At 37.6% G+C, this 55,849-nt stretch overlaps 2 protein-coding genes across 2 annotated transcripts; both read right to left on the bottom strand.

Moving 5' to 3' along the window:
* Window positions 1-4,546: 4,546 nt before the first annotated feature.
* Window positions 4,547-16,653, bottom strand: LOC100925945 (zinc finger protein 260). Its single transcript, XM_031947310.1, has 5 exons — window positions 16,628-16,653; window positions 10,428-10,785; window positions 7,707-7,849; window positions 7,367-7,474; window positions 4,547-6,714 (listed from the first exon to the last, which is right to left on the bottom strand). Exons 3-5 carry the CDS (start codon window positions 7,843-7,845, stop codon window positions 5,114-5,116), a joined length of 1,848 nt encoding a protein of 615 aa, XP_031803170.1. The 5' UTR covers window positions 7,846-7,849; window positions 10,428-10,785; window positions 16,628-16,653; the 3' UTR covers window positions 4,547-5,113.
* On the bottom strand, window positions 16,290-41,095 carry LOC100926731 (putative tripartite motif-containing protein 64B). Its single transcript, XM_031947534.1, has 3 exons — window positions 39,812-41,095; window positions 39,407-39,633; window positions 16,290-16,527 (listed from the first exon to the last, which is right to left on the bottom strand). The coding sequence occupies exons 1-3, from the start codon at window positions 41,093-41,095 to the stop codon at window positions 16,290-16,292; spliced, it is 1,749 nt and encodes a 582-aa protein (XP_031803394.1).
* Window positions 41,096-55,849: the final 14,754 nt, after the last annotated feature.

Genomic DNA, 55,849 nt, shown 5'->3' with positions numbered 1-55,849 from the left:
ACGCAGAGCAATGACTTTCTTAACTCTGTGGTTCTTTCAGGGGAAGAGTGAGCTTAGTAGAGGGAGAGGAAAGAAGTAGGGAGTGTCCAAAGAGAGGAGAAAGGGGGGGAGGAAATCAATGTCGGGATTAATGGCTGCTCCAAGCCACCCAGCCTTCATGGGCCTCTTTTCTTCGCCTGTTACTTCTGTGGAAATTCATTCACTTCGAGCATTTCAGTTATTGCTCCTTTTGGATGCCAATGAAACTTCCTAAAATTCTCAAACTTTTCCCAGGTCAGAATATCTAACGTCCTAAAGACAGTCACTACTTAGGAATCCCCAAGCACTGAGATTTAGGATGGCACTATTTTACCCCATATAAACTCAACATGTTAAACTTGCTGATCATGCAGCAATGGTGGGACCACCATCATTCCCTGTAATGGTGTATAAAAGGTCGTTTAAGTGAAGCTTTTAGGATGGAAAGTCTGGTTACTTTACCCAAGCCTTATTTGTTTCACTTGAATATTTAAGTTGTGTCTATCAGTTGGGGAATTACTGAACAAGTTATAGCATGAGATTGTGATGGAATCCTACTGGAAGAAATGTAGAGAATGAGGAAGGGGATCATTTCAGAAAACCTTGGAAAGATTTCTATGAACTGATGCAAAGTAAAGTCAGCAGATTTAGGTGAACATTTTACACAGTGATAGTGTTATGCCACAGTTATCTTTTATTATCCTGACTCAGTTTGCCTGAATTATTCTGGTCAATCCTGTAACACCACCCCTTTCTCCTAATCATCAGAATATTTGATAAGGATAAAAAACCTTCTCTCTTAGACATCATGACCCCAGACCTTCCCTTCTTACTAGAATGCCTCCTCCCACCCTGTCAATCCCATTCCCATTCTTAGCACGCTGACTCTACCCCTGCCTGAATCTACCCCGTATCTGTATCATTGAGAACTCACATTGGCTGCTGGATTCTTGGAGATGATAGTCTCATTCAGCCCTGGGACCAAACCATGGCTTCATTTGGTCCCAGTAAATCTCTCCCTTTCAAATAAAAAAAAAAATATTACTCTCTTATCTCTATCTTGCCTCAGTTTCTCTGGAATTACAATAGCAATATTGTAATGATAACCAACTGTGAAAGACAGCTACTCTTGTCATTAATCAATGACAATTCCAAGAGAGTCATGATGAACTATTCTGTTTACCTCCAGAGAGAATATTGATGGAAGCTGAGTGAAAATTGAAGTGTATTTTTTAATCTTTATTATTTTTTCTTGTATTTTTTTCCAACATGGCTAATCTGGAATATAATTTGTCTTTTATTACATTGGTTTTTATAACCAGAGTTCTGCTTGTGGCTAATCAGTTCTTCTTCTGGAGGTAGGTAGGGTCTTCCTTCCTGGGCCTTTTATATTTTTATAATTTTACAGAAAAGAGGAAGAGTGTTAAATTGGGTAACTTTTCTGGGAAATGAATTAGTAATAAGGTGAGGAAAGAACATATATGAGGGGTTGAACAATTCTCCAGATACAGAAATTTAGTTAGTATGTTTATAACCTATTTGGGAATGATTTTCATATGAAATATAAAATCTCTTTATGACTCATGCCATCTTTGTTGAATACCCTTTGGGTCAGTCTGCCACAAGTTTGCCTTATACTGTCTCTCCTCTCATCCTCCTACTATGCCATGTAGTATCTCTCTTATCAACCTCCTCAAAGCTAATTGACTCGTTTATCGCAGGATATGAATCTCTTTTAGGATCGTAGTCTGATTTTGAATTGCAAAGTATTGTCCATCAAGAAGGGGACATATTCCCTTGTTTGGTCACTCGAGGAATCAAGGACCTCCTGGATTAGAAGGGTAGGGGCAGGAGAAGAGGAGTTCCCCTCAAGTGTTAGAAGGGTAGAGAACAGGTATCCTGAAGTCCTTTCCCTCTTCCCTTCCAAAGATAGCTGCTTTCCCTAAGTAACTTAGGAGGAACTTGACTAAGGGATTTTATCTGATACTGACTGGTTTGTAGATCCCACTGGCTGTTTATTCCTTAGCTTAGTGGAAACTTCTCCACTCCCTCCCTGACATCTTTGGCTGTGAAGACCTCTCCAATTTTACTAGACTCCTCTTTGACAGGCATCTTTTCTCTAAAATTTTCAAACATGTCTGCTGGTTTTAGGCAATTTGTGCTGTGGTTAACCTTGAGAGCACTCTTTGACCCCTCTCTTCTTCTAACCCATCGAAAATCAAGGTTCTTTGCTCATGAGGATTGGCAATTAGATTTCACCCATGGGCCTCCAATCTTTCCAAGTTCTAGTTAACTCTTTCACAAATTGAATTAAGGCCTACAACTAAACTCTAATCCTAATCCAAATGAGTCAAGAATCTAAACAAGATTAGGTCAAACTCCTGCCCATCTATCTTTTTGGAAACAAGGTAGTTCCCCAAATAGATGTTAAACTTACCCCTTTTTAAGTTCCTCTATGAGAGATTCTAACAAAAGCAATCTAGTTGTTCTCCTATTAATCACAAAATAAATCTTTTCAATAGTCTAAATGAATTTAGTTTGGCCATTTACTGACTATAGTTGGCTACTCAATTACTGTTCTAAATTATAGCGGGCTTCGAGTCTGTTAATAATTTTGTTCTGTATTTCTCAGTTCAAAGACTTTCTTGATAAAATAGACACAAAATACTTATCTTCATTCCATCAAAACTGGAGATGTCTCGCATTCAACCTACACAGATGTCAGGCCCATTTTAAAAAGAATTTATTGTAAATTTAATATTCAACATCAATACAATTAAAGTTGTTTCAAAGCTTTTAATCTCAAGTAAATGAATCACAATGCATAAAATGTAGCTACACCAATTCTGTAACTGAAGTGCCTTCTTTTTTCTTTTTTTGTCAGGATTTCTGGCGTTTTCTCTTGATATCATTACTCTTGTGTGTATTCTAAGAAATCTGCCATTCTTTCCATCTTCTGCACACACTTTTGAAACAGGGAGTCAGTATCCTGTACATTGATGTCTCATTAGATATTTCTTCTTTCACTAGAATAATTTTTGTTGTCAAAACTTCATTCTTTAGGTCATTCATAGGTTCAGTTCCCCTCTAGAATGCTAACCTACCTGATCTCTAAATTATTTGAAACACAAGCCTCTCAAAATCTAAAGTGTGCAATCTCCTTGGTTTTTCTCTCCTTTGCTATCATAAATCCACAAAATGGAATGGTCTTATTTTCCCAAAATTCCTATCATTTCTATTTTGCTACTTATTGGTCAGAATTAGACCAAAACTATTAGTTCCACCTGTTCTTTTGAAAAGCAAAATCATTATAGAACCTTGTCAACAATTTGTCATCTGTTATGAGCAAAGGGTTAGCTTAGCTTCAGAAATGATCTTGAATCCCTTTATTACAACATCCTGCCACTGTTACAAGTTTTTGATGTTTCCTATCTATTCTAGTTCTTTGTCTTGTCTAAATGGTTCACAATATATTTCTATATAATATTACTCCTATTGCTTGCTTTTTTTTTTTTTTTTTTTTTTTTTTTTTTTTTTTTTTTTTTTTTTTTTTTTTTTTTGTGCTGAGGCAATTGGGGTTAAGTGACTTGCCCAGGATCACATAGCTAGTAAGTGTTAAGTTCTGAGACCAGATTTTAATTCTGGTCCTCCTGACTTCAGGGATGATGCTCCACTCACTGCACCATTTAACTGCCCCAATTACTCCTATTTCTTGCAAAAGTGACCTTTATTGAAATGTTTCCTATTAATATATCTTCAAACAGAATGTTTAATAGAGTTGCTGACAAATTGCTCTCACCTTCTATACCCTCCTCCCGATCAGAACTAGTTTTGTCAATTTAGTTCCTTGACTTGTCTTTTGACACCATTACATATTCCCTCTTTTAGGAAACAATTAAGATCCATCCTACACCTTTTCTGATCCTCTAATCTTTACAACAATAAGCCATCTAGCAATTACTTAATTGCCTCTTTATATTTTTTTCCTGTTTACTCCCTATAAATAGGTCTAATTAACTGATGAAAATTTATTACCCACAAAAGCTAGCTTCCGGTTTCAGTTGGCAAACATAACCTTGATCTCTTCTGTGGAACATCTCTACTTACATCCCTCCCTTCAATTTACCAGTAGAAATGAGGGGGAATATTTAAGTACAGTGCTGGGCTTGGAATCAGAAAGATTCATCTTCATGAGTTCAAATTTTGCCTTAGACACTTACTAGCTATGGGACCTTAGGCAAGTTACACAACCCTGCTTGTCTAAATTTCCTCGTTTGTAAAATAAGCTGGAGAAGAAAATGCAACTTCAGTATCTTTGCTAAGGAAATCCCAAATGGGGTCACAGTCAGACACAAGTGAAATGACTCAACAATAACAACAAAATTCAATAAATAGGGGAGTGCTTTGCTCTTCTAGATTTTTCCAGATGTGCTTTACTTATCTATTTAATTTTGCACAGATTCACTATTGCAAAAAGCAGAATAATATAGTTTAAAAGTCACCCATCTGGGAATCAAAATTACTAGTATCTAATTTTGTTTTAACTACTTATTACCTAATGCAGTACAGGTATATTATCTACCAATACAAAGAATTCCAGGTGTCACTCTCTTATTCTTTCCAAATTCCTTCCTCATTAACAAGGACTGCAGCACCATCCTCTCAATTTATGGAGGATAAAAGATCCTTCAGAATAATGACTTGTAGAAACAGAAGTTGGATTATTCTATTTGAGTTGTAGTATTTCAGGCAGAGATAAAACATTCCCTTAAGTTATTATCCTAGGATTTTCAGACAAGAATTTTCACATGAAGATAAAGAAAGCAGCTGTCATAGGTAGTTTCTATATAAGCATTGCTTGCATCATTCCAACAAAATGAGAACTTTGCAGGTCTCCTAGACCTAGATGCTATGTAAACTGAAGAAAAACTTATGCTCTTAAAAGATCTTATAATTTACTATAAGACACTGCTTCATTAAAAAATGGACTCTGACCCAGAAACAATCTTTCTCCAATACTAATTACAATCACAAATTGAGATGGATATTTCTTTTTGTTGAATCTTCAGGCAGCAAAGAATTTAATTTAAATATTTTATTCACAAGACTTATCTTCTGTATGAATTTGTTGATGCCGTATAAGATTGGTTCTCCGACTGAAGGCTTTTCCACACTTATCACATTTACACTGCTTCTCTCCAGAATGAATCCTCTGATGTAGGATAAGACTAAATCTCCGGTTGAAGGCTTTTCCACATTCACTACATTTGTACCGCTTCTCTCCAGTATGAATTCTCTGGTGTTGGTTAAGGATGGAGCTCCGACTAAATGCTTTCCCACACTCATTACATTTATACAACTTCTCTCCAGTATGAATTCTCTGATGTTGGTTTAGGATAGAGCTTCGACTAAAGGCTTTCCCACACACATTACATTGGTAAGGCTTAGCCCCAATATGAATTCTCTGATGCACAGTAAGATGTGAGCGGCACCCAAAGCCTTTCCCACATTCATTGCATTTATAAGGTTTTTCTGAATTATGAACTGTCTGATGTTGGATAAGGGTGGAGCTCCGACTGAAAGATTTTCCACATTCATTACATACATATGGCTTTTCCCCACTATGAATTCTCTTATGTTCATTAAGTACTGATCTTCTACTGAAAGCACTCCCACATTCATTACACTTAAATGGTTTCTCCCCAGTGTGAGCTCTTTGATGTCGAATTAGAACTGAATGTCGGCTGAAGGCTTTACTACATTCATTACATTCATATGGTTTTTCTCCAGTATGAATTCTCTGATGATAAATTAAACTTGTGAAGTGAGTGAAGGCTTTTCCACATTCATCACACTGAAAAGGTTTTTCACCAGTATGAATTCTACAATGTTCAATAAGGCTTAATTTACTACTTAAGGCTCTCCCACAGTCATCACACTTATAGGCACTCACTCCAGTATGAATTCTCTGGTGTCGAATAAACACTGAAGATTGACTAAAAGCTTTTCCACAGTCACTGCACTTATATGGTTTTTCTCCGGTATGAATCCTCTCATGTCGAATAAGATCAGAATTTGTGCCAAAAGCTTTCCCACACTTGTTACACTTGAAGGGTTTCTCCCCAGTATGAATTCTCTGATGTAAAGTAAGATGTGAACTGCGACTGAAGGACTTCCCACATTCTGTACATTCATACGGCTTTTCGTCAGTGTGAATTATCTCCTCTCTTGTCAACTGTGACTTTTGACTGAAATTCTTCCTATCATCATTACACTGATAACGCTTCTCTCCACCATGAATTCTCCTATGTTGAATTAAAGTTAAAGGATGGGAAAAACTCTGACCACATACAGTACATTTATGTTCTCTTTCAACTCTTTGATGAGTGACTACATTGGAACTCAAAATGAGGTTTTTACCAGAATCATTATATTCATGATCTCTCTCTTTTCCTGTGGTTTTCTTTGGGGAAACTTGCTTTGAAAACCTCTCCTGCGAAATGAGTTTATTCTGTTTCTTGTCTCTGTGATTTCTTATTTGCTTTTCTAAGCTACTTTGCTGGTCACAGGTTCTTCTTAAGTCTGGGACCTGAGTAACATCTTTTTGGTATTTTTCTGAATCTTTTCCAAGTAATTCAACTTCTTGAGGATTTTGCCTTAGAGTTAAATTTTCATTTTCAGATCTATTCTTATAATCTGAAACAAACAAACAAAAATCTTATTTCTCTTCCTTCTTAGAAACACATAAATTGCAAGTGAAGGAACAGAAATTTAGAACTGAAATGAATGCAGACTGGGAATAAGCAGAATCAAAAATTCTAAGAGCCCTAGCAGTCAAACAGAAGAATAAGGCTTGGAGTATGTGTAACCAGATATTTATTAGAGTGGGAAGAGCATCCTAGGTCAGAGAGTAAGCTGATCATAAACAAATGAATAAGTATGGAATCAAAAAGTATGGAAAGTTTTATTAAGAAAACAAGTTATATAGAGCACTAAAAGAAAAACATGAATGTTTGATCAGATAACAAGTAAAATGAAGTCAAAGTGAACTAGGTAACAAATAAGATTTAAAGTATTTCAAAGAGAGAGTACACACAGCCCTCAGGAGCCAAATCAAACCAATAGAATATATGGATGGGACTAATTCTGGAAGCAGAACTGGCATAAGGGTTGTGATGAACCAACTACTGAGATTAAAGAGAGAAGAAAGAAAGATGGTTCTGTAGGTGAGGCATTCCTGTACTCATAGAAAGGAGAACTATGGAGTTTCCTTGGTACTGTACATCAACTAACAAAACAACTGTGTTCGTGTGACTTTGTGACTCCATTGCATCTCTTACTTACTTACCCCTATGAGCATTCTGAGAGAACTTCCTTTTCTCAGGACCCTGAACGATCCATGCTTCTTTTCTTTGTTCCAGTTGAGAGATAATATCAGGTTTAGAAACTGGAAATCCTTATAGAAAGTGAATGAGATGAAATATGGTTATTTTTCAAAGCCAGAACTTTCAGAAAATTTAGTTCCCTGCTTTAGCTGTAAAGGCAGGAGATGAGGGGAAATAGGCAAAGTCACAGATAGCATGGTGATAAAGTCTAGGTACAGAGACCTGGAAATGGTTCATGAAACTGCTTCATAGAGGGGATAGATCTCCAGAGAGTTTGGATTCACTATAGGAATGAATACTAACCCAGGGAGAGAAGGTTCTCATAATTCTCCAGCATCACATCTCTGTAGAGCTCCCTTTGAGCAAGATTTAGCCGCTTCCATTCTTCCTTTGAGAGATACACAGCCACATCCTCAAAAGTCACCAATTGATGAAACATCATATTGCTGTTGTATAAAAAAAAATTTCAGTATAAAATTTAAATCATAGAAGAATTTTTACAAGTTTTAGAAATAGAAAGGATTTTAGAAGATAGCTAATCCAATACTATCATTTTACAGATGAGAAAACTGAGACCCAGAGAGGCTGTGACTCTGATCTGCCCAAGATCATATGAATGGTCAGTGACAAGAGTCCAGAATCAAACTTAGATTTTTTGAATACAAATCCACCACAAAAATAGTTTACTGCTTTTTTTTATTAGTACAAAAGCAGGCTCATATATTAGTGACTGGATATGAAATCAGAAACTAAAGATTCATTTGACTAAATTTTATTAATCCCACTGCTGCAGACTATTGGGGAACACAGGTACTGAAAGGTAAAGTTTAGGTAATACAAAGTAAAACATCCTTGTCCTCATATACCTTATAGTTTAATAAGGTTATATAACCATTTTATATGAATTGTATTCCTTGACTACCTAGAACAAAAAGCAGCTTAAAATATGCACGATGACTGAATGAAAAAAGAGGAAAACAGGAGCTACAGAAATATAACTAGCTCTGATATATATAGATATAGATATAAATATAACTGATCTATATAATCTGAAGACAGGGAGTTCAGGAACCCAAAATGCATTCCTAAGAAGGAAGTTTAAGGTCAGATCCGCTAAGATATTTTAACATTCCACTGATTATATGTGAAAGAAGGCAGAATTCCAAAGTGAAAGCCTGATGCACAGCCTTCAGTATGAGACTCATCAGTAATAACCCAACTATGATGACCAGAGGAGTCCAAGCATCACAATACTTTAATTTTCCTCCACCAATGAGTTTAGGTTTGTTCATTGATATCATGCTAAGTTTTCTTTCTTCTTTTTGCTGAGGCACTTGCGGTTAAGTGACCTGCCCAGGGTCACACAGCTAGGAAGTGTTAAATGTCTGAGACCAGACTTGAACTCAGATCCTCCTATTTCAGGGCTGGTGTTCTATCCACTGCATGATCTTGCTAAGTTTTCAAGCTGCTACCACAATCACAATTTTCTGTGAATTCCCTACATCTCAAACAAAAGATAAAGTCACAAAGAAAATATTTAAGTACAAGTATCCCTTAGGTGACTTAAAAAGAGATGTACTAATTAAAGGCTCATGTGCAGGCAAACACAAAATAGGGGGAGTAATGGTAAAACAATAAATAATGAGTTCAGAATCCATGGATTATAAAGATTTGTGGAAAATCTACCTACTCTTATTAGTTTCCATCTATTTAACTTTTTTCTTTTCCATATGGATCTTTATCTGGATTTAGTTCTAGTTCCAATACCATGGAATCATAGCTAAAGCTGCCATTCACCACTCCAATCTTCCATATGGAACATGAGACTAAGGAAAGGAATTTCTTTTTTTCTCCTTCCAACTAACTCAGTAATCTTTTAATGTTATCTTCAAACCAATAGCCAAGACCTGGGAAAACCTCTTCTGTTCTAAAAATCCTACAAATGAGCATATATCTCAGGGAGAACTGACTGGGGAAAAAAGTATTTTATGTATCAAGATATTTGCTGGAAGCACTTTTGGTGATAGCAAAAAACTGGTGAGGAATTTGGAACACAAAATTTTGCAAGGATGAATGCTAAAAATTATCTATGTATATGTTTTGAAAATAAAAAGCTTTATAAAAAAACAAAAACAAAAATCTGGTGACAGGGACCTATTTACTGGTGAAGGGCTGAATTTAGTATATGAAAATATTGGAGTGTTACTATGCCATAAGAAATAATGGTTAAAAGGAATTCTTGTATAATAATAATAATAATGTAAACAAGAGCAATTAATTGGAATGATCTGTCTTGATTTCAGAAAACAAATAATCAAACACTATTCCCTTCTAAGTGGGGAAGTGGGGAACTACAAAGAAAAAAAAAAAGTTATACACATAATTAGGCAACATTGCCTTCAGGTCATTTTTGCTTAAGATTTGGAACATATAAGGAAATTATCCCAATGTTAAAAAAAAAATCAATAAAACATTAAAAAAACAACTTCCTAGTAAGATACACATCTTCCCTCTCTGGTCCCCAAATTTCCTTCCTCCTCAGGTTTCACTTTTGTACCACTTCACCCTTCACTCAAAGTGTAGAACTGGAAGCTGTTTGGCCTTCTTGTTACTAATTCTGACGAGTTTCCTCAGAAATAAGAGCTTTCAGTATGTATCGTCTTTGGGGAAAAAAAAAAAAAAGCCATCCATTCTTCTAAATCACATAAGCCTCAAGTCCTCCCTGAAAATGCAATTCAAAAAGCATCTAGAAAGTGCTTATAATGAACAGGGAATTGGCCTAAGTCCTGGGAACACAAGAAAAAAAGTGATAAACAGCTCTTGGCCTCAAGAGCTTATGTTCTACTAAGGGTTATCACATATAAATAGATACAAATACAGGTACCTTTTACAGGTGGGCCATAGCCTAACTTCCAACTCTTTGCCAAGTTAACAAAAATAAGGTCCAATAGACACCGGACATATTTATTGTTCTTTATTTAGATACATAATATCTCTACATTCTAGGATAATAAGTCAACTTGCCTTGTTTATGCTTTTCCACCAGGAGATCCCAATATGTTATAATAATGGATTCAATATTTCAAAAGCTGTTTTTATCAACATGATTATTGTCTCCACTTAATATGGCTTGCAACCTCTTCACACTTTAGCAGAAAGATTCATGAGTTACTGTTGCCAGAAAACATTCATTACTTGGTGGCCAATTTTCTGCTGATGTGTCTCTTCTTTGCACTTGAAACTGGTCGTTAGGTGATAATCTATTGCTGGATTTTGACTTGAAGTCTTTAAAGTTTGGTAGTAATTACCAGAATTTGGACTCTGTTGGAATAGGCGTTTAGAAGTCATGATTGGTTCCATGCCATGAGGCATTAGGGCACAGCTGTAATGAAATTACAATAAGAAAATCAGAAGAACAATGTAGTATCACAAAACTCTAACCCATCAAACCACAAATAACTGGGCAAGGTTATAATTTATTCAAAGAACCTTTGGGAATGGGTGAAAACTTCCTTTGAAGGTCAAGTTCCACTTCACTCAAAGAGAAAAAACCATCATGTTTCTAATATTTAAAAAAAAAAAAAAATGAAGGTACTAGTGATTTGCTGATGGATAAGAATGATGTTAAATAGCAATTATAAAGCTCAATGATGTACATTGTGAATCATCAGATTCTCCCAATCTTTGAGAAGAGGAAGGATAATCCACAGATCTGGCATATCAATTCATATATGTTGGATAGACATTGCAAATTGAAAATAACCTGCAAAGGTCTTATGTAGAATTAAACAAAAGAATGTGCTTTTGACAATTTTTATAGTGCTTTAAATGATCCCACATTTCTCCCTTTGAAACAAAGTCCATCTTGATAAATATTGCCTTCCAGCAATGCTGTATGGATGTGAGCCATAGAATACTAGTTTCTAATGAAATATAGTTGTGGATCATCCAAAGAACATGTAGGCACCAAGTCATAGGATGATAGATGGAGAAGAGATTATCTAGTTAAAAGTTCTAATTTAGTATTTAGTTCTTATTAATTCATACTCGGTATGGGAGAAACTTTAATTCTGTGGGTCTCTCTAGTATACCATGACTAATCATAATATCCTTATTTTGCTTTGGGCACTTAGATGTTAATAAGTGGATAAATATATCTATTATACTGACACATTCATTTTGTCTTTAGTAGTATACAATTCAATTAGTTAGGAAGACAGACAAGAAGAAAGTATTGCTCTACAGAGTGAGAAAAAAACCAAAACTGAGCAATGGGTTTAGAAGGAAAAGAGTAGGGTTATAGTTTTAGCTGTGCTACTTCCAGTTTGACAAATCTTTAAAATTTCTAGAGATTTGGTTCCCTCACTTGTTAAATGAAATAATATTTACAGTATGATCTTGGAGTGGTTGTGAGGAAAGTTTCTAGCAAATTGTAAAATTCTTTATAAGTGTTATCACATTGAAGGAGTGAGTTTAAAATTGATGACATTAGAAAAATCAGTCATAAGAAAGCCAAGGTAGTCATGATCTGAAAAGGGAAGTTCAGATGCTCTACATCTGCATAAAAGAAGCAATCATGTAGATGGATTAAAATTTTTTTCTGATGATATAGCAGAAATTGACATCAATCAATCAGAAATTGACACCAATCAATCATTGGACAATCAATGATGTCCAATCAAAGCTCCTGGGATACTTTGTCTTCCTGATAAGATTTCTGATTCTATGGACAGAAGGAGAGAGACCTATGGATGATTAAAAACATAGCAAAGTGGGCAGCTAAGTGGCACAGTGGATAGAGCACCAATTCTGAGTCAGGAGGACCTGACTAGTTGTGTGATTCTGGGCAAGTCACTTAACGCCTCAGCAAAAAACCAAAAACCAAACCAAAAAAAAACACCATAGCTGCGAAGAGTGAACTATTATTTGGTCAAAACATCAAAGTATAGAATTCTCTCCCAAAGAGAGGGCAGAGGAAAGCAGACTATATCATTCTCCAGTTGCATCAGAGAACAGCAAAAAGAGACACTGATTATTATTCAGATTGTTCATGTAAAGTAACTTCTAGAAAGATGAATTTTAGTCTGAAGAAATGTTCCAAGATTTTCCCCTTTTAGTAGCTATAGATATTAAGGATTCTTTATTTTTCTGTCAATTTTCTTAATTCCTTTAGATGTAAACCTTGTATTTAACTACATTGCAAATATGTATTTCTATATGTAATATATGGTCCATGAAAAGTTTTAATGTAATTTTTTTAAAATTTAGAAACCTAAAACTCCATGAAGACTTAGAACACTACGTAAATGACTCTCTTTTATCTTTCCTTTATTCTTTGGCTTATCAGTCTTACACTTGTTCCTGATGCCTAAAAAGAACAATCCTTTCATTTCTAAAAAAAATATTGCTGTTAAAAATGGCTTGCAGAATTGTGGGAAGACTGCTGATTTAAGAATTGGGAAGAAAGGATTTCAAATTCTGATCCTAATACTTATTAGCTAAGTGACTATGGGCAGATCATTAACTTGTATCCCACACCATCAGCATTTCTATAAATTACTGACAAAATCCATCAGCAAGAAATAGAGAAATTCTATTTAAAATAACTATAGATAAAATATTTGGGTGTCTACCTGCCATGGTAAACACAACAACTATATGAACACAATTACAAAACACTTGTCACACAAATAAAGTCAGATGTAAACAGTTGAAAAAATATCAATTGCTCATAGGTAGGCCAAGCTAATATAATAAAAATGACAATTCTATCTAAATTGGTCTACTTGTTCAATGTCATACCAATCAAATTGCTAAAAAAAAAAAAAAACTTTTTAAAGAATTAGAAAAAATTAAAAACAAAATTCATCTGGAAGAACAAAGGGACAAAATATCAAGGGAATTAATGGAAAAAAAAAGTTACAAAGGATGGTGGATTAGCAGTACCAAACCTAAAACTATATTATCAAACAGCAGTCATCAAAACCATCTGGTACTGGGGCTAAGAAATAGCATGGTAGATCAATGGAATAATTAGATATACACAACACAATAATCAAGGCCCATAGTAATCTAGTATTTGATAAACCCCTCAATTCTAGCTTCTGGAATAAGAACTCACCATTTGACAAAAATTGCTGAGAAAACTGGAAAATAATATATCAGAAACTCAGCATAAATCTACATCTCATACTCCATATCAAAATAAGATAAAAATGGGTATATGATTTGGGAATAAAGGATGATACCATAAACAAATGAGGAGAACAAGGGATAATTAACCTATCAGATCTTTGGAGAAGGAAGGAATTTATGACCAAAGAAAAACTAGAGAACATTATGAAAGGCAAAAAGGACAATTTTGAATACATTAAATTTAAAATGTTTTGTACAAACTTGTATTTGATTTGTATATATACAAAGTCCACAGGTAAGTTCCTTGAGCCCAGAGGTCATTTTATTTTGTATCACCAGAGCTTAGTATTCGCTTTCACTATTTAATGAGTGCTAAAAGTTGATTCTGATGCCCTTAGAGCCAGGCTTTGTAAAATGGAGATAATATACCAGCATATTTATCTATTTTGAGTGTTGTCAGAATTGAACAAGACAATTATGTAAAAAGTTTTGCAAAATTTAAAGCACAATATAAACGTTAATTATTATCTAATTATCTAATTGCATAATTACTGTTTTCTATGTCTATTTTCCTATCTTGCTTCCCCAACAAGATCGCAAATGTAGTAAGACAGTACAGTAAACTAGAAAGAGTAAAGAGTTCAAATCCTGATTCTACTGCTTACAGCCTCTACTATCTCATGCAAGTTACTTAACCTCACTGGGCTGGTTTCTTCATTTATAAAATGAGAGTTGGACTGGATGGTCTCTACAATCTATTATAGCTATAAATCTGTGATCTTTTGATGTTTAAGGGTAGACACAATGCTCTTAAGATGTTTTATGGTCTCTGTGTTTATGTGACACTGCTCTTTCCCCTATCTAATAAGGAGACCTCCAAGTTTCCTACCTCCTAACTGAGCATGTACCTGGTACTTCTCTCTATAAACTTTCTAAGTGATTTTATCTACTTCCACAGGTTGTTATCACCTACCTCTATAATGATGATTCTCAAATCCATATGCCCAGCCCTAGTTTCCTGGATGTCATGAACCATGGGATGTTTTCAATCAAAAGTTCCACAGGCATCTACACAGGTATAACTTAAACTAGTTCAAAACAGAACTCACTACCTCTTCCAAACCCAACTTTTCAATTTCTTGATTTCTATTGAGAGCAGTATTCATAAAATCCCAGAGACAGACTAGTGTCCTGGATATTTTGTCTGTGTTATCAGCCTGTCTCTTGCATTAAACATAAGGCTTTAATTCTAAGGAAATCAGTCAATAGTAGTATCAAAACTATAAGCACAGTGTTGTGATTCAGTATTAAAATTCAAAGACTTGGTTGAGGAAGTTCATGTTTTAACAAGAAGATCTACTTTACCTCTGAGTGAGTACATGGAATCATCCAAATCCTTTGTCTTTTACATCCTATTTCCCCCAGGAAAAATAATTAAGGGACTTGTATGACTAATTGTTGTATCATCTTGGTCAAAAATATGGTTCCTTCTAGGACTAATCTCATCTAACATAAATTTTGAGTAATCCCTATCAGAAATGATATAAATCTGATATAAGCCTCAATTTCATTTTGAGTTATCAATGATCATTCGGTGATCTTTCCAAGTTCTGGTAATTCTTGTCTGGTTATTTCTGCTCAAATCTTGATGTGGGATCTGATCAGTTTATCTCTTCTAAATACCATTTGGATTGTCTTCTAACAGGAAAAAACAATGCCTTCAAAGATAATCCAAGGTCCAGTTCTAGCATCTCTATGAAAATTTCTGGCCTAGATTAACTTCTAAAACCAGACACCTTTGGCCCCAGGAAGGATCTCTTGATTTTAAAACTTGCACAAAATCAGTGACATAGTGATAAAGCATTCTTTGCAAACATTTAGTACCTTGATGGGCACCAAATGCTATACATTTGTATCTGATCAAAACCTCAATATTTCCAATTATTTTAACCAAATTAGAAATTTAGGAGCAGAACTAAAACACATTAAATTTGAAGGAATACCTGGGACATTTGGAGTCAGGTGCAAAATACAAGCTGGATCAAGGAAGTTTTGAAAACCCTGTGTACTAATAATCATTATTACATGATTTTATTTTGCTGTTATACTCGATGTATTTCAACATTTACCTCGTTTGGAAATTCTTGCCAGAAAATTATATAAAGATAACCCAAGAAAGGACAGCTAGGAGGAACATGAATGTGATCTAAAATATGTTTTTATCATAATACTCCCCTTTATATGACATTTGTATATCTAATTTGACTTATCATTTTACTGCATGAGCACATCACAAACCGTATAAAAGACTGTACACGTTTGGAATAGAAATGAAGACTCCTTTGTTAACTGGCTTATACCTTATTTTTCTCTGACATACATCTTCCCCTTCTGCCGTCTCATCTCTAAATCCTTATCTTCCCCCTCTGATTATGTATTAAAAATCTATATAAAAGAGAGCTTAAAACTGACGATTGAGACTCACTGTCTAAATGCTAAGTATTCAATTGGAGTCTTTGCTCTAAGCATAACAAACTGGAGTTTTCTACCTTTGCATTGCTGAATTACCATTGGGAGCCAAGATTTAGTCAATGACCTCCTAGGTAATTTAGTCATTTCTAATCCATCTTCTACATTGTTTCAAAAATGAAATTAACAAAATACGTGTGGCGAGCAGCTCCTGGACTTTGCTCCCATATTCCCCGCCCCCCACTCCTTTTCCCCCTCCCCGCACGCCCAGAGTTGGTGCAGCTAGGAGTTCCGAGCAGAGACCGCAGAGACTCTTGGTGCAGGCGCGCAGCAAATGCTAACCGACCGTTTCCACCTATCACTCCACACCCTTCCACCGCCCCCGGGATGCTCCCCAAAGACGCCGCCAGGCCGGGCTGGGCCGGACTGCCAGGGACCGCGGCCGGTGTGACGCAGGAATCTCAACCAGCCCTGCGGGCCCTCAGCCAGGCCGGCTCCGGCGCCGGGCCGACCATCTCGGCTAGGGGAGGATGGAGAGAGTGTGAAGGGAGTGAGGAGGGGGCATGGGAAGGAAGGAAAGGGTCCCACGCTTGCTCCACCTTCCCGTCCAGTCGGCTTACCGTTCAGCCGCCGCCGCCGCCGCCGCCGCCGCCGCCGCCGCCGCCGCCGCCGCCGAGCTGCCCGCAGGCGCACCGGAAGTAGGGGACTCATTCCCCGCCCCCTAAAGCGCCGCACTTCCGCTACAGGACGCTCTAGCACCCTTGCATCTCAGTAGCCCAGGCACCGCCTCTCAGTGTAGGGGAGGATTAGCGAAGTTCTGGGAATCTATCCCACTCTCCCAGGCTTGAGACACAAAAGTAGCAAACCCTTTGAGGTCAGCACCAATGTTGCATACAGACGTAGTCACTTAATAACTGTTTCATGATTGAATGAAAAATATTTTTAGGGGTAGGATGGGGAAATAACTTTTGGAGAAAGAAGCCATGGACTAGTGAAAAGAGAAGAGAAATAAGGAGATAAATTGATTTAATCACTCATTGATTAATTTCCCCCACCAAATATGAAAAATACTGAAAAGTTAGGTTTCTACAGAGTAGTGTGAGCTTCAAGATACTGATCAACGAGTACTCATGTGAGGGATGTACCCTTACCCAAAATGACTACTCAGAGATCACTCAGTACAAGGCAGAAAAGTTGTTTATTAAAAACTTCTGGAGGATGAGCCGACCCATCGCGAGATAAGAAAGAGAAAGCTCATGGTAGGAGGGCTAAACAAGTAGTAAAGATACATAGCTTTTATACAAGAAATTACATCACAAGTAAGAGAGCATTGAGAAGAGGAGAGGGAGGCATCTAATTGGTTGTTGCTATTTGGGGAAATTGGAATGGAAGGTTTCTGTTTCCCCGAAATCTCCTGATTTCAAGGAAACAGAAAGTCAGGCCTTCAGGCTTAATCAAGCAGCTAGTGGTCCAGCTAATAGATATAAATATATATATAATAGATATCTATATAAATATAGATAAATGTCAAATACAAATAAATGTCATCAGCTCAGGTTAAGTAAATATGTTTCTAGCTGGCCAAGGCTCAAGTAGATATGAGCCTGCACATATTATACAAGTCATAGGGGAAACACAGAAATAATAAAATACAGAAAAAGAATTCATATATTCATATATTCCTGTAAGTTCTTCACCTTATCTATTCCCCACACTCAGAAGGAAAAACTAACTTTGATACAAAATTCTGATAAAACAGTTTAGGCTGGAAATTAGCTTAAACCATCCAGGATGGATGACCAAGAGAAGGCTTTTCTTTATTGCACTTGATTAAGAGGCTCATTGCATATTATTTGACACACTCTGAGAATGGAAAAAATGCCATTTTTGAACATGGGATGTATGATCAAGGGAGGGGAAACATGTCTATGAGCAACACGTAAGGTGTGGATGAGGAAGACTTTAACCCGGAAGGGGACTGACCAATCTGTTCTCTGAAGAGAGAGACTGCCCAAGTTTATAAAAAGCGGTTCTTGCATCTGTGCTAATTGCTTCCTTTTCCTAGAGAAGTGGAGCCCACTTCTGGCCAGAAATGTCCAATTCCTTTGATTTCTCTGTAATAAACTTTCCTTGATACCTGAAATTCAGTGTCAAGCATGTTTCTAACAAAGACAATCGGGAAACTGAACTAAATTGAATGGAATCAGTCATCCAGCATCCAGCCTACTTGAGACAGATGATTTAGGGTAGAATAAAAAGGGAGCTCCAAGGAGCCTCAGTCAATTGAGGCTATCCTATTGATTGAGTTCACTATTTTCTCTTCTCTTCCCTCCCATCCCTAAGGATGTTGCCTCATTTGGAGCCCAATAGCTCTGTTAAGGGAGTGCCTTGAAAGTGATCACAGAATCCCTCATTTACTGTATAAAGGACAGCCTCAGAGGGAGGGCAACCCCAGTTCAGCCACTTTTGTCACTACTTTCCTCTTCCCCTTGCTATTTGACAGATTTTTCCTTTCACGCTTTCTCTAGTGATTATTAATTCTGCACTCTTAAAACAGATCACTCTCAAGAAGGTGATATGCAAGATATATTCAAAGAATATAAATAGGCCATTTTCATAGGAAGAAATCCACATTATCAACAACCATGCCAAAAAAGGCTCCAAATTACCATTAGAATAATGAAAATGAAAATCTCTCCAGATTTTACCATACATTACTCAGATTGGCAAATAGAAAAAAAGAAAATGACAAATATTGGAAGGACCACAGAAAAACATTCCTACTAATGCACTGTTAGCAGAACTATGATCCACTAATTTTGGAAAGCAATTTGGAACCATAATTCTAAAGTTGTTAAATTATACATATTCCTGCTATTTGTCACAATAGTCTCTTTATAGGTTTTCCTGCCTCTAACCTTTCTTTAGTTTCCATTTTATCCTCCACAAAGCTGCTAAATAGCTATTATCAAAGCACAGGTTGACCATATTGCTCCTTAGGTTAAGTGTCAATGGCTGAATCTTGCCTCTAGGATAAAATAAAATGCCTTTGGCATTTACATCTCTTCACAATCTAACTCTGGCCTACCTCTTTAGGATTATTGAACATTATTCTCTTTCATACATTGTGCTAACCAAATTAATCTACCAGTTGTGGTCCACACATGAAACTTTATCTCTTGTTTCCATGTCTTTATAGCGATTACCCCCCTATCCCTACCCCCCAGCTTGGAATACATTCCTTTCTCATCTCTGCCTTGCAAAATTCCTGATTTCTTTCAAAGTTCAATTCAAGTACTCCCAATCAATCTTGATAAGTCTATTTCATCCTCGGAGTTACTAGTATCCTCCAAACCCAAATTTATTTTGTATTACTTTATCTGTGTTCAGATTGAAGAAGGGAATGTTTCATTTTTGTTTTTTTTATCCCTAGCACATAGCATAGTGCCTAGTATGCATTTAATAAGTGGTTATTGAAGGAATAAATAAAAACTATTTGTTTTCATGTTGCTTCTTTCTAGCATGAATTTTTTGATTTCTTGTAAGATTAGAGCTTCATTGGATAACTTTCTCACATTCCAGACATGCAAATAGTTTTTCTCCAGTGTGAATTCTCTCGTGTTGGAGATTTTAAGGGCGGAACTCTTGACTAAAAGTTTTTCCACACTCATTATACTCACATGATTTTTTCTATAGTATGAATTATTTGATGTTGGATAAGATTAGACTGCTAACTGAAGGGTTTCTTACATTCAAACAACTTCTCTTCACTAGAATGGTCTGATGTTAGATAAGACTGGAACTCTGACTAAAACCTTTCCTTCATTCATGACATTCATATGGCTTTTCCCCAGTATGAACTCTATGATGTTCATGAAGGATTGATTTTCTACTGAATACATTTCCATATTCAGTGCATTTAATTTTTTTTTTTTAACCAATGTGAACTCTCATGTCAAATGAGGACAGTGTCTGGTGAAAGCTTTTCTACATTCTACATTCTACATTCACTATATTTCTCTCTAGAATAAATTCTCTGATGGTAATTCAAACTCGTTGCGTTAGTGAAGGTTTTCTCACAATCATTATATTGAAAAGGTTTCTTGTTGGAATGAATTCTCCCACGTTCTATGAGATTGAAACTACTGCTGAAGGCTCTCCCACATTCATCACACTTATGATTCTCACCAGTATGAACTCTCTGATGCTGAATAAACCCTGAAAACTGAATAAAGGATTTCCTACAATCATTACATTTGTAGGATTTCTCTCCAGTATGTGTTCTCCCACATAGAATAAGTTTTGACTTTAGATGGAAGGTTTTCTCATATTCATCACCTTTGTGAAGTTTCTGTTTTGCCTGGATTCTTTGATGTAAAATGAGATGTGAGAAGTAACTGTGAGCTTTGCCAATATCATATTCATAACACATTTCTCCACTATGGATTCTTTGGTGATGAATGAAAATTGAATGCTCAGAAAATATTTGGTCATATGTAAGACATTTCTAAATTATTTCTGTTTTGGGAACTCTGTGGCTTATAACAAACTTTGAGTTTCAATTGAAGAGTGTACAAAATTCATTATGTTTATGGTCTTCCTTCAAACTATTTTTGGTAGAAAAAAAAATGACATTTACTGGGAACATCTTTGCTGGGAAACATAATTATCCCATTTCTTCCCACTAAGATTTCTCAAAAGTCTTTCTAAATTAACTTCCTTATTGTTGAAGTCCCATTGGTGGCCTTTTCCTCTGGTCAGGAGCTTCTGCTCCGTAGTAATCTTTGAATTCCAAATTCCACCAAATTCACCATAGTCCTGCCCTTTCTCTTTGTTGGTTGTTTTCTTGTAAAAGTCTGCCAATTCTTGGGGGATTTATTTTCTCTTACCTAATGGTATTATTTAATATATTCTGTTCTAAATGGCCTTCTGTCTACAGGTCTTTCCAAAGTTTAGGACTTGGGGATTGGAGAATTTTAATATATCTTTCCATACAATTTAGCCTCTTCAGGTAATCCTCCTTCAGAATAAAATTCTCTTAGATGGGTTCTTACAACCTGAAACAAAACAAACATACAAATGTTACTGTTTCTCTTTCTTGGCAAAAAAGTAAATGGTAGTAGAAAAAAAATAAAATTGAAACACATTAAACCAGGAACGCAATCACTATGATCAAAAGGTTGTCAAACTGTGCATACTTTTTGATCCATCAGTGTTTCTACTGGGCTTATGTCCCAAAGAGATTATAAAGGAAGGAAAGGGACCCGCATGTGCAAAAATGTTTGTGGCAGCCCTTTTTGTAGTGGCAAGAAACTGGAAACTGAGTGAGTGCCCATCAGTTGGACAATGTCTGAACAAGTTATGGTATATGAATGTAATGGAGTATTATTATTCTATAAGAAATGACCAGCAGGATGATTTCAGAAAGGCCTAGAGAGACTTATATAAACTGATGCTAAGTGAGTGAGCAGAACCAGGAGATCATTATACATAGCAACATTACGACTATACAATGATCAGTTGTGATGAACATGGCTCTTTTCAATAATAAGATGATTCAGTCCAGTTCCAATGATCTTGTGATGAAGAGAGCCATCTACATCTAGAGAGAGGATTGTAGGAACTGAGTGTGGATCACAACATAACATTTTCACTTCTTTTGTTGTTGTTTGCTTGCATTTTATTTTCTTTCTCATTTTTTTCCTTTTTGATTTGATTTTTCTTCTGTAGCAAGGTAAGTGTATATATACATATGCTTATATTGAATTTACATATACTTTTACCATGTTTAACATAAAATAAATAAATCCTAAAACACACACACACACAAAAAAAGGAAGAAAATGTTAATGTGGATTGTAAGAAAGCATTAACTGGGGGAAAACCAAAAAAGTCTTTAGCAGAAATGATTCTAAGGTGTCAGAATGTTGGGACTTCTACTTTTCAAGCTGCAGTAATGGTTGCTGTGCTAAATCAGTACACATCTTAATCTCAGAATTTTTCAAATTCTCATAGATGTTATAATTATGGAGAGTTGGGTCACATGAGGAAAAATTGTACTATCCAAAGGTAGTTCAGCAGATAAACCTTTGACTTTATGTAGGAAGGGCAGACATTGGGCTTCTGAATGTCACTTTCAGAAAGACAAGGGAGATAATCTGATATCTGGAAACCATTCCCCGGCCAACTCTGGGCCAGTCAAACAATGGGAGCTGCATTTTCCCTTACTTCCCCTCGAACTGTGCCTGCAAACAATATCTTAAATTCAACTTATTGACAGTACAGAATTTAATGCACTCTACTTAAGAAGTGCTGGCCTTGATTTATTCCTCTAGGTGTTATACCAAGTTACTGATAATATGGAAGATATTCTCTCCCCATTGGAGTCTTGGGTCCTCTTCCCTCAGTTTCATTTTAGGATATAGTTCACAGTCACTACTAGCGTTTAAGGTTATACTTGGAGTAGTAGATTCTCATTCTTTAGGGAAAATATGTATTCTTTGCTATAGCACTCCTCACCACAATATTTTTTTTTTAATGGAAAGAAAATAGCACAGTTACTAATATCTTACAAAAAAAGTAGGAAAAGAAACAAAATTTGGGGTGGTGAAGATTTTGGAAGTACAGGAAAAGAGGCATTCTGGATACAACATATCACTGATTCTAGACCAATTTTAAAATAGAAATTAGAAAGGATAATTTAGTTACTCTAAATGATTATGAAAAATTGTTGAGGGATATTAATTGGATGAAACTGTATTTGAGTTTGAAAACACATAAATTGACAAAATAATTCAAAATTTTAAGAAGAGATTCTAACCCTAATTCAAAAAGAAGTCTGAAGATCAGCTGCAAGTACTGGCTGGTATTTGCAGATATTATTAATAAACAATTAGCCTCTATATTTCACCTACTACTAAATATGTTTTTAGTACATTTGTCTACACAGCAGAATGAGTTATATGCAATTATTATTGCACTGTATACTGTTCAAGAACCTCTTAATATTTTTTCAGATAGCAAATATGCTATTTATGTGGTTAACACATAGCATAACATGGAAACAGCCCTAGCCCTGAATCCCCTGCTGGTTAAATCAGCATTGAGCCAGCATTAACTGTGAGAAGAAAAATTCCAAACATATGCTAATAGAGTTATTGTCCAATAGGTAATTAGCCTTATGTGCTTGGTTGTCTGATTCAAGCACACCTTTTAAGATTTTAGCCTTTTACAGAGTGGGGGTCAGGCACTATGGTCAGCATTCCCTGAGCCTTGACACCTGAAACTACCATCAAAGATGGATCCTGGCACCAGTCACTCCAACCTGCAGCAAGTTCTGTCCAGGAACTGCCTGGGAAGAATCTGGGTGCCCCTGGCAGCACCCAACATGACAGTGCAAGGTGAGAAAGCCAATCAGCCTCTGCTTTCAGTAAGCCCACCATTCTGTTTCAATACAGAAATGTATTAGCTATGTAATTTATTGCAAATTATTTTCTTTCTGACCAGTTTTTTGAACTGTAACAAAATAATAATGATTGCTGTTGTGAAGATCACGATTGCAAAAGTGCTTAGCATAAAACAAATGCTATGTGAATGTTAACTGCTTTATTGGATACAATTGCTTCATAGTTGATAACTTTATATGGGTTTTTTGATGTGACCCACATACAATGCTGATGTTGAGATATATGATTTTTGCGTGTGTGTAAATTAAATTAAGGCCTCACCAGGACTAGGAGGACAGTGCATAGAGGATACATAATTCAGTGAAATGTGTTATTTGAAATATGATAATAAAAGCAGTTTTAACAGAGTTATAATCAAAGTCCACTAAAGGGATATGTAAATTGTAATCTATTTGCACTAATTGTGTTTACACAAGATTTAAGGGCTTGGGAACTTTAGGAAAACAGAAAAGCAGTTCATCACTACTTAAAAACCTTTGGCAACAAATAGCCTGCTTTTGAATTATTGAGAGTCACACTTCTGAGGGCCTTGTCAACTAAAAGAAGGCACAAGGTTTATTTAGCCTTATTAGTTTTACTTTATAACATTTTATAAATGTAATTTATGGAATTAGGTATTTTCACCATTGCTAGAAAATTAAGAGGAAATTACAGCTAAGACTATTTGGTTATTACTTAGGAAAAATCTAAAATTAGTAACTAAATTATTTGGAATTGTTGTCATCATGTTAAACCTAAAACTGATCATTATTATGTGTGGAACAAGAGGGAAGAGATGAAAGCCTTATTAGCTTGCCTTCAGGTATCAAGATATGCAGCACCTTTCTCCCTATTCACAGAGTCTGGGAGTTATCAAACAGCACAATCCATAAAAACACTAAGAATGGTTGGGGCAGGAAAAAAGAAGCTCAGCTCCTTCTGGGAGTCTCTGTCACCTCCCTTAATTTATAAACTTGCCAGTTTTCTTGAAAGCATCAGAGTAAGCAATGTCATCAGTTCTGAAAAATGTGCCTGTTTAAGAAGTCTAGTTCCTAAACAAGAAATGTGTTTACTAAGAATCTAGAGGCTTATTTAATGAATAATCCTTTGCGGTAGGGTGAATTAAATATATAAGTTCAACAAAATCTCCTATGTGGGTAAATTCTGGTAAACTTTATAAAAATAATTTGTCTAGCTCTAAGCTGCAATAAGTAGAATTTGATGTTAGAGATAAAATCTCTTGGGACTGTAACTGATATTCTTTTGAGTATTGAATTTGATTGCCTGATTATAAAATCAGTAACCCACCATTTGAAAGAAATACTATAAGCTACGTAGTCACAGAAATGTGATCCTGAATTGTTATAGGTGGAGATCAGTATCTGGACAAGAGTTAGGAAGGTAGCCTTGGTCTCCACTCAAGATGGGATCCTTCTGACAGTTTCCCAGTTGGGTCTCCTTGGATAAGAACCCACCTGATTATTCTTGAGTCAGGCTATAAGGCAGAACTTTTATAATTAGATATCAAATTGACCTAAGGATACTTTATCCTGTCATTAGGAATACCTAATTCCATAAATTACATTTATAAAATGTTATAAAGTAAAACTAATAAGGCTAAATAAACCTTGTGCCTTCTTTTAGTTGACAAGGCCCTCAGAAGTGTGACTCTCAATAATTCAAAAGCAGGCTATTTGTTGCCAAAGGTTTTTAAGTAGTGATGAACTGCTTTTCTGTTTTCCTAAAGTTCCCAAGCCCTTAAATCCCAAGCCTGGGATGTGTATGCTCCCAGGCATACCTGAAAAACCAGTTTTGATGGCATTGTCATCATACCCCTGTATTTTCGTCCCATAACAAATTTCTATAATCAGGCCAAATGGTCAAAAGAAGCCATGAACACAATTCAATTATATAATATCTTCTTGTTTTCAATCTGAAAATATGTAGTCATTATATCCTAAATAATTTGGTGAATGAGTATTTGGCCTGGTCATCTATCTGTTATAGATATATGTAGATGTTTGTGTCTGTATGAAATAAGGTCCTTAAAGGTTTCCAAAATAATATAAGAACAAATAACATGATTGACACTAAGACTTAAATTTTTATTGTTTATTGAAACTAAAACTGAAATATCCTTAACATTTCTATGTACTGTGTCCTGTGACACAAATATATTTCTTTACATGAAAAGTTCCTGGCTAATCTACACAGGGCTCTCTACATCTTATCACAGTCCCTCTGGGTTTGTCTTTTTATCTCAGATCATCCTAACCTCCTTTTGTTAGATTTGTTTTTTATCCTAGATTTTGGTCAGCTTCATTGGCCAGCTTCAAGAAGTTGAATCAATCAGTTCCAGCTTACAACCCCCTCCATAAAAAGATGAGACCCTGAAGGTGACTCAGCTCTATGCCCATTCTCAGCAGCAAGTAGTTTTAGAAAATGAGATCATCATTCCTGCCCCCAGAGGATTTGGGGTTCCATTGGTTTGGGAAAGAACTAGAACTGATTGGTGAATGGACCCCAAACTATCTAGTGTCTGTATGGGTCTTCTGTTAAATATATTTCGGACTTAGAGTGGGACAAATTCACATCTCAGATATGGGATTTCATGATGTTTCAGTCCCCTCAGAAATATACTGTACAGGCATGTTTAAAATATCCACAGATGTTTCTAACTACAGAAACTGTTTTAAGAAATGGCATTGGAATCCAAATCATGAATGTGCCAGGAGGATATATTGTAAAACGTTACATTTAATCCAATGTTTTATTTCTAATTCTTATTATTGGTTCTTATTATTGAATATCTATGTGATGGTTCCTATTAAGATTAATCACAATTGGTACAAGTTAGCAGGTAAAGAGGCTTGAGATAACATCAAAAGAAAATTAGAAAACAATAGGAAATTTGTTGGATTACTCATTGCTGGAGTTCTAGCAGCTATAGTCAATATTACTTCACTTGACCTTTCAGCTACAGTGCTAACAGAATCTATTCAGACTGCCCGATTCACAAATCAAGTAGTAAAAACTGTGTCATATGCTCCTAAAGAACAAATTAATGTAGATAATGAGTTAAAACAAGAATTAAACTTCATATAACAATCACTAATGTGGGTAGGGGATCATGTAAACAATTTGGAAACTCCATTATAACTAGCTTATGATTATAGATTCATTCATATATGAGTAACTCCATGTAGGTGGAATAATGATACCACCAATGTGACATGGCTTCAAATAAGCAACAGAATAAATGGAGCTATACATAATTAATTTCATTTGGGATATTTCTCAGCTGCTGTGGAAGAAAATATGGCAAAAACTAGTGTCCCTGGAATTATTCCAATAGCATAGCAAACCAAATATTTGAATGGATAAAAAAGACAAATCCTATAAATAATCTGACTTCTATACTTTTGCATTTTGTTCCTTTAGCATGTGTTATTGATATATTCGTTGGCTTAGCCTCTTGTACTTTACAGTATGTTTTTCCATCATCCGTCAATTTTGGGAACTGAAGTTCATAGACTTCTTCTGAATAAAAAAAGGGACAGATATAGAGGGTCGGTATTGAGTAAGTCTATGTACAGAAAGAGTTAAATCCAGGTTTATTACTTGAGATCTGTTCTCTGTAAGAGCAAACAATTCGAAGCATTGGCCTACCACCTCCCTTAACAATGAATGAGAGATATACTCGAGATAAATTTAGGATAATCTTGATGGAAAATGCATGTAATAGGAACAAAGCAGCACAATTATGTTATTTACAACCGTTTTGACAAATTCTTTGTTATTGATCATTTCTGCTATTTACAAGTTTGCTTTCACAAATACCTTGTTATTGTTTATTTCAGCTATTTACTCTTTTGACAAATGCTTTGGTATTAATAATTACAGTTACTTAGGACCCTGTTACAACAAATATATTGTTTTTGCTAGTTAAGGTGGAACTTAAATGTCAAAGTATAATCTACACATTAACTCTAGAATGTATAGAGCATCACCTGGAGGTAGCTGGTATTAATGCAACACTAACTTAAAGAGTATAAAAACCCTAGCTTTGATATTAATAAATAAATATTGCAAGACACATTTTCTGCTTGGTTCATGGATATTCAATTCACACAAAGGGAAGGAAGAAGAGAAGAAGGTGAGAATTAGGATGTACAGGAGGAAGGTGCCTCTGTCCTCTACACTCTCTACCAGGGTAAAGAAGCAGGTCCCTGGTCCCAGCACACATCAGGGATGTGCCCTTTTGCCTTCCTTTGAAGGCTCCTTTGAAGGCTGCAGTGTCATGTACTCCTTTACCTACCACACATAAAATTGTCTGAGAGGATGTGAGCATTCCAAGGAAACATAATTTCCTTAAAGACAAGGATTCTTTAAGTTTTGTTCTTGCATGTCTAGTAACCAGCACACAGTAGGCATTTCCTAATTGCTTGATGACAAGCAGATTGAAAAGGAAACCTTGTATCTCCACTTTTCATAGATGAGAATCCTGGCCTGTTTGCGCTAGAGTTAGTAACAGAAGCAATAATTGTTAAATAAATTCATTTTTATTGATAGATACAAAACAAACTTGCACAAGTCCAGGATCGTTAATAGTCAATTTGTAACTTCCTGCTGTGTGCAGAACACTATTAGTTGCTAGGACAGACACTAAATTCAGGTGACAGATCAACACTACTTAGTTGAAATCTAACCAGTAAGATGGTTAAACACACACCAGTCCCTCTCCTATTTCCTTTGTTAAAGGAACACAGGAATACCAGGTCTTCTTTAAGAATCTACAGTCTTGGGAAGCTACATGAAAAAAGAACACCAGCCCTGGAGTCAGGAGGACCTGTCAATTTGACACTTAGTAGTTGGGGGACTGTAGGCAAGTCATTTAACTCAATTACCTCACATACAAAAAAAGAGCCTACAGCTCTGTGACCTGTGAATTTAATATACTTCAGATATAGTCTTTACTCTCCCAGCCAAGTTCATTGAGCTTTCCAATTCTTTGATTGGAGATGATTAAATGGTTCTCTTGGAATTTTTTTTGTATATTAGCTTCAAAAAGTTTTTTCTTTGGTCTTAAATACCTGCACTTCAACCAAACACCCGACAATTTTTAAATCACCTCTTCCTCTAACAGATACCAATCCAGTAAATTTTAGTAACCAACGAACAGACATTTTAAGTGGGTGTGTGTAAAACCAGAACTGGTTTAATATCTCTGTTTGTAATCTCATCCCATAATTCTTCCCTTTTATAATCTGTACCACCCAGATCATGACACTATTCTTCTACTCCAGGCAACTGAAGAGAAAACAATAGATGTCAAAAGAATACTTTGGTCTCAGAAATATCAAGGTTCCAACTCCTTAAAATAAAAAAAAGAGGAAGTCATCAGTCAATTAACCAACTATCATTTATTATGCTTATTATGAACTTCCTTTTTGGGGGGTTATTTTCTTTTTTATTGTTTTTTGATTGTCAGTTTATTTAATGACTGAACGATGGGGTTCAGATAGAAATACTCTGAGGATGAGTATTCTTTTATGTTTAATGTTCTATAAACTATCATTCAGGTGGATAAAATTTCTGATTTTTTTGTAACCAAATAAAATTGATGGGATATAAATCCACCTTCAGTACACTGACAGAAAACATCTTTGGGACAACTTCAGTAGTAGACAAAACAGATAACCTGTACGTCATCATAGTGTATAGTTTTAATTTCTTCTAGCAAGTTTCTATATTTGGAGTTTTTAAAAATTGTCTTATTTTTCAATGAACAAACATTTTTTTTATCTTTCTCCCATCTCTGTCCCCAAATTGAAAAGAAAAAAAGAAAAACAACATTCTTGTGACAAAAACACATAATAAAGCAAAACAAATTCTCCTTCTGTCCAAAAATATATATACATATATATTGTCTCATTCCACACACTGCATCTATCACCTCATGTTAGGAAGTGGGGAGTATTATTCCTCATCAGTCCTGTGAAAATATAGTTAGTCATTGCACTGGTCAATGTTCTTAAGTTTATCAGAGTTGTATTTATTCACAATGCTGTTGTCATAATTCCCCAGCTTTTACTCATTTTACCCTCCATCAGTTTACATAATCTTCCTAGGTTCTCTGAAACCATTCCTTTCCCACTTCTTCTTATAATATTATTCTATTACTTTCATATATCATAATTGTTCAGTCATTCTCCAAAAGATGGGCACTCCTTTACCATTGATTTTTTTGACATTATAAAAAAGCTGCTACTAATATTTTGCCCATATAGATACTCTTCTTCTTTCATTGATCTCTGTGATATCATGCTAGTAGTGGTATTATCAGTTCAAAAAGCATGCACAATTTAGTGGCTTTTAAGGCCCAATTCTAAATTGTTTTCTAGAATATCTGTACCAATTCATATCTCAACCAACAGTGGATCAATGTACTTGCTTTCCCACAACTCCATCACCGTCTGTCATTTTCCATTTTTTTTTCATCTTTGCTAATCTGAGAAGAATGAGGTAGAACTAAAATTTACTTTAGTTTGCACTTATCTAATTACTAGTATTTTGGAACATTTTTTTCATATGGCTTTTTGCCTCAGCCCGCAAGGCAGAGTGTGTGGACCCTGGAAGAAAAGAGATAAGGGCAAGAGAGAGGGGACATGCAAAATGGAGGCAAGTCAAATCCATCTGATCAAGCCTCATTTTAATGAGTGCAATAGTACAGATATATATAGCATTGTTCAAACACAGTACAGGGTGGGGGTCCTAGACAAAGAGTTGATATCGCGCCCAAGGATGAGCTGCTCAGATGTTTCAGGTGGCAGGAAGCTCTATGATGTGATTAGGGGATGCCTATCTGCCTATTCAAAGTTAGGATGTGATTAGAGATTCCTATTCAGGAAGTCTTTGGTATAATGTGCTTAGGAGATTCAAGGTTGGCCTTATGAGGCTGTAGATTAGTGCCAGCTCCCCACAGCTTTTGATAGCTTGAATTTTTTTCCTTTAAAATATGCCTATTTCATATCTTTTTATCATTTATCATTTATCATATCCATTTATCAGTTGGTAATTGTTCTTATTCTTACCATTAAAAAAGTGTAGGTCTCTGTACTTTGAAAGTATTTGGTATACTGCTATATATTAAGAAATGTTGTTCTTAAATTTTTATGGGTTAATGTTAGATTTAGGAGACTGGAACCTTCTCCATTTATCTCTGCAATTATCTCCAAAGATCTCCATTTCCTCAGACCCTTGATTATCTAGAGCCCATAACTCTTTTCCTCTCTCTAGCTAAGGGATAATATCAGGTTTGGAGACTGGTAATCCTGATACATGCATGTGTGTACATGGCCATATACCACACCACCCACACCCATACACACACACACACACACACACACACACATATATACACACACACACACACATATATATATATATATATATATACACATATTCATACATATACATACATATATACTATATAGTATTAGATTGCAAACTCCATGAGAGCAGGAATTATCTTTTGCCTCTTTTGGTATCCCCAGAGTTTAGCACAACTTGGCATGTCTGATAGACACCTAATGACTGTTTACTGAATTTAACTGAATTGTCTCTGAATGTGACACTTGAATTTCTTCTGCTGGAGGTACTTTAATAAGGGGAACCTTAATGATAAATTCTTACCCAGAAAAATGAGACCATAATTCTCCAGCATCACCTCTCTGTAGAGATCTCTTTTTTTTTATTATAGCTTTTTATATACAAAACATATGCATAGGTAATTTTTCAACACTGACACTTGCAAAACCTTCTGTTCCAACTTTTCCCCTTCTTCCCCCTACCGTCCCCTAGATGGCAGGTAGTCACATACATGTTAAATAGGTTAAAGTATATGTGTATATATATGTATACAATATATGTATACATATTTATACAGTTATCTTGTTGCACAGGAAAGATCAAATTTAGAAAGAAGGTAAAAATAAACTGAGAAGGAAAAAAACAAAAATGCAAGCAAACAATAACAGAAAGAGTGGAAATGTTGTGGTCCATACTCATTTCCCAGTGTTCTTTCGCTGGGTGTAGCTGGTTCTGTTCATTACACATCAATTGGAACTGATATGGATCCTCTCACTGTTGAAGATAGACAGTTCCATCAGAATTGATCATCATGTAGTATTGTTGTTGAAGTATATCTTCTGGTTCTGCTCATTTCACTTAGCGTCAGTTCATATATGTCTCTCCAAACTTCTCTGTATTCATCCTGCTGGTCATTTCTTACAAAACAATAATACTCCATAACATTCATACACCACAATTTATTCAGCCATTTTCCAATTGGTGGCCATCCCTTCAATTTCCAGTTTCTAGCCACTACAAAAAGGGCTGCCACAAACATTTTGGCACATATGGCTCCTTTCCCCTTCTTTAATATCTCTTTGGTATATAAGCCCAGTAGTAATACTGCTGAATCAAAGAGTATGCACAGTTTCATAACTTTTTGAATATAGTTCCAAATTGCTCTCCAAAATGGTTGGATAAGTTGGATAAGTTCACAACTCCACCAACAATGTATCAGTGTCCCAGTTTTCCCCATATCCCTTCCAACATTCGTCATGATCTTTTGTCATCTTAGCCAATCTGACAGGTGTGTAATGACATCTCAGAGTTGTCTTAATTTGCATTTCTCTGCGCAACAATGATTTGGAACACCTTTTCCTATGACTAGAAATAGTTTTAATTTCTTCATCCAGAAATTATCTATTCATATCCTTTGACCATTTATCAATTGGAGAATGGCTTGATTTCTTATAGAGTCGATTCTCTCTATATTTTGGAGATGAGGCCTTTATCAGAACCTTTAGCTGTAAAAATGTTTTCCCAGTTTATTGATTCCCTTCTAATCCTGTCTGTATTAGTTTTATTTGTACAAAAGCTTTTTAACTTAATATAATTAAAATTTTCTATTTTGTGATCAATAATGAACTCTTTGGTCACAAATTCCTTCCTCCTCTACAGGTCTGAGAGGTAAACTATCCTATGTTCTTCTAATTTATTTATAATCTCATTCTTTATGCCTAAATCATGAACCTATTTTGATCTAATCTTGGTGTATGGTGTTAAGCATGGGTCAATGCCTAGTTTCTGCCATACTAATTTCCAATTTTCTCAGCAATTTTTGTCAAATAATGAATTCTTATCCCAAAGGCTGGGGTCTTTGGGTTTGTCAAACACTAGCTTGCTGTATTTATTGACTATTTTGTCCTGTGAACCTAACGTATTCCACTGATCAACTAGTCTATTTATTAGCCAATACCAAATGGTTTTGGTGACCGTTGCTTTATAATATAGTTTTAGATCAGGTACAGTTAGGCCACCTTCATTTGACTTTTTTTCATTAGTTCCCTTGAAATTCTTGACCTTTTGTTCTTCCAGATGAATTTTGTTGTTATTTTTTTCTAGGTCCTTAAAATAGTTTCTTGGGAGTCTGATTGGTATAGCACTAAATAAATAGATTAGTTTAGGGAGTATTGTCATCTTTATTATATTCGCTTGACCTATCCAGGAGCACTTAATATTTTTCCAGGTGTTTAGAACTGACTTTATTTGTGTGAAAAGTGTTTTGTAGTTTTGCTCATATAGTTCCTGACTTTCCCTTGGCAGATAGATTCCCAAATATTTTATGCTATCGACAGTTATTTTAAATGGAATTTCTCTTTGAATCTCTTGCTGTTGGATTTTGTTAGTGATATATAAAAATGCTGATGATTTATGTAGCTTTATTTTGTATCCTGCAACTTTGCTAAAGTTTGGATTATTTCTAATAACTTTTTAGTAGAATCTCTGGGGTTGTCTAAGTATACCATCATATCATCTGCAAAGAGTAATAATTTGATAATTCTTTATTACCTGCCATCTTATCATCCCCCAAGTTATGCTTTTTTCTTTCCTTTCCCCCTTACTCCCTCCCCAGTTTTAGACTTATGAGCACCATTTGCCTCACACAGCCCTCCCTCTTTAGAATCCCTCCCTTCCCTTGAAGTCACTCCTCTTTTCTTAAACCTTTTCCTTACTATATCTGTATTCCCTTATATTTACCCTAACTCTTCCCTTTTTGTTTTTCCCCTCCCACTTTTCAATGAGCTGGGAGAAGTTTCTATGTAAACCAAATATGTCTAATATTTTCTCTCTGAGCCAAATCTGATGAGAGTAAGATTTACACTATGTTCATTCCCCTCCCTTCATTCCCTCAGATGTAATAGGTTTCCTTTGCCTCTTCATGAGATGTAGTTTCCCTCTTTTTACCTCCACTTTTCCCTTTCTCTGGTACAATTTCTTTTCCACCTCTAGTTCCTTTTTTATATAACAGTAAAACCAAACTATACATGTATTCTTTATGTATACCCATAACAGAAATACAATTCTCAAGAGTTCTTTTTACCTTTTTATGCTTCTCTTTCTTGTGCCACAGTTCTCTTTTATTGTCCTGGCTCAGTTTCCCTAAATTGTCCTGACTCAGTTTCTCTAATTGGTCCTGCCTCAGTTTCCTTAATTGTTCTGCCTCAATCCTCTTAGTTGCACCCCCCACCCCGTTCATTAAGACTGGTATAACTCAGAGGATATAAATTGTCAATCTGTAAACTCAAAAAAGGGGAGTCCAGACTTTCTGTCTCTAGCCAGACACTTTCTTACCTCCCTGTTAGTAAGAATTTAAGATCCTAACCCCCAACATGTCAGAACTGTTTTAATGGTTCCTGCCTGAAGATTCCATGCTCACCAGAGTTTGGACTTCATCCGCTTGCCTTTGCTTAACTACTGTGTATAAATATGTCATTGAGAAGTCACATCGGCTGCTAGATACTGGATTCTTGGAGATGATAGTCTCATTCAGCTCTGGGACCAAACCATGGATCCATTTGGTCCCAGTAAATCTCTCCCTTTCAAATATTAAAAATTCTAATCTCTATCTTGCCTCAGTTTCTCCAGCATTACATCTTGAGTCCTATATTTGGAGGTCAAACGTTTTGTTTAGCTCTGGTTTTTTCATCAGGAATAAATGGAATTCACCTATTTCACTGAATATCTATCTTCTTCCCTGGAAGAAAATGTTCAGTTTAGCTGGGTATTTTATTCTTGGCTGCATACCAAGTTCTTTTGCCTTTTGGAATATCGGATTCCAGGCCCTTCAGGCCTTTAATGTGGATGCTGTTAAATTCTGGGTAATCATTATTGTGGCTCCTCGGTATTTGAATTTTTTTTTTCTGGCTGCTTGTAGTATTTTTCCCTTGGTGTGATGATAGTTCTGGAATTTAGCCACAATATTTCTTGGCGTTTTGATTTTGGAATCTCTTTCAGTAGGTGATCGATGAATTCTTCCAATGGCTATTTTGCCTTCTGTTTCTATAACATCTGGGCAGTTCTCTTTGGTGATTTCCTGAAAAATAATGTCTAGGCTCTCTTTTTCATCATCATTTTCAGGGAGTCCAATAATCCTTTTTTTCTATTTTTTTTTTTGTTTGTTTTCTTGACTGATTATTGGTGTCTCCTCAAGTCATTCATTTCCATTTGTTCAAGTCTGATTTTTAATGAATTATTTTCTTCATTTGCTTTTTTTTTCTTTTTGTATTTGTCCATTTGAATTTTTAAATGAGTTGTTTTGTTCTATGGAATTTTTTCCATTTTGCCAATTTTTTTTTTAAGGAATTATTTTCTTTTTCCAATTCGCAAATTCTGTTTTCCTGGGAGTTGTTTATCTTTTCTGTTTTTTCACAAACTCTGTTTTTTCAGGGAGGTTATTTCTTTATCCACTCTATCTTTTAATGACTTATCCTAACCCTCTTGCAAAGCTTTCCTTTCCTTTCCCCATTTTTCATCTAGCTCTCTTTTAAGATACTCTTACATTTCTTCCATGAGAGCCTTGTGTGATGGGGATCAGATCATATCTACCTTTGGATTTAGAGACAAACTGTTTTTAGTCTCTTCAGTGTTTGAAATCTGCTCTCTTTCCATATAGAAGCTATCAATAGTTAGCACGTACTTTGCCTTTTTGCTCATTTGGAAAAAACAAAAACTATGATCTGCTTATCCGGGGTAGTGGGGTAATTTCCAACCTGCCTCAACAGATATCATGAAATAACAGTGAAGGGGCAAGTGAGACAGCACTCACTGGCTGTGCTGGGACCTGAAATCAGGTCCTGAAGTCAGTAGCAGTGGAAAGGCAACTACCAGGGCTTTGCTAGAACCAACCACTGTGGCTACATTTGTGTTCAGGCTGAGTCACTCTGGATATTAAGTGGTGTGGCCAGGTCCCAAGAGACTCTAGCTTTTGGGGTTATAGTTTTTACCCTCTGTGTTTATAGCTTCTCTGCTGTTCTACTGACTTGTTGCCAAGGCAAAGTAGCTCACACTGTGGCAAAGTTCTCCCTGCATATTTTCCCCCAGAAGAGGCCACACTCCACCCCCCTTCAGCCTGCTCAGCATGAGCTGTTTCCCATGATCTCACTACCAACTTGCCTGATGGCTGTGCCTAGCCTGACCCCTTCCATCTCTGCCCGTGAGCAAAAACAGACTTTTCTGGTGAATTTCAAGAATATCCTCTGTTGGTAATGTGTTGTACTCCCAATATTCATGAGTTCTGATAGTCAAGCCCTAATTCCAATGCTTAATATTGTTGAAATAGATTGAGGGAAAAGAAGAATTTAGGAAGATGTGTATTTCCTCTCTGCCATCTTGGCTCTGCCCCCTCTCTTTGACATCTTTTAATTTTGATTCAAAATATAAATCTCTCATGAGCCCCTCCCCCTTTCCATTGAGAAGGAAAGCAATATGATGATTCCCATTGTCTATGTGAAGAAATGCAGAACATTCCCATGTTAACTATGTTGTAAAAAGACAGTGAAAAGAATTATGCTTCATTCCACACTCAGAATTTATCAGTTTTCCCCCAAAAAAGTGAATAGACATTTTTGTCAATGTGAACTTTGGAATTGTCATGAATCATTATAGTGATCAGAGTTGCTAAGTCTTTCATAGTTTATCATCATTAAAATATTGCTGTTACTGTGTATAAAATTCTTCTGGTTCCACTTATTTCACTTTGTATCAATTCATATAAATCATCTGTTTTTTCTGAAATCATCTCCTATGTTATTTCTTACAGTATAATAATGTTATTATACTGTACTATATATTATACTATATATATATGTACTGTATTATAATACTATACTATAATCATATACTATAACTTGTTTAACCATTCCTTAATTGATGGACACCCCTTTAGTTTCCAATTCTTTGCTACTACAAAAAAGAGCTGCTGTAAATATTTTGTATGGGCCCTCCTTTATCTTTTATCTCATGGGATATACATTTAATGTTACTGCTAGGTGAAAGGATATGCAGAGTTTATACATAGTTCCAAATTATTCTCCAAATTCTCCAAAATTTCATCATCAGTAGAAATGTGTCCCTATTTTTCCATATCCTCTCCAACATTGTCATTTTGCTTTTATGTTAGTCCACTTGATAGGTGTATGTGCAGTTCCTCAGAGTTGTTTTACTTTGCATTTCCCCGATTATTGGTAATTTAAAGCATTTTTCATGTGACTATTGATAGCTTTGATTTCTTCTGAGAATTTCCTTTTCATATACTTTGACCATTTATCAAGTGGGAAATCACTCTTTTATAAATATGGCTCGGTTAAGCCTTAAGCTTAACTTAAGAAGTAGGATCATTATCAGAGAAACTTGTTAAGGAATTTCTCCCCCAGTTTTCTGCTTTCCTTCTAATTTTGGCTGCATTGGTTTTGTTTTTTGCAAAAGCTTTTTTGTGAAGACCAAGTTAGCAACCTGGATACTTTAAAATCAGCCAGACTCAGGATAAGCTGTGGGGAGCCGGCACTAATCTACAGCCACATAAGGCCAACCTTGAATATGTTGAATCTCCTAATCGCATCATACCAAAGACTTCCTGAATAGGAATCTCCTAATCACATCCTAACTTTGAATAGGCAGATATGTAGGCATCCCCTAATCACATCATACAGCTTCCTGCCACCAGAAACATCTGAGCAGCTCATCCTTGGGCAGGATACCAACCCTTTGTCTAGGACCCCCACCCTGTACTGTGTTTGAATAACCCTGCCTTCTTTTCTACTGCTATATATATCTGTACTATTGCACCCATTAAAATGAGGCTTGATCAGATGGATTTGTCTTTCCTCCATTTTGCATGTCCCCTCTCTCTTGCCCTTATCTCTTTTCTTCCAGGGTCCACACACTCTGCCTCTTGGGCGGAGGCAATAAGCAAAAGCCCTTGATCTTTATTCTTTGTGGAAGTGAGAAGAATGGACACAGGAATCTTCACACCTCTCTTCTTCCTCTCTCAGCAGCCAAAATTGCCTCTCCCTTGTCTTATTCCACCCTCTAATCCTCTCTTACAATTCTCTGTATACACCAACAGATTAAGCCAGCACAGGATAGTGGGAAGGGCCATTTTCCAAACATATGCTAATAAAGTATTGTGCAATAAGTAATTAACCTTAAGTGCTCAGCTGTCCAAGTGCATCTGCTCAGTTTCAGCCCATTACACTTTTTCAATTTTATGTGATCAAAATTATCCATTTTACCTCCTGCCATCCTCACTAGCTCTTGTTTAGTCATAAACTCTTTCCTTATTCATAGATCAGATAGGTAATTTTGTCCACACTCCCCTAATTTCTTTATAATATCACCTTTTATCTCTTTTTTGGTTTATGGTGGATGATGTTGGTCTATGCCTAAGCATTAGTTTGTTCCTCTCTCAAATGGAGCCAAGGCCTGTATATATCATTGACCTCAAAGAATTATGGTGAAGGTCCAAGAAGGAAATGTATATATAAAAAGTGTTTTGTAAATCTGGCCCTACAGAAATATAAAACCATCATAGGTATATCTCTCATATGTGTAATAATAAAGATAGGTGAGAAGTAGAAGAAAAGAATTCCTGTATTATGCATTAGGACTACATCAGGAGATGGATTGGTTGAAAAGTAGAATTTAAGGTTCAAGGTAGTTTGGGGGGAAATTAGGAAATTGGCATTGCCAGGTAGGACATTAAGACAGGAAAGGGGAGATATCCTGGAAGGTATTTAAAGAAGCAGGAAATGAGGATGAAACCAGTTCATCTCCCTTTCTTTTATTTACAGATTATACTTTACAGCATTGACAATTGCCAAACCTCTTGTTCCAATTTTTCCCCTCCTTCTCCCCATCCCCTCCCCCAGATGGCAGGATGACCAGTACTACAAAGATGCTTCTGTTCCCACTAAGAGAGTAATAGAAGATTGAGGATATACTGTCCAAGTTCATAACTGGCTTCAAGTATTTATTAGTTATGGGACTCTGACCAAGTCATTTTCCTCTGCATCAGTTTGCTCATCTTAAAAGAGCTGGAGAAGAAAATTGTAAACCATTACAGCATCTTTGGTGAGAAAACCCTAAATGATGAAGCAAAAGAGTTGGACACAAATGAAATGAACAACCACAAAAATACACATAAGCACAGCAAATCCAAGAATTTATTTTATTTTAAAAAGGGAAAAAGGAAGGTTTAATATAATTCAAGGATTATAGGACAGGAAAGGATTGAAATCTATACATCTAACTGGAGTATGAAAAATTCTTGGAACAAGTGTAAGATATGATACCTTGTGTTTCCCCAAAAATATACAAGTAAGAGAAACATCCTGTGAAGACAGCCTGCTGTTGTAGATATATCTTGAATTTACAATTAAAACCAGACTAAACTTGCTGAGGATCATGAAGACAGTAAAGCTAAAGAATATAGTGCTTGATCTTTCTCTCTCCTGGTGAGTATGTACTCTATAATGAGACACACCCACTTTTGCAAAAGCAGACTTTTAACATCCTCTTTTTCTGAATTCAAGAGTTATTTCTCACATAAGGATATAGAAACCATAGTCCTCAAATGAGAGGTTTGGGTTGTTTTTAACTACTGAAGCAGAATTGATTGTGAAAATTCGTAAACAGACAGGATCTACTGAGGATGAGAGGGCACAAAACACTTGGGAACGATCTCCTTCAGCTTGCAGGGTGGAAGGCAAATGTCTTGAGTGAGCAGGACTCTTCCTCATGAAATAGGCGATCCTTCTTGTCTTGGAGGAAGGCTGGAAATAGAATGACCACAGTCCGGGAGCCTGGTGGTGGTTTGAGAATTCTTCCCTGGAGAAATGCTCACTGAGATGAAAAGCAACAAGCACAAAGATGGGAGTCCATTGGAAAGAGAGTCATGGAACCAGGCTTAGTTCCTGGAAGTGGGGGGCCAGGACAAAAGACAGGTGTGACCGGTGCTGTGAAAGAAATGGGGTCGAACTTATAAATAAGGGAGCGCTGGAGAACGTTGTAAAAAACAAGACTTCCAGGGCTATATTCCAGGTAGACCCCAACCCTGGGTATAGGGCCTTTCAACTGATGGCTTAGTGATCCAGGATAGGATCCTATAAAGTAATTATCTTCCTTCTTGACACATCGAAGCAAGAAGGCATAGTCACAGGACTCTACATCCCTGTCCCTTTTTCTCCTCAAGTAGGTGGTATAGATCCCCACTACCCACTGAGGTAGCTGACTCACGTCCACCTCCCAGTAGTGTCTGCCTGAGGAGAAGGCCTGCTTAGCAAGAACAGCATGGCAATCAGAGTCTTCAAGATGCTGGGGTGCCTCCCAGTCTTCTGTAGCCTTCACACTCCTCAGATCCTCAGAAACATTCAGACAGGAAGTGGTTGATCTGGGATCCATGATGAGGTCCACTCTGAATCGATTGAGCAGCTCTATCAGGCCAGGGATAGGATACTCTCTCAGCTCTGGGATGATAGTCGTGTCCCTTTGGAACAGCTCTGACTCACTCCTTTCCAGCAACTGCTTGGCGTCCTGTAGCAGATCCAGATCCGGTTGGTTGCCTGCTTCCTGCAGTTCTAGCTTGAGCTTCTGAAGGGTTTGTCTATGCTGGGTTAGTCTGTCCTTCCTTGCCCTTTGCTCTTGCCTTATCCTTTCAATACAGCTGAATTCTTGTGCCATCACTAAGCGGTGCAGTTTGTGGTATTCTTCTATGATCATCCTTCTCCAGTCCACAGGGCTCCGCTGAGCTAGAAGGCTCTCAGTTTCTTCAAAATGTTTCCCCAAATGACTCTGCATGTTCTGGAGCTGTTTCCTGCACTCACCAGCAGCCTCTCCTACAGGAAAGATCCCGTGAGCCTCATGTTCTAGGGTTTCACAGCATTCCATACACAGTGGTGTCTGGTCCTGTTTGCAAAAGAGCTTGAAGACTTTCCCATGAAGGACGCACTGGCTCTGTCCTTTAGTACTTTGCAAAATTTGGAAGCTGAACCTTTTGACCAGTTCAGTCAGCTGTGATAGGCGCTCATTGACTGGGGGTAATGCTCTGCTCTGGGGCACTTGCCTGCATTCAGGACAAGAGAAAGCCCGGGTTGCTAGCCTCCAGCAGGAGGAGAGACATTCTCTGCAAAAGTTGTGTCCACAATAGAGGGTGACCGGCTCAGAGAAGTAGCTCCTACAGATGCTGCAGATGACATCAGTCTGCACTTTCTGCAGCATTTCTACAGCAGCATCCATTTCTCTCTCTTCACTTGCTTCTCTTCTGCAGCAGCTGACATGAGACTCCACTTCCAGTCGAGGCAATGCTTCTGAGCAGAAGGATACTCTCCTTTTATAGGAGGTAGCCTGTTGGAATCCTAGTGTTAACTCAACTTGAAACAAGGTGAAAACTCAAGGGAGATGTCAGAATCCTGATGTTAACTCAATGAAATTGATACAGTGCTTATTGGTTCACACCTTAGAGCAAATCCTTACAAGGTGATAAGTTGCTAATACAGATAGAAACAATGCTTGTGTTCACACCTTTAGAGAACTCATATAAGCAAGAAGTATTTAAGTATTCATTTCAGGGTTTAGTATGAGATATCTGAATTCACACCTCCCTTAATCCCTGCCTCCAGAAGGCGGAGTCAACCTTTTACACTCAGCATAGGGCTCCAGTGAGCTATTCCAAAGAGTTACTTTGGAACTTTGACTGGGGTCAGAGAGGAGCACTCTGGGAGGAAGCCCACAAGCCCTCTCTCCGAGGCAAGAGAGATTCATTTTCATCTTCCACCTTGGTGCTGGCTGGAGGCTGAAGGAACAGAGGCAAAAGCAAAAGGACAAAGCTGCAAAAGCTCTTAGAATCAAGGAGAGAGAAAAAGGCCTCCAAGAAAACGAACTGGGCTATATTGGAGACAATAAAAGATCTGAACTTTTATCACCTGTCTGCGTTTTGGGTGATTATTACTTTTAACTGAAACGAAGGCTGCCTCCAGAAAACCTCCCCAAGAAACCTCTCTCCCAGAGAGAATTCTTATATTATATTATATTATAAAGAAGAAAAACACCACAGTAGCCCTGCCACCCTCCCAGAGGTATGAATCCCCTGGCCTGGCATCTTGCAGCTCAACCTTTCAACTCTTCCTGGTTGCAGCACCCTTTGAGTTCACACCTCTGCTTAGCATCTTTAGATTTTCACCAAGCTGAGAGAGCTCCTGTGTCTGCAAGGAGCAATGCTAGGAAAACATGGAGGTTTAGCTCAATGATTTTCAACTCTTGATTTGGGCATAGATCTTCTGTAGGCAGAACTGTTTAGCCAGATTCTTTCCTTTTCCCTTCCACACCCAATCAGTTCCCAAGACTGATCAACAATCCTCTTGTCCCTTTTCCTTTCAGTCTGCTTATGGAAAGTCACAGAATTTGTAATCTGGAGGGTATCTACCTCTCTAGTCATTTAGTCCCACCCACACATGAAGACCATGCCCATGAGAACATATCCAAGAACACATCCAACATGGTCATTCTCTGTTTTAAGAGGAAAGTTGTAACATGCTCTCATAGTAGTTACTATTACCAGTCTCTCTTGATTCCTAGGCCCTCAGAGTACCTCTGACCACTGATCTTTGCCTGTCAACTAATTTTACCAACTTGCCTCCACTGAGGCCTTCAGAGGTCTCTGGCCACAATTTCTTGAATCGTAGTTTAATAACTGATAGCACACTCAAGAACAGCCAGCCACATGCAAACTTAAAGCCTTTATTATACCTACTCACATAATGCCCTTACTTGTTAACTCCCTAGTGAACACCTGGTCCGATGACCCATGTGTTTACTATCAACCTCCTTACTTCTCTTGGCTATCCATCCACTCGGGCTTGGCTACCCCAAGATAAAGAGAGTGACTTGCTACCCGCAGTGGGCTTATAGAGAGTCTGTGAGGTCACACATACAGCCAATCAGAGAGAAAGCTTTCTCCTGTTTAAAAAGCTATCTAGATATGGACAGGATCCCACCCAAGGGGCAGTTCTATACCCACAAAGATTACTTCCGGGCCACTCAAATCTCCTGTTACACTGTGGCCGCCCATTTAAAGGACTCTTACAGAAAGTCACCATCACAATGGGATCCTTGTGACCCTTTTTATTTGCAGTAACTTCTGTCTCTCTGCAGTGTCTCCTTCCCTCCTAATCCATCCTCTCCACAAGCAACTTGAGCATTGAAAATGTCTAAAATGCTCTTACTGGGAATATCTGAGAAACAGGGTTGTTTCTTATGAAAAAAAATTTTTTTTGGTTCCCATTCTTATTCCAAAGCTAAATTTTTTTTCTAAATACATACAATGACAATTTTTAATATTCATCTTTGAAAACCATGTTTCCCAAATTTTTCTCCCTTCCTTCCTCCCCTCCTCATCCCCTAAAGACCCTTCCCATCCCCTAGAGCAGAGATCCTCAAACTTTTTAAATAGGGGGCCAGTTCACTGTCCCTCAGACTGTTGGAGGGCCGGACTATGATAAAAACAAAAACTTTGTTTTGTGGGCCTTTAAATAAAGAAACTTCATAGCCCTGGGTGAGGGGGATAATCGTCCTCAGCTGCCGCATCTGGCCCTAGAGCCATAATTTGAGGAGCCTTGCCCTAGAGAGTAAACAATCCAATATAAGTTAACCATGTGGATTTCTTCTGAATATATTTCCATAGAGAATGTATTTTTACAAACAGTTCAGCATATAAAGCACTTTAACTGAATTTTCTTTTTTATAAATAAAATTACCAGAAGATTTAGTGGGTGTTAAAACTTATTTGGCAATTTCTGGTTTCTGTTCTTTCTTTCACAAATGTCTTCTTTGAGAGCACAGTCTAATTTGCTCATCTTTTTCTCCCAATAGTTTGTAGAGTTTCTGCTAAAATTGTAAGTAGCTAAAAAACAATGTTAATTGAATTGAGTAAAATAGCACTCTAAAGAAGGCAACAGGATTGGGAAGGGAAGAGCTTTTTTCTGCTATTCTACTTATTTCTCCATTTGCTCAAATATTGACTAATTTTCCTAGAGCTTCTCTGGAGCTACCCTAGTGTCAGGGGCTCCTCTAAGGGCTACTATTGATGCGGGAAAGATTCCAATCTTTGATTCCCAACCCCCCCCCCCCCCCAGTTAATGTAAATTACCCTTTGACTCACTCTTCTATGTCAAAATCTCTGATCATTTGAAGTGAAGTTACTTGCCCACAGACACAACTAATAAAGGGAAAGGGATATTTGAAGTCACATCTCTCTTCAGTGTCTGAATCCAGGCATTTTTCTACTGCTCCTCTGGCAGCCACAGAGGCTCTATGGAGGCAGGAATCAACAGATGAGGAAGCAGCAAGAAAGCATCTGGCTCCCAAGAGCTCAATTTGACCTCTTGAGTTTCTGGGTAATGAATAATCAAGTAACTAATCAGACTTGCCAGCAATCAATAAATTGATGGTCAGTGGTTCCCTGTCTAACCAAACTCATCAAAGGAGACTCTGAAATCCCTTAAAGCTTCTCTGAAAGGGTACTCCCCTGACAAGTGAAAATCTACCCTAATTGGTGGACATTGACTGAGGAGGTAAACTTTAGCTCCTTCTGCTGAGAATGTGGCTTGATCATGAGGTTGAACAGCTTCAAGGCACCTGCTTAGAGGAATCCAAGTCAGCCAGGATTCTCCTTAATGAACTAGGTTGCCTATTCTCTGCTGGAAAGGATCAAGAATAGGGGCTTCCCCCCCCCCCCAGGCAATTCTCTTTGTACTCTGAACAGGCACTCGGTCTCCCAGTGGGGTGGGTTCTGCCTACCCAGGTAAAGAGTCTGTGCTTTAAGTGAGCTAGGAACTTATGGCTTTAAATGGAGATGAATGGATGTCTGACTGGAGTGAAGGAAAAGGGAAAGGGAGTCACGAAAGAAAAAAGTATTATGAAGAGCTAATATTCATTTCTCTCACCTGAGAATTTTACTCAATTTTCAATTTTACATATATGCGGAGACATTCCTATGATGATTACTAATTTGAAATGAGCCAGATTTGAAAATCACTTTATATATTACCTTCTTGGACCTTTACATATTTGACAGTCCAATGGATTCAAGCCTAGCTCCATTTGAGATAAACAAGTTAAATCTTGAGCAAATTATGTATACAAATGAAATGTTGAACTGTTTCTATGAAGCCAAGTCCAATATGTGTCAACCTCATCATTCATTCTACTTATAGCTTCAGTCAAAAAATTTGACAGAGATAAAGAAGAAATGCTACCATTTAATCACACTAAGCTCATTTCTGAACTGCATCTTAGATTCAGTCAAGCTAATATGATCAAGATTCAGATCCAGTTCTGTTCCACAAATATATATTCTTGTGTTATTTACCTCTTCCTGTAACTTTATTGAAAATAGGTGGACATGGAACATAAGGCATATATTTCAATTATCCTTAACTCTCTTATGAAAAGCCTGTATTCATCCTTTAAGTGAAACTTCTCAGTGGAGAATTTTTCTTCAGATTTATCTGAGAGTACAAGTAAAGACATTAACTAAAATTAGATACTTCAGAGGTTCCTCCACACTGTTGACTCTGAAAAGTAATACCCAGTAAGGCTATTCAGTTGTAACTTAAATTTGAATCTGCTATTGATACTTAGCCTTATAAAAGTTAACTATACTAAGTATAAAAAAAAAAAATAAAAATAAAAAAAAAAAATAAAGAGTCTGTGCTTTAAGGGCTAGGAACTATCATGGCTCTTAAAGGGTGAGTGAATTTGGTCTTGACTGGAGTGAAAGGAAAAGGGGAAGAGGGAGTCCACGAAAAAGAAAAATAGTCATTATAGAAGAGCATAATATTCATTTCTCTCACCTGGAATTTTCTCACATTTCTTCATTTTACATATATGGGAGACATTCCTATGATGATTTTATAATTCTGTAGGGCCAGATTTGCAAAACACTTTATATATATTACCTTCTTGGACCTTTACCATAATTCTTTGAGGTCAATGGCATTTACAAGCCTTGGCTCCATTTGAGATATAAACAAGTTAAATCTTGGCAAAATTAATGGTGCTATCACCAAAAAATTGAGAATTTGGGTTGAACTCGTGTCTCTCATGAAGCCAAGTCCAATATGCTGTCAACCTCATCATTCATTCACTTATGGTTTTCAGTGCAATAAATGTTATAGACAGAGATAAAAAGAAAAGAAATGCTACCATTTGATCACACTAAGAGTCGTTTCTGAATGCATCTCAAAATGCAAAGAGGCATCTATATATGATGCAGGGATATATGATGCCCAAGGTCTGGTTCCACAAAAGTGATATATTCTTGTGGCTTTATTTTACCCTCTTTTCCTGTAACTTTCAGTTGAAAATAAGGTGGACATTGGGAGAGCAAAGAGTAGGGCAGTATATGTTCAATCTTCCATTACTCTCTTAGTGGAAAGAGAAGCCCCTTTGTAGTTCAATCCTTGTTTGAAGTGAATAACTCCCTTCTCTTCCAGTGGACAGAATTTACTTTTTCTTCAGATTTATCTGATAACGTACAAGTTTACACAGAAACATATAACTCAAAGATTAATTACTTCCAGGTCACCTCCACCACATGTTGACTCCCTGAAAAAAGGGAAATGAGCCCAGTAAGGCTATTCAGTTTGTATCTTAAATTTGAATCATGCTATTGTGATCTTAGGCTGCCTTTATAAAAGTGTTCACACTATTCTCTGCCTAATCAACCCAAATATGAGCTTTAATATTGAGGTTTGTTTGAACGCTACTTTCTGAAGAGGAACTTTATAAATTAGAACTTATCCAAGGAAGAGAGAGCAGAAAGATGTGAAGGAACTGGAAACAACCATCACCAGTTTAAGGAACAGATGGTGTTTACTTAAGAGAACTCAGAGGAGACTTGATCAAAGTTGTCTTAACTATTTAAAGGATTTTTACTTGGAAGAGTGATTAAACTGGATCTGTTTGGCCCAAAGGTAGAAACAATATGTAAAATTCAATTAATTTCAAGGGGTGTGTGTGTGTGTGTGTGTGTGTATATGTAAACTACAAATATTAACCTATAAAAATGTTTAAAGCACAGGGTTTTACAAGGGTGAATGTTGAAAATTATGCATAAGTTTTGAAAATAAAAAGCTTTAATTAAAAAAAAAAAAAAGCAAGCAAGAAAGAAGTATCCAAAGATATACATATTGTCTGTCTCAAAAATAACACATTTCTCATCTCTGGAGGGTTTCAGAAGACTTCCCCAGTGTAGAAAGGATTTTGGCTTACACTTTAGATGATCAGGTCTGAGTTTCTATGAATCAACAGGAACTATTTACAACTGACCCGAGCAGATAGTTATGTGCCAGCCCCCAGCAGGTTATTTTCATCTGCTGGCTTGTATGTATGAGTCACGTTTTGGCCAATCATAGCCAACCCTCGGAGGGTTCAGCAGAGGCCGCGTGAGCCTCCAGCAGTCCCGGACGCGGTCACCTTCTGGAGCCGGGGACGTGTCCAGCTGCTGGCTGAGTCCTGGCCCCGCAGCGTCTCCCGGGTCTCTCTGGATGCTCGGAGGACTCGTGCCTCACTCCGCGCCACTCAGAGCGAGACGTCCGGGCACGGAGAGCGAAGGGAGGAGAGACGAGAAATGGGGAAGACTTAGAAGAGGGGAGCAAAGGGGAGGAAGCAGAGAGGAGGGCACCATGAGGATGTACTAGAGTAAGGCGCCTCTGACCCTCCTGGTTCCCCACCAGGCTAAAGGCCGAGTTCCCTGCCCCATCGCACATTGATCTCTCGCCCTCCTTCCTCCTCTACTCCTTTAAAGACTGCAGTGTCACGAACTCCTTTACCTACCAAACATAAAATTGTCTGAGGCAATGTGAGGACTCCAAGGAAAGATAAATTCCTAAAAGACTAGCACTCTTTTAGTCCCGTTCTTGCATATTTAGTAACCAGCACACAGTAGGCATTTCTTAATTGCTTGATGACTGGCAGATTGAAAAGGAAACCTAGTATCTCCACTTTTCATAGATGACAAAGTTACTAGTTAGTAACAGAAACACTTATTGCTAAATAAATTCTTGTTTACAAGATACAAAGCAAACCTGCACAAGTCCAGGGTCATTAATAGTCATTTTGTAACTTCTTGCTGTGTGCAGAATATTACTAGTTGTTAGGAAAGACACTAAATTCATGTGACAGATTAACAGTACGCAGCTGAAATTTATAGTCCAGTAAGATGGTTAAACACACTCCCAGACAAAAACCTCAAAGACATTGGCTTCAGGGAACATTTTCAGGAACCTATTGTACAGATTAAATATAGTAGCATATTCAGAGCTATAGGAAATCTAAAAGGTAGAAGAGAAAAATTCTGTTGCTATGCATTAGACAAATCAGATGGTGGTTTTGTTAGAAAGTAGAATTTTGGGTTCAAGGCAGTTCTGGGGAAAACTAGGAAACTGGCATTATCAGGTAGGACATAAAGACAGGAAAGGGTAGAGGGCCTGTGATGGAGAGAAGTCTGGGAGGATGGTATTTAAAGAGGCAGGACAAAGGGATGACTCCACTTCATCTCCCTTTTCTTATTCTTATATATAGTCCCTAATTCTGTGGTTTGGTTCTCCTCTACACTTAGCGTCTTAGAATGGCCAAGAGCTTTAAAATGTGGAGAGAAAAAAAGCATCTCAGGCCTAAAGCTTTGCCCAGCTATTTCAGGGGCAGAGCAGGACAGACATGAGGTTTTTAAAGAAGGATCTTTACTGGGATCTCTATTTTGTTCATCCATATTAGGTGGTAGAAGGATTACTAGGCAGATGTTGGTATAAACTCTCTGTGGAGGACTGATCAAGAACTTCCCTTTGGTGTTTATTTCCTTATCAATTAACATAGATTGAGAAGGAGAAGTTATGGAAACTAGTGTGTGGTTCAGACAGCATTTAATAAAAAAAAAAAACTGGAGAGAGATCTAGAAGCAAAGCAAAGTTTATCGAGCAGACAATAGAAGGGAGGAAGCACCGTAGGGGACAGGGTCAACACTTTTTAAAAAATCCCTAAGCAAATACCCCCTCCCACCACTGACCCTCATCCTTATTGGCTGAGGATCTTACATTCTAAACTCGGGAACTACCCAAGAAATTGAACTTGACCAATAAGTACATAGTTGCCCATATTTGACCTAAACAGAAAGACACTGATGTCATAGGAGGATAACAAAGGAACTTAAGTATGCCTTTAGGGGATAGCAGGGAGGAGACTTAAGTATGCCCTTGATTTGATGCTTAAAGTTCTTCAGGCCTACTCAAACTGTGAAGCCTTACTCGATTTTCACAACTGTCTTGAAAGATCTCACCTCATCTCATTCAGTCCCCCCTCTTATTTGTACACTGAGATCTCTTTAAATTCTTGTAGCATAATTTCACATTCCCTGTAGAATTCCTCATCCCCTTCTGGTTCCTGTCGGTCTCTTTGGGCCACCGGATTGCACCTTTGTCCTTTTAACACCGTCAATCTAACAGACACTTCAGCTTTCTCTTCCAACCTAATCATTCTAGATAATGAGGTTTGGACTATTCTAGTTATCAATCAGATCAAACAAGGTATGCAGATGGGGAGTAATAAAACGCTACTGAGAGCTATAAGGCCAAACCAAAGGAGCTGCTTCCACCAGCTTCTCCCAAACCAGGACGATGAGGTCCAGGTCTGTACAGCAACATGAGCAAGTTTCCTAATGTCCTTAATGACTTCTTTTACTAGATACAACAAATATACTAATTTAGTTTCACACAAACTCCCCCTTACTCAACCAACAAATAATCTCTGGTTTGAGTAGCTTGGTCAGCTAAAAGATCTAGTGCCTCAGCCATAATCTCTACAACTGCTTGAAGCTTAATTATTCTGTTCAACATATATACTGGGGTTCTATATCCCCAACTTTCGTCTTGAGCCCAAGTGGCTGGCCCATATTCTAACTGTTGTCTCTGGAGGCCAGACATCGGCCTAACCATTTGCATCTCCAGTCTGAGTAAACTCCATTTCTCTCTTCCCAAATCATCGTACAACTGAATCCCTAAATATTGGTTTGCTTGTTCAGGAAGAAAGAAAAATTTTGGCCTTATTAGTCCAATATAGCAAATCCCTGTCCAATTAAGAGGTAGGTGAGCAGTTAGTCCACATCTAATAATGACCCATTAGAACAGGTTGTTCCCTCAAAATTATATCTGAACTATTCATTGTAAAGGGGTAACATTGCTGTCTCTTGTCCCTACGGGACCTTCCCCTACAAAGGTGACATATTGACATTTCCATAAACTCCTTCCTCCAACTACAATTGACCCATTAGGTTACAGGTTCTCCAAAATGTGGGAAATAGAGTTCCATGTTTCCCAGGTGTCCCTGGGGTGACATTGTACCAATCCCATTGATGTCTAGACAGGTTAAAACTTAGTTTTCCAAATCCTTGCAGCCTCCCTCGTATCTCCTAGAGACAGAGCAGACAAAAAGCAAGCCTTTTGTCAATCCGCAGCAATTCCTAAGTTATTGTGCCAGAGCTCCCAAGAGCTCCAAACGACGACTGCAGTGCCCACTTGACAACTGCAGTGTCCACTACAAGATAAGGAGAGAAAAAGTCTTTTACCTTGTCCAGAGTTAAGTCCACTCACATACACTATTTCCCAGCTTCAAACTTTGCCCTGTTTAATAAATCCTATCTTCTGTAAATGGCCACTGATGTTTCTCTTCTAAGTTCCAGAAATCAGTCCCATTATGAATTTGGGATCAGTTACTAAGGATCCAGGCTGGGCTTAAGGAGATAGGTACCCACGGCCATTGGCTCAATTGTTGGGATCCACTACAGATTCAACAATTTGATAAGTTAAAAGTTCTCCCTATATTCTACATGAGCAGGAGGAGCTGGTTCTATTCTCTGGAAGATAAAGGTCTGGTTTCTATGGCTATCATGAGGAAATAGGTAAACACAAAGCTCAGGGAAAGCCCCATGAGGGTCTCCCAAAGTAATTAATGTAAATAAAGTCATACAGTTAATAATCCACTGGATTCAGAGTTTGTGTTCCCATTCAGTGGATGTCCCCTCCTCAAATGTAATGTGAGGTCTCCCCATCTTCAAGTGTCCACTCCAACAAAGATGGCGCCACAGGTTCTTTTGTTCCGGTATGGCGTGTCCAGCCTCGTTCCTGGGTGCAAATTGCAGTGTCCGAGGTCAGTATCACCTGGTAGGGTCCATCCCAGCACGGAGTCAGCTTCTCAGTCTTAGCAATGACTTAACATATTTCTTAAGAAATAAATCCTTTGTCTCTAAGATAGGGTCCCAGTTTCCCATAGGACAAGCCTGGAGAGCATAACCATTCAATAATTCATAAGGTGAAAGCCCTCTATCTCTATGTGGCTTGGTTCTGATTCTGACCACAGCAAGAGGAAGGCATTTAGTTCAAGGTAGTGGGGGGTCTTTAAAGATAATTTAGTCAGTTGCAGTTTTATTTCTTTTTATTTCGTTCATTCTTTCTACTTTTCCAGAAGAGGGAGGATGCCAAGGGGTGTGAAGATCCCAAGTGATTTCTAAGGCCCCAATCAGATTCTGCAATACTTGGACAGAAAATGTGTTCCCTGATCCTCTCCACTATTCTATATCTAAGAATAATTTGTTCTAATAAGACCTTACTGTCGAGGCAGTTGCTTGGGCTGAGGGGAATGCCTCCACCCATGTCAGATGGTCCACTATGACCAGCAAGTATTTGAGGCGACCCACTGGTGGCAGCTCAGTGAAGTCCACCTGGATGCTTTAGAATGGTCTGATTCCCGGAGCTTGTGCCCCTTTTGGGATCTGGTGTTGAGCAGCCCTCTCAGTCCTTGGATAAAGGGGGCGGCTGTCCACCAGTTGTCAGGCCATTGGAAACATACCTTGTCAGCACAGCATCACATAGGTTTTGGACATCCCAGTGACTGCCCTGGTGCAGTTGCTGAAGGACCTGCCTCATACTTCCTTTAGTCACTCTACCTCTCTGCCATCAGGTAAGAGCCATTGTCTTTCTGGGTTCCCAACTACTCCGAGAGTCGAGGCCTTCTCTTTTTCCTTCTGGGTAAAACTGCGAGAGGGTAGACTAGAGGGAAGTACAGGTATCAAGGCCATTATATGAGAAATCTCCTGGTCTCCAGCTCCCTTGGCCTTCTCATCTGCTAATCTATTTCCCCTTGCCTCAAAAGAATTTCCTCTCTACCACTCTAGAAGATCCATCTATAAACCAATTTACTCCCCCGGGCATTGGGGATTCTTGTGAATCCTTTTACTTTCGTTTGAAAATCAATCAGCAATGCAACATGGGCAGCTGATCCTATAAGCCTCCTTCCCTTCACCTGTAGTGAATTTCCCCTTCATTTCATTTTCTCCGCCTATTTAATGGAGAATTGTTTGGGTGTCAAAAGTTCTCTTTCAGTTTAGCACCACACACACACCATGATCATGCAAAACATGAAAAACACATCTAAAGACAATATAGATCTTTGATAAGTTAGTCAGGGGCCTAGGATTGGGGTTCCAGAGATAGCCCTGCCTTCCATCAAACATACAGTGTAAAAGGCTCCAGACTAAACTTAGCCTAATCAGGGTGTGATGAGATTCCCGGTTTTTTCAAAAGGCAAGGTGGGAGAGGCCCCAAGTACTTGGGTGAAGTAAACCTTTAGATAAAGAAACTCTAGCTCTGGGAAGTAAAAAGGTTAAAAAGATTAATAGCTTCCTGGGAAGCAACCAAAGTCTGGCCCCAAATTAAAATATCTATTTAAGGCAGTTTTACTTTAGGTAACTGTCCTTAAGTTTTAACAATTCCACCTTATGACCTATGCAGTCACACCTGAATTCAAAATTTCCAGCAAATATTAGCTGCAGTCCCAAAAGATTTTATCTCCTACAGCAATTATCATTTAACAAGGTTTCAGATGAATCATGTTCTCAAGAATCACAGTAAAGGGTTCATCCTAGAAAGTTCACAGCTTATACAGCTTAGATAGTTCTAAATTTAACATTATACAGATCATTTTGCCCTTAAAATACTCAAATACAAAGAAAAAAATATTCTAAATCGCATGTTGTCCATCCCGTTTCCACATAAAAGAAACTTTTAGATCTTTCAGATTTAATATCAATACTCTCTTCATTCAATTTTTGGAAATAACCCTATCAAATTATCAGATCAGACTAAAATCCTGCTCTAGATATTTTTATCGTCTTCCTTAAACAAGGAGACTATCATGCATGTAAATAAGCATTAAATAATTTGCTTTAGACACATGGGATCTTATTAGAAATAAATCTCTTTCAGATAACTTATAGTTCCAACAAACTTCTTAGAGCAGCTATAAACTTGAAAAATAAAAATAAAACATTCCGTTATTAACACTATATAAATATAGGCTGTTCCTTTAAACAGTAGAAGCAATTGATATCCGAACCAATAAAGTATGGCAACCACCATACTTAATGGGGAAGGGGGATTAGATCACCTGACAAGGTCCCTCTCCACATGGCCACCCTCCCCACTCCACCATGCTTCCCGACCCTATCTTATCACAGCTAACTTTTTTAGGGTGCCATTTCCCCAGGATCCAAGCTGCCAGCTCAAGACATGGCCCCAACCTCATGAGATATATCTCCTTTTCCCATGGCAAATGGCAGATTCACTAGGGAACTGTGCCTTTTTCTTCCCCATTTCTGGAGAGCTATTTTCCTCTCTTTTTCTCTCACAACATCTCTTCCTGTTCCATCTCTCTCCTTCCAAAGCTTACTTGCTTAAACCTTCTCCAACATATGTTAAACACTCCCAAACCAATGCTAGATGCTCCATTTAAACTATTAATTGCTTTTGCAAATCAATCTTTCTTGTCCCCCATCTTTAAGTCAAGGAAAAAAAAAAAATTTTTTTAAACTTTAAACTTCAAGGTTCTCAAATAACTGAACCAAATTTCATAAAACTTATACATGCCCAATAGAGATGACAAATTTTTAAGGCATAATCCAATTACAAATTATCCAATATCTCTAGAAAACAACATACCATCTAAGTAGAGAGATACAACCCCAACCTCCCCTAAGGTAAACTACCAGCATTTTGTTTTAATAACCTATATTTTAACTTAAAATCCCAAATGCGGCTTTAAATTCCCAATATAAAACCATTTTCGCCTTCATATTTAAAATAATGAATTTCACCAAATAGCAGTTTCTTTCCCTTGGTCCCACATGGCCCTACTGCAGGTCAGGACATGTAGGAGGGAAAGGAAAAAAAGCCACCATCTTCACTCTCTCGATCCCACATACTTCCCCCATGTATAGGGTGATTGTGTTCCCAATTGGGATCTGCTAAAGGTAGAAACTTATCTTGCAGCTGGAGGGTTTCTCCTGTCCCACTCCTTCATAGCTGCACATCTAATTAGTCCCCTCTCCTCTTGTGAGGAGAGAGAATTCAAAATAGACATAAGTTCTCTTCCTGGCCCCGAGGGCCCTTGGAGGGGGTGATGGATTAAATCCTTTCCTTCTCTTTCAGGTACAAATTCAGTCTTTGGCACAGTCTTCAATAGTGCCTTCACCAATATCTTGGTCACCCCAGACAAAACAACAATACCTTATCATCTTTTCCTTTTTCCTTATATATTTTGGCAGTTCATTCCAATTACTTAATTTATCTCCCAAGGGACTATCAACCGGTATTTTCTGATCATTTTTCTCATTTCTCTCCACCAGGGCTGGCTGGGACTGGGCCACACCCATTGAATTTGGATGGAATCTAAATTCCAAAACGCCCAAACACTCCAATTGTCTCCAGTCACCCTAGAAGGCCTAGCCAAGCCTATCCTGTCCAAGACTCCAGGCTTCACAGGTTCCTGTCCAGAGACTCCTCCAGAGTTTATGACTCAAGGGCTTCACAGGGAGCTTATATCCTGTCCAAAGACCCACAGTTTAAGACTCCAGGCCTCACAGGGTCCCGTCCAGAGACCCCTCCAGAGTTTAGGACCCAAAGGTCTTACAGGGGGCTAACCTCTGGGTTGTTGCGCAACAAATTACTTGACTGATACATCCTCCACCGAACCAGTCGGGATTTTTAACCGCGGAGTTTCTCCCTTTGTTTTGCTCCGAGTTTCTCCACTTTGGGCCCACTTTACCTTGGGGGAGTAAGGAGAAGCCCTGGACACTGGTGGGCTGCCTGAATCAGGGCAGGGCGCCACCCCACCAGCACCCCAGGGGTTCACCTACTCACCACAAGTAGTGTGATCTGGATTAGCCCCCAAAACTGTGTGGTTCAGACAGCATTTAATAAAAAAAAGCTGGAGAGATATCTAGAAGCAAAGCAAAGTTTATTATAGGATCATGAGAATAGAGCATCCCACATATCCAAGCAGACAATTGAAGGGAGGAGGCACTGTAGGGGGCAGGGTCAACACTTTTTATCCCTAACACAAATACCCCCTTCCACCACTGACCCTCATCCTTATTGGCTGAGGATCTTACATTCTAAACTCGGGAACTACCCAAGAAATTGAACTTGACCAATAAGTACATAGTTGCCCATATTTGACCTAAACAGAAAGATACTAATATCATAGGAGGATAACAAGGGGACTTAAGTATGCCATTAGGGGATAGCAGGGAGGGGACTTAAGTATCCCCTTGACTTGGTGCTTAAATTCCTTCAGGCCTACTCAAACTTTGAAGCCTTACTCGATTTTCACAACTATCTTGAAAGATCTCACCTCATCTCGTTCACTAGCAATAAAAGGATAGAGGACAGTGGAGTGAATTTACCCTAATGTGAATAAGATCATTAAAAAAACTAGCTGGATTCTAAAATTATTGCCATGAAAGAGATAATACAACCAAGCTACAGATGGACAAGGCAGGAAAGTGATCACTGACATTCATGATTAGCAAAAATATGACTATTTTACATACAAGCTAACAGATAAATATAACCAGCTGGTGTCTGGAAAATAACACATTTTGTTATT

Source organism: Sarcophilus harrisii, chromosome 1 (assembly GCF_902635505.1).
Source record: "Sarcophilus harrisii chromosome 1, mSarHar1.11, whole genome shotgun sequence".
NCBI classification, from domain to species: Eukaryota; Metazoa; Chordata; class Mammalia; order Dasyuromorphia; family Dasyuridae; genus Sarcophilus; species Sarcophilus harrisii.
Note: the sequence above shows the minus strand (reverse complement) of the source record. Positions and strands in the feature narration are given on the sequence as shown.

Excerpts from the sequence above, each read along its gene's own strand:
- LOC100925945 (XM_031947310.1), bottom strand. The coding sequence starts at position 7,845 with ATGATGTTTCATCAATTGGTGACTTTTGAGGATGTGGCTGTGTATCTC. Across the intron at positions 7,475-7,706 it reads TGAGAACCTTCTCTCCCTGG|GATTTCCAGTTTCTAAACCT; the intron begins GTTAGTATTCAT and ends ACTTTCTATAAG. Across the intron at positions 6,715-7,366 it reads CTCTCAGAATGCTCATAGGG|ATTATAAGAATAGATCTGAA; the intron begins GTAAGTAAGTAA and ends TGTTTGTTTCAG.
- LOC100926731 (XM_031947534.1), bottom strand. The coding sequence starts at position 41,095 with ATGGATGCTGCTGTAGAAATGCTGCAGAAAGTGCAGACTGATGTCATC. Across the intron at positions 39,634-39,811 it reads CCATTTCTTTCACAGCACCG|CCTTCCTCCAAGACAAGAAG; the intron begins GTCACACCTGTC and ends TTCTATTTCCAG. Across the intron at positions 16,528-39,406 it reads TATGGTTTCTATATCCTTAT|CCGAGATGGTCGGCCCGGCG; the intron begins GTGAGAAATAAC and ends ATCCTCCCCTAG.